This window comes from Ctenocephalides felis, unplaced genomic scaffold, assembly GCF_003426905.1.
Source record: "Ctenocephalides felis isolate EL2017-DRISC unplaced genomic scaffold, ASM342690v1 CF-g0.4_SCAFFOLD_01886, whole genome shotgun sequence".
Taxonomy (NCBI): domain Eukaryota; kingdom Metazoa; phylum Arthropoda; class Insecta; order Siphonaptera; family Pulicidae; genus Ctenocephalides; species Ctenocephalides felis.
Genome location: NW_020538040.1, coordinates 67,906,038 through 67,963,799, shown reverse-complemented (window position 1 = coordinate 67,963,799; position 57,762 = coordinate 67,906,038). Strand labels below are relative to the sequence as shown.

The window sequence follows — 57,762 nt, the reverse complement described above, 5'->3', positions numbered from 1 at the left end:
AAGCTTTTAATAGATTTGCTAACGCAAACATCTTTTGCTGGCATTTAAATATACTTCACATTTTTAATTAATAGTTAAATTGAATTAAACAACGGTGATAAAAATCACACTATTAACTTTTCTAATAAATAAGATTGAATAATAATTAATCATTTTCTCCATAATAGCATTATGATCGGGTTAAGTTACGCAGTGAAAATCTAAATTGCAATCTTATTGGTATATTTAACTTCCCGTAGAGTAGTTATAGCAATGGACCGAAAATTGTAAATGAAAATTTTTGCATATCTTCACATTTTGAACGTTTCTGAACAATTTGCCATACCTCAGAAAAAATTGACGTATGTGTGTGTGTGTGTTTTGTATGTCCGCGTTTTTTCGTCCACGTTTTCGGGCGCACGGATCAACCGATTTGATTGGTTCAAAAAAAAATTTGATTTCTATTCATAGGGATATGTGTTGATTAGTTTTTGGCAAAGGCAGGTCCAGCCGTTACGGAGATACAGAGCAAAGAGTGCAAAAATAGAAATCGAGTTTTTGTAAGAACGGAGCATCCGATTTGAATGATCTAAAAAACTTTCAATTCGTAATGATGGCGAGAAGTGGTGATTAGTTTTTCGCATAGACAGGTCCAGCCGTTTCGAAGATACAAAGCTAAATATACAAAAAATGGCAGTTTTTGAGAGAACTAAGCATCCGATTTGAATGATCAAACTTTCAAAATCAAAATAATAAATAATAATAAGTCAAAATAATTGTTTTTGTAGAAAAAATTTTTTTGTTTCAATTTTTTTTATATTGATAATTCAAACTTCATATTTAATTCTGGCAGAAGTTCTAAAGCTAATTTACATACTTTAAATAAATAATTTTAACTTTGTAATTCAGTTTATATTATTCTTATAAATAACTATTAGACAATGTAACATTTTAAAGTAATCTATTTGAAAACATTTAATATATTTCTCGAACATTTTGTTACGCTGCGCAAAGTTTCAGAAATTTGCCTTAAGGCACGATGCCATACACCACTAGTTCATTCTCATATTATAAATTATCAAATTGATGTAACATCAAAATAAAATATAATTGTTAAAACATTAACATAAAATATTAATGTATTTTATTATAATTACATTCATTATGTAATTATATGACTCCTGATGGTATGACAAGCGCTAAGCATAACACAGAATAATAATTAAAGTAATTAATAAATTCTAAATTTATTAAGTAAAATATAATTTTGAATTATTTGCTATTGCTGGAGAAAATTGAAAATTAGCAAGTACGAACAAGCACACAAAATCTATTTTTTTTTAATTAATACTGCATATGTATATCAATTATTGATTAATCGTTCCACAATCCCAATTAAATATTATATTATTATTATTAAATATTATAATATTATTATTAAATATCCCAATTTCAGATTTCGGTTTTCTTCTTCTTGAGAAAGAAAATAAAAATTGCTAAATAGTTAATTATCTAATTAATAGACTTTTAGATTGTTTTAAAATTGTTTGTCAATATTATATTTTATATTTAAATATTATAATTTTCTGATGGTACTCCAAGTAATATATTTTTGTTTGTCAAGTTTCTATTCAGCAGTCATCTTATTTATCTTATTTAATCCCCATGACAAGAAAAACTGCACATAAGTAGTGTAGAAACCGCTCAAGAAACTAATAAGAAAACTAGTGATGTTTGGCATCGTGCCTTAAGGCAAATTGCTGGTACTTCCCGTACCAATTTTTTTTTAATTCTTTTAAAAAAAAATATTTGTTTTTAACTTTGAAAAAAAAAATAGATTTTTGAGAAATTTTAAATTTTTGAATAAAAATTATTTTTTTGGAAAAAAAACTTGGAATTTATTTTATGTTGAATTATTTTGGAAAATTTGAACTTTTTTTCAAAGCTTTAGCGACGATAATAGAGACGAAATATCGAACGCGTAAGCGCCGCGTCGCCGTCTAACGGACTAACGGATATTATATATATATATATATATATATATATATATATATATATATATGCATATATATTACTATTAAATTTTCACTTTAATGAGATAAGAGAAAAATCACAGGAAGGTGTAGGTTTATATTAAAACATGTGTAAAATATACAAATACAGTTAACTTTTCTACGGATTCACTTTTAAGACTTTTATCTCTAGAATATTGTTATAAGGATGATTTTTTCTTTGAAAACAGAATCAAGATCAGAACATATCAATCAAACAGATACTCAGATCAGATCATATCAATCTTTTATACTTTTATAAACAAGAAAAAACGTTATTATAAAAATTAATACTTATATTTTGGCATTCATACATAACTAAAAATGAGTAAAGATATTCACAAATATCTTATTTTCTTGTTCAAATCACAAGTAGAATAAAAATATATCAAATATCAATATGAATATTGAAATAAATTATTCTATCTTTATTTACTTATACTTCTTTTCTACATCAGCCGATCACGTATTAAATCATTAAGAAGGCGTCTTTGTATGTTAGTTAATTCAGCTACTATTTTCGGCTTGATATCATTTATCGAATCTATGTCTCTACATTGCCAAGCAGCTACCAAAGAACACACTAACAAGCCCAATTGTTCTGGGAGATTATCAATCTCATCTGAAAAAGAAATCTTATTAAAAAATACTCTCATGTAAATTGTTTTAAATAAAACAATTAATACATGAGACTCCCATGTACATTTTTTTAAATACATTTTTAAATAGTATTGGATGGTTAAAATAAAGAGATATATGGAATATGAAATTCCAACACCATTAAAGATATTAATTATTCAAATAACTCACTTGGGTTTTTAAAGTCAACCCATGAGTATTTTTCTATAAGTTTTGCTTGTGATACAGATAATTTTCCAATTGGTGGTTCTAGCATGACCAGAAGTAAAACCTTTGTAATTTCATTCCTATTAGAAAAATTAATCAGATTTTTATATCATAAACGATGACTATCATTTGTATTTTAAATACACATGCTTTTCCATGGTTAATAAGACAACCTGATCAGTAGATCTCTAAAAATTCCAGAGGAAGAAGATATATTTATACTTGAATCCATCAGTGTCAAAACCTCTAATGCATTGGTGTAATCACCTAAAATATTTATATCCATATAATCAAGTTTTAATTATTTTAAACTCAGTGTTCATGTAAATGTCACCATTATCAATTAATTGCTGCAACCTTGACGTTAATGTATGTATAGTCAATGCAGGATGAATTTGCGTTATCTGATTAAAATCAATGTCCTTAACTAATTGATCATTTAAAACATTTTTTGCCTCAATGTGTGATGCGACACATAATGGTGAATTTTCTCTAAACCTTGATATGGCATGATGATAACAGTTAAGGCTTGCCTATATATAATAAAATTGTTAAATTTAATCTCTTGTATAAAATGCAGGTGCAAGTAATTACATTAGTAATCTCATGCCTCATACAGCTACATCCAATCTTTTTGCTAAAATTTCTTGAGTTGTTAAATGAATGAGCTGCTTTCAGTAAGCTTTCAATTTCTAAATATGAGTTACCTGTTTAACAATAGAATAATTGTAAATGGTTATAGGTGATGTCAGCCTGATTTTTACCTAAAACATACCTAATGACCCTTCACATTTTGCTACACCCAGCCAGCACAAACCAGAAAATTCAAGAGCCTGTGATCTCTCACAACGAATAGCTAGGGAATTAAATTCATCAGAAGCTTCTGCTACATTTGGTTTACGTAAAAAACGCCTACAAAGCAATGTAAACAAAAAAGAATAACATCAGGTTTAATGGAACAAATTTATTTATATCATACTTTCTCAATTTTGACGTTATTATCTTATATGTATCCAAGAGATCCTCGTTCGGAGATTTCGACATTTTAAAAATTAAATAATCCTTTTGCACAGATGTTTTTCTTCCGACAGTTAACTATGAAACATCTGTCAAATATCATATGTCAGAACTACCAACAAGATTCTAATTGGAACAACTATTGCAGCGAGTTAAGTCAATATCTTAACCAAAAACCTCTTAATTTTAATCTGGGGTCTACTGGGGTTTATTGAATACGAAAATACAGTTTTAGCAAACATTAACCAATATTAATTTTTAACGACCTGATAAAAAAACTCCTTAAATTCCATACTGCAAGTGTAGGATTTAAATTACAAATTTGGAGCAGTGTTTCTTAAAGTATTGACTCCGTTGAAATTTTTTTTTTGTAAAATTTGAGCATATTTAGATTAAAATTGTAAAACTTTCAAGGACTATAACATATATTATTAAAAAAATATAGACTATTATTAATTTATAATACGTCTTTTATATAAGTAAAAACTCACAAGCACTAAAATTAAATTAGTGGTGTATGGCATCGTGCCTTAAGGCAAATTGCTGGAACTTCCCGTACCGCAACGAAATGATCGAGGAATATTATTATTTATTGTCTCTAATATTTATAAAAATTATATAAACTGAATTGCAAAGTTGAAATTATTTATTTAAAGTATATTAGAACAGAATTAAAATTAAAACCTGAATTATTTTCGATATACAAAATAAAAAATTTTATGAAAAAAAGTTTTTTTTGAAAAAAAAATTAGAAACAAAAAATTTTTTCCCGAAAGCAATGATTTTATTGAAACAAGCAGAAAGTTCTTTGAATAATTCAGATTGGACGCTTAGTTCTCTCAAAAACTGCCATTTTTTGCACATTTAGCTCTGTATCTTCGAAATGGCTGGACCTGCCTTTGCTAAAAACTAATCACCTTTTCTCCCAATCATTACAAATTGAATGTTTTTTAGATCGTTCAAATCAGACACTCCGTTCTCTCAAAAACTCGATTTGTATTTTCTGTACTCTTTGCTCCGTATCTCCGTAACTGCTGGACCTGACTTTGTCAAAAACTTTTTTTTTTTTTTTTTTTTTTTATTTTAATAATTTTTACAACTGTCCTGAAACGGACAACAAGTAAAATATTTGACATGAAACTGAAGGCGTTGGCAAAATACAAATCATCTGACCATTGCCAGTGATTTGTCGAATGGTCTCATCTATTGTTGATTAGTGCAGAAGAAATTTTCTTTTAAATCGGGCCCTGGTAGAGTTGATTTGAAGTTTTCTCGCGAGCAAGTTCGGGTGGTCAGCTAGGCGATTTCTATATTTGTGTGAGTAAGCGATTATTTCATCCTTAACTGTGCTGGTACCTGAGTCTTTGTGTATTAACCAATTTGGAACATACTTTGGTGCTTTCAAAATTTCTTTTAATAACTTGTTTTGAAATCTTTGAATTATTAAAGCGTTTGAGTTGGAAGTTGATCCCCATAGCTGTATGCCGTATGTCCAAATTGGTTTGATGATGGCTTTATAGAGGTAAATTTTATTATGAGTGTCAAGTTTTGATTTTCGTCCAAGGAGCCAATGATATCTTCTTCTGGTTTCTTCAAGCTGCTTTCTCTTTTTCTTAATGTGTTCTTTCCAGGTTAGTCTCTTGTCCAGGTGTAAACCTAGATATTTGACTGTATCTGCTTGGTCTATAACTTCGTCATTAAGTCTTACTGCAGGACATGTCCCTTTGTCAAAAACTAATCAGCACATCTCCCTATCAATAGGGATCCAATGTTTTTTGAACCATTCAAATCGGACACACAAAAATCATGAAAAATGCGTACACAAAAGCACACACACACACATCCATTTTTTCTGAGGTATGCCAAAATATTCAGAAACCTTCAAACGTGAAGAAATGCAAAAAAATTCATTTTCGATTTTCGGCTCATTACTATAACTACCCTACGGGAAGTTAATAATCAATAATTTGTTATAATTTATTTCATGGTAAATTCTCTTTATAACAAAAGGAGGCAGTCTTTCTAAGGAATACTATTTATTTAATAAGTGAATTGTTTATCGTGCCTCATAAAATACAATATTTATTTTATTATTTTTTGAATATGTATAATCAAAAAATGTTAGTATACTCGTATATTCATCTAGGCATTCATTTAAAATAGAATATATTATTAAAACATAAGTTTCTAGAAATAATTTAGGAAACACTGAGCTCAAAATGAACATAACCTACAATCAGTTGACATCTGAATTGAACAATTGAACATACATGTGTTTGTGCTTAAACCAAAACTATATATTTATGTGAAAAAAGTTTATTTAACAAAATATAGAAAATGCGACACGTTCGATTTTTAGCAAGAACGGTTCTAGTTCAGGATGGAAACATAGAAGAAGCTTGTCGAATTTTAAATCGAATTCTAGGAAAAGAAGGAATATTCGATCAATTCAGGCGAACGAGATATTACGAAAAGCCTTATCAGGTAAATATTTCAGTTTATATATTTATGAGCTTTGAATGCTTTGAATCCCATGCTTTTTGTACACCATCCTCATTATCAATGGCATGAACCAGTGTAATAATTTAGTAATGCAAATCTTTTCATTTTGAATTCTCTGAGTAATAGGCACGATTTAGATATGTATACAATAAAGGTGACAATACAATTGTATTTCAGACTCGCAGACGAGTAAATTATGAAAAGTGCAAGGCCATTTATAATGAAGACATGGATAGGAAAATTCAATTCGTATTGAGAAAAAATCACACAGATCCTTATCCTGGCTACTTTTAGAGATGTATAATAGTGAATAATTGTAATAAATATTAGAAATAAATTTAATTAGCTTTGCACATCGTCAGTTTCCATTTGTACAATTAAGGTGACAATGTGCCAAATTTTTTTAGAAGCAATATTTGTCCCTGTTTTTAATTTTTTGTCCTAGATTTTTGAATGTTCTTATTTTTAATATATATTTAAATCTGAATCATTTTAATTTTTTTTATTCTCTAATTTATTTGCAACTGTCCAGTTAGGGGCATTTAATAAATTTGGGGAATTTACAATTGTCAGCCTAGAAGGGACATTGTATACTAAATGGGCATGTTGGAAAAACAACTCAATAGTTGTTTTTCCATTCGTTATAATATTAACAATATTTTATTGATAATGATATAATCTTAACTATTTATTTATGAATAATTTCTTACAAATGACTAAGTTATTTCAATTTTTATCAGGAGAGTTGATGACTTAAATCCAGTGGTGCTTTTCTTTCTAAACTTCGTCGATAGTTCTCTGTAACTAGGCAGTTTGCTAGTGAATTTGGGTGAATGATGAGAATTTATGCTAGGTGTGTTTGTGTCGAGATGAATTAGCCAGTTCGGGATATATTTTAGTACTTCTAAGGCAATTTTCAAAAATTTGTTCTGAAATTTCTGTATTATTTCTATATTCGTCTTATGAGCACTGCCCCACAATTGTATTCCATAGCACCAAATTGGTTTGAATAAAGTTTTATATAAAAGTGACTTATTGTATGAGCTTTGTTAGGATTTAGTCCATAATAACCAGTAAAGCTTTTTGGTTTTTATCTCAAGCTGTTGCCTCTTTCGATGTGAGTTTGCCAATTAAATTTTCTATCGAGGTATTATGCCGAGATATTTCACATGGTCTTCTTAATGTACTTGAGTGTTTCCTATTCTCACTGGTCTCTGTTCTAAGTGTAAATGTCACATGTATTGACTTAAACCATTCATTTTAAAATTAAAATGAAAAAAAAAGTTTTAGTCCTGTTTTCAATTCTTAAATAATAGCAAAAAAAAAAAAAAGTTGAACAACTTATTAATAATGTAATCTAAGTTAAAAGGTTTTCCAATAGAGCATACATATAAATATTTTAGTTATTTAAAGTTTCTGAATTTAAGAACCTTAACTCCTGTCAGTAAAATAAAAAAACCATGTATAAAAACCCTATTCTTTAAAAGGAATTTTACTACAAGAAAGCTCACTTATACTTAATCAACCAAATTAGATAAGTAAATGAACAAATAAGTATATTGCCAATTCATGTCATTAAAAACACCTCAACCACACTGCATTTAAATTTTAGTTGATCGAAAATAAATATGCACTTCAATAATTAAACTGATACAAAATTTCCCCATACTAATGCTTATTAAGCAGCAAAAAACGAAGCATATACTGCCAACCACACCTGAATAGACAGTCTGCACTTTGTGTAATAAACGATAAATTATGAGCATATGAGATCTGAAGATCAAATTTATATTAGGAATGCTCCTAAAAAGGTAGAAGTGAAATGAATGGATAACAAATAAAATAAATTAAAATCAATTTCAGTTTTCCTTATATTTTTAATTAACAATCAAATTGTTCAAATCCATGGCATATGTATATTTATTTGCACTATCCCAGAGAGAAGAACTTGTCCCGGCTAGAATTGCGCTTCTTGGCTCTGAATTTGAAAAGATGTGACGGCGGGTTCATTCGCATTTGGGGTGCTCTGTTTCTCATCGGCCGCATCCCTTGCATGGCGCACCTCTCCCACCGGTTTAAGAGCGGTGATGGAGCCCTACAACCACCAGCACCAGAAAGCTACAACCACAAATAAAACCAACCAAACGCTATTCTAGAGAAGCGTTTTTACTCATCAATTGACATTCAATACGAAACAACATTTAAACAACATTTATTTATGTGCTAACTCTTCATGAACTGTTAAACTTTTGTACTATGAATCAATTTTTATGAACACAATCGCTAAGTATTAGTGTTTATATTATTTTAATATTAAATTATTGTTGGGAGTTTATACAAATTTTACAGAAAATGAAAAGAAAGCTCAAAACGTTTGATTGATTGCTAAATTGATTTTCTAAATTTTGTTTTATATAAATTATCTATATCTATCTATAAATTTCTATAGATATCTAGATCTAGATACACACACACAAGAATTATAATAGTAATTAAATTAACTAGTGGAGCGCATAGCATCGTGCCTTAAGGCAAATTGCTGGAACTTTCCGTACCGTAATTAAACATTCGAGAAATGAAAATAATCAATAATTATTTTGAATAATTTCAATTAGATTATTTATTATATATACATACTGTAAACTTATGTCTTTTTTAAATTAGGCGACAAGCGTATTCTACGGACAACTTTGTCTATGTTTATAAGAAATTTGTTCATTTTTTTAAAATTTGATTTCTTTTGATAATTTAGAAATTTTTCAAAATTTTGAAATTTGTTTTAGAAGTTTGAAATTTTTTGGAATTCTTATAAAAAAAAAGTTTTTTTTTAATTTTTGAGAATTTGAAAATATTTGATTTTTTTGAAAAATTTTGAAAAACTCTCAAATTTTTGTAAAAAATCGTTTTTTTTTAATTTTGATATTTTTTGAAATCTTTCAAAATTTAGTTTCTTTTTTTTTGAAAATGATGAAAAATTTAGAAAATTTGAATTTCTTGAAACTTTGAATTTTTTGAATATTTTTAAAATTATGAAATTTTCTGTAAAAGCATATTTTGCACACCGTCTAGTCTACTCAAGCAAAGTGTTTTTTGAATTAATTTAATCGGATGATCCGTTCTCTTAAAAAATCCGTTCTCACATTTTTGGCTCTTTTTATCCCTTATCTTCGAAATGGCTAGACCTGCTTATGTCTAAAAACTAATCAGCATGTCATCTTAACAATACGAATCGATTGAAACATATACGTGAATTTTAAAATTAAAAATCTTGGTACGGATCCCATAAAAAATACACAAAATGTGTACACATTATTAAAATCTCTATAAAATATCTGATAATTTGATGTATATATGTCCAATGAACATTTTTAACCGCAAAATGGCATTTATTTTACTTATTTTTTGAGAGTCCATAACTGCTGGACCTGCCTTCTCAAAAATTCAATCAGTTCTTCATCTTGTCAATTGTCGATTTTTTTGCGATTACTATAACTTACCCTATGGGAAGTTAATAAGATTCCCTGTTGCCACTGCAGAGCCCCTAAGAACTATTTTCAGATGAAAACATTTTTTTATGTGAAAATGGTTATAAATACTGCATAATATTAAATTGTGAGGAACCCTAGCCGCCACGCAACGCCACATAATCTCTACCTAACAACAATGTACACACACACTCACACATACCCATTTGCATACATACATAATGTAAAGACAATGTTCAATAAGACAATTACACTGCAAGAAGTCAAAGTTGGCTCAAAGAGCATATTAGTAGCTATATTCTCTCCTCATAAAGGAAAGTCTAACAATGGTGACCACGTGGGCAAAAGGAATACAAAAGGTACAAGTTAGTATTATTGAGCCTAACATACCTAGGAAAGCGATCTAATCTAAGCTGGGTATAAGCAGCATATTGCATCCCCTATATATATATATATATATATATATATATATATATATATATACGAGGTGTGTTCAAAAAGTACCCGGAATTACTAATAATTAAATTTCGCGGGTCTGGAGTGTCTGATTGTCAAAATTTTTTTTTATTGTGTTGGTATACATGCCCCTAAAGTATGATGAAATTTTCAGCTATATTCACTGTTTACTTTGTCTGTGGTAGTCGCTAAGGTTCGACGTGCTTTTCTGAGCTCGGCGATTTTTACAATGAAAGAATTGAAAAGTCAAAGAATTTGTATTAAATTTTGCGTAAAAAATGAAATAAAGTGTTGCAAAGTGCAAAAATTCACCAGATATGGCTCCGTGTGACTTTTTCCTATTCCCAAAGTTGAAGAGACCCATGAAAGGACGGCGGTTTTCCTCGATTGAAGAAAATCGCTGAGAGTGCTCAAGGACATATCAAAAAGTGAATATCAAGGGTGCTTCGAAAATTGGAAAAAACGCTGGCATAAGTGTATTATATCTGGGGGGGACTACTTTGAAGGGGACCACATTAATGTAGACGAATAAATAAATATTTTTTTGAAAAAACGAAAATTCCGGGTACTTTTTGAACAGACCTCGTAAATATATATATATATATATATATATATATATATATATATATATGTATATAAACATTACTAAAAATAAAATTATTTTGATTGATTTTTTATATATGATTTTAGAACTCGCACAACTCTGTTCTATGATATCAAAACCATTGCAATGTACACTCTCTCACTCTCTTAAAATTGAATCTTTGCTATTTCTTAAGAATATCACAAAAACCTATTAAATAATTATCTAAAAATGGCACATATTATGATATCTTATATAAAACTGTGAGTTACAAAGGAGAATTGCCGAATGCAAAAATCCAAAGGTGGGTAAAACAGCTTCTAAGATTAATGATTTCCAACTTGTATTTCTAATTCGTGAGGGACTGCAAAATCAAACTTTCTGATTGCCTGGCACAAATGCTTGTCACTAAAAACGATATATTTTTTTTAATATTTTCGCAATATTTCGATTACAAAAATATGGAACGGTTTGTTCTCATTGTTAGTAAGTCTGATTTAATAGTATTTGTTATTTTAGATGATGTTTAAGCGATTTTTTTTTTAGAAATTTTTGTACAGTGGTAGGAAGGCGAAATAAAATATATATTTTAAATGGTTTAGGAGATAATTAGTTGAAATTAAACATGTTGTGATATAACTCCATAAGAAGGGCATGCATACCATATATACATCATATAGATACCCCATACCACTTTATATATATATATATATATATATATATATATATATATATATAAACAAAGTCTAATAATCAGGCAAAACATCAATAAAAACATGTATTACTTTCAAAAATTTATTTTACATCCATTTTATAGCGTTTCAGCTATAATCCTAGCCTTTATTCAGTGGAAACTAAAAATCAAATTAAAAACTATTGAATTTGAATATATATTGAACTGGGAATAACAAAAATTATTAAGAGTAAAAAATACTTACGATTAATTAATGTTAGTATTAAAATAGAAAATTCAATAATCCATGGAATCAGGATCGTGATGCACTACACTATGTAATATAAACATTAAACTTATAATTAAACAATATTTCACAAAATACTAACTCACAATAAGATAGCGTGTAATATATGTGTTGACCGTAAACTGGTTGAAGACATACATTGTTTAAGTTTTTAAATTTATTTTTAGTTTCCACTAAATGAAGGCTAGGATTACGAACGAAATGTATGGCTGTAAAGTAAATTTTTGAAAGAAAATCATGTTTTTATTGATGTTAAGCCCGATTAGACTGTTTACACACACACACACACACACACATATATATATATATATATATATATATATATATTAGGGTGGTCCTTAATATGGACATTTTCGAATTTCCTTGCTCCCAATGGCTCAAATGGGGGGCTCAAATATATATATATATATATATATATATATATATATATATATATATATATGCATTTATAATACATTATTAGAAGAAATCCATTATTTTTGCATGAAATTAAGGCTAATAACTACTATAGTTAAAATGATCCAATTCAGATCAATCATGCGCCGTTTTGTTCGATAACTTGTTGCTATTTTGAAGGTAATATGATTATATCTCTCTTATAGAAACCATCGTCCTTATTGGCAAAAAAAAAACGAGACAGACGATTATTTACAATCCTCTCTTGAAGTGAATTTTTCACCCGCAAAACTGCTTGCAATGAACAGGAACAGATGTTAATCGCTTGGTGTTAAGTCCAAACTATAAGATAGATGCATAAAAACCTCCCAATCCCGGGCCTCACAATCCCTAGGCTTCTGGCGTGTCACTATCAAATGTGTGTTGCCAGGTGTTGTCCTGATAAAACACCATCCCTCTCCTATTGCCCAAAGCTGGCCACTTCTAGACTATTGCTTGCTCTAGACGGATCAATTGTTGACAGTCTTAGTCAAGAGTTTTGCCATAGGAGATCATCTCACAGCATATAATTTACTGCTAATCTCACCACATACCAATCCTGGCTTGGCCCCCATTTCTGCCCATTCTCTGCGATTCGAACATTACAGTTTTCACTGTTCATCACCAGTCACCAATCGCTTCAAAAATGTGGCGATTTCCTTGCGATTGAAATTTCGGCCCAGGTTTTCTTGTGCCATCCATACATCGAGCTTCCTTGTGTGTCTAGCCTTATTCAAATGACAAACGGTTTCTCATACAGTTTTCAGCTCTTAGTTAATCGAAATCGACTAACATGACGGTTTGAATCCATGATTTTGTCGACATTTTCGATAATTGGCCATCCAGAGCGCGAGCGTATATAATATCAAAATTACCCAAATAAATTGCCTAAATCAAAATTGCGCGTATTAAATACAATTTCATCTTTCTAACGCCGCCAAGTAGAACCCAATTAAATTTATACAACACAAGATACAGATAATTAAAGCCAACTATTGCAAAAATATTGGATTTCTTTATACTTCAATTTTGAAGATCTTTTGAAGAAACTTTGCTGAAAAAACCGTAGCGCGTAGGAAAGTTTTACAATAAAATTTTCAATATAGGCTTTTTTTTACCAAATATTAAAGTATCAAATTAGATATTGTATTAGAAAAACAAAAAAATATATATTTGCAGCAAAACAATTATGTAGAAAATGAACATGCAGAGTAAGTATACTCTGATAGTAATAACTTGTACAAAAAAATATATGGATTTCTTGAGGCCCAAAAACTCTAGCATACACATTTGACCAAAAAATAAATATTTTTTTTGCTTTTTTAATATTAATATCTAACTGATATCTAGTACCTATAAATACATACATACATACATACATATATATATATATATATATATATACTATTGCAACATAAAAAAAGCAAATAATAATGCACAGTTTTGTACTATGTTCAAAATGGTCAGTTATTGAAGTTGAGATCATCGAATCCATACAGCTAAAGATCTAAATTGGGCCTATTCAACCCAAAGCTAAACATTGATTAACTAAAATTCACTAAATTCATATAAATTATATATTTTATACCAAACCTATGTCTAAATTTTATTAAACTACATACCCATGTATTATCCGGACTATTCAATTTTTTTTTTTAAATCTATGTGACTAGAAATATATATGTATATTAGAAGAAGTATAAAACTATATAAGGAGGATAGCCTAAGTAAAATGTTGGCACCTATGAAACTATTAACATTTATATTTCACAGTATATCTTACTGCACTGAAGAGTTCGCCAACGCCAGTACGTTCCTCTCATAACACGCCAGACACCCTCAATTTTTATATTCGAAAAAAATTTATTTTAATAAAATCGAGATAACAATCATTCATGATACATAAAATACTTTTAATTTGTGTTGCAATTTTATGTTAATTTAAAATACATTGAATAACAAATAATAACTTAATTTGCAGCATGAAAATTAGGTAAAAAATAACAATGAAAATATGCAGAAAAATTAAAAAAAAAAATCTGAATGTTTATATGCAATAAACACTAAATGAAAACATTGAAATGGGCATTTAATAAGAAAAAGAAAGAGGTGAGGTAATTTCAGTTTCTTTAGTGGCTTAGTATAATGATAACTTTCTTTGATAATTATTTTACAATTAATAACATAAGTATTATCAAGAACTTACATTTGAAATTGTTGAATGAGGTGGTACATCCAAATGAACATTATCTGCACACAGCCGTCTTAAAAGTGCTACACCTACATCAATACAAATTATTAGTATTAGTATTATTTTACACAATATAATAGATGCCAATTGATGTATGCAAATATATATAATTTAACTTCAATATCATATTATATACAAATTAATTTAAAATAAATTCAAGAGAAAGAAACTAAGTCTTTAACATTTAATCCAAATAATATATTTGATTACATCGACCCTGGTATGATCTCCAATTCATTTCAATTTTTGTTATTTATATATAAATGCTGTATAGATCAATATTCATAATAAATATTACTTTCAATAATATTCTAAAACTTAAAAATATATTTACCATCACTCCTTTTCTTTGCATATTTGTGTTCCCAGGCATCAAATAATCTATTGTAGTAACGTGGAGATTCAAAATACTGTAAATAATTGTGTGTTGTACTTGTAGGAAATATTCTCTCTAAAGGTGCACAATGTACTAATTCGTCTTCAGCTTGTATTAAATGCCGTACATCATCAGGAGTTAAATGTTCCAATATAGTGTAAAGATACTGTAAATTTAATTTATTATTTTAAAATGATGTTTTTGATAATTAATATAAAATATGCTGAATTAACACTTACCACACTACGTTTCTCTACTGCTGCAAATTCCAAATGTTTTTCTTTTTCTTGTCTTGATAAAGTAGTACAATATAATCTTTTGTCATAACACAACGGACCCTTTAATAAGAAATTCTTAATTAACAATCAAAATATATAGCACTAACAAATCAAACATATAAACCATAACATGTTTGCATTATACTAATATTATGTTGTAATATATACAGGACTACTAAAAACAAGTTTCAACAAAAGCTATAGCTAAGTAACATTTTACGTTTTCATTATATAATATTTTAAAGCTAGAGCAATGCTCAGTTATTTAACCACAAAAATAAAAAAACACTTACATCAAGTTTAAATTCCTTGAGTATTTTTTGCTGTTCACCTTCTGTTAATTTTGGAGGTATTTTGTATAGTGCTGTGTTAAACAGTGCTTTAACCAGTGGACCTTTAACATGAAGATCAAGAGGACTAGCTGAATGCAACGACGGTGAAATGTTTACCTAATATAAAAATTTAAAGTTTATAATAATCAATGATTTTTACATTTATAATAGGCATTTGTCAGAAGTTAGATGATGCAATAGTAATAACACTTCAGTAAAGTTGAATCTAGACTAATAGTTGTTTGCAAATATATTCATACTATATACCAATACATACATACATACTCTCAAATTGATACTCAAAGACAAGCATACAATTTTAGGAAGCAGAGCTTTTAAGTTAACTTGAACGTACCTCAAGTAACCATGGCTTGAGCTCAGAATCCAGCAATACATCAATGCCAAATAACTCATAACAATTGTAACGGCTTGCCATATTCAATCGACTCAAAACTTGAATAGTACTTTCACCACACACAATCGTTCGTATCACCAAGTCGGCTAACGATTTCCGTAATCCTTCTACATTCACCCCTTGCTCTGATAAATAATTCCATAAAGAAGAAAGTGTCCTGAAGAATTAGTAAATTATATATATATATATATATATATATATATATATAAATATATATATATATATATATATATATATATATATAATATATATATATATCTAGATATATATCTATATAGATATATATATAGATAGATATCTATATATCTATCTATATCTCTCTCTCTATATCTCTATCTAGATATATATCTATATATATATCTATCTCTATATCTATATATATATATATATATATATATATATATTATGGTGGTCCTTAATAAGGACATTTTCGAATTTCCTTGCTCTCAAGGGCTCAAATGGTTCTAAATTGATAAAAAACAATTCTCTGAAAGTTTTAGCTCTTAATGTTGTCTTTTAGATAGAGCGCAATTCAATCAACTTTGAATAGCATAGAAAAAATTTTGAAAATTAAAAAAAAAAATTTTAGGTATAATTTAGCGACAAATGAATTAAAAGTGAAAATTCGTGTAATTTTTTTTATTGAAAATTCGACGCTCTGCAAAATTTTTCAAAATTTTTTCATGCTATTTCCATACAAAACTTTGATTGAATTGCGCTCTATCTAAAAGACAATATTAAGAGCTAAAACTTTCAGAGAATTGTTTTTTATTAATTTGGAACCATTTGAGCCCTTGGGAGCAAGGAAATTCGAAAATGTCCTTATTAAGGACCACCCTAATATATATATATATATATATATATATATATATATATATAACCTAATAAGACCCAAAAAAAACAGATTTTATGTAAAAGAAAAGTTGAATTAGTGTAATTGTTCTCAACTATAATGTGAATTAGTGTATTGATTTTGTCATCCTTAAACCGTTAATAATAATTTAATTATAATGTAAGTTCATTCATATATGTAATTAAATATCATTTTAAACTTTTTTCTTCTGCAATGACAAAGGCGTGTTATGAAAGAAAATCATAACTCTGAAGAGAAATAAATCTTGTCTATAAAAATAAGAAAAAATAATAATTTCAACAAATTTCACATAAATAAATTTAAGCAGCATACCATTTATGTCCATCACAAGCTTTAGCATCTTCATTAGCTTTGTACGTTGTTGATAGCTTATTAATGCTATAATTAGTTAAATGCATGTATCGATCACTTAAATAAGTAGGATCATCATTGTATTTGACTAAAATTATATGAACATGTCAATAACCATTTTAAAAGTCAATAATGACCCTTGACTGAATTGACAAAAAAGGTCTAACAGAAAACTTTACTTAAAAAATATAAATTATGAAAAATATGACTGTTGACAGAATTGCTCATATACAAGATTTTATAAATATATTATTTGCAAAAATTACATTCTTTAATGATATGATAGCTACTAAAACTCAAGATTTAAATTTTACTTTTATGAATTTAACACATATCAAATTATTAATTTACTTCAATTATATTAGACTTACATCAACCAGCCAAGAGCCAAACTAATTGAATTTTATATTTAACAAACCTGAAGCAAATCTAGCCAAGCCTTCTGGATATAAATATATTCTTAGAGGATGCATTGAAGTTACAAGCACATATAATCTCAAATCAAATTTGCTGCCATTAATCAATAGAGGTCGAGCTATATATCTGTTAAAATTAAAATGTATGTAAGTATAACATTATTACAATAGAACAGAAATAACAAAATTAACAATTTTCAACATATCAAAGTTATGCAAAATAACCATTTGCTATGGAAAATAAGATAAACATTTTAAAACTGTCGAATAATTAAAATGTCGTCATAATATAAAATTCAATTTAAAATTCTGATACTTAAAATTATAATTGTAGGGTCAACAAATTCAGAAAATAAAGTAGTTTTAAGATATAATATCTTAGTCTCAAATCATTAAAACCTTATAAATGAAAAAACATTTTCAAAAATAAATTGATGCAATAAATATATAGTATCAGTTAAAATTCATAAAAATTTTGATTTGAATTTCAAAATTTGTAATGTCAAATATAAACAAAGCTATGAACAAAGTAATTTCAATCTTACTTTTGAACAACAGTGGGTTTTCGTTTTGGAATCTGAGACCATCTGTGAACTACTCGAATACCTGTCCCCCTTGCTGAAGCAGGCTAAAATTTTACCTCATTTATTTGATGTAAGTAGTAATATAACTTTATAAAACTATAAATTGAACTTACTGGTTTAATAATCCATTTTTCTTCAAGTTGACTATAATGATCCCAAGATTGCCTTAACAATTTTAAATCTTGTGGAAGAACATAGGTTCTAGGTATGAAACCAAACTCACGTTTTCCAAATTTTAAGATACATCTGAAGTTAAGGGATGCTTATTTTTAAGTTTATATGATAAAAATATGAATACACTGTAATATATAATAATATACTTGTGCATATTTCTCCAAAGACGATCCTTTCGACCTATTTGAAATGTACCAGGAAAATGATTAATTTTTTGATGGCTTCTAAGAGTCCTAAAACAAGGGCTCTTCATGTGTTTACCCCATGTGCCCATCCAATCATTTGTGTCTATAAAACAATATAAAATAAAATAATTCCGTAATCCAATTATACTCCTTAAAATAATTTCTTAAACTATTAAATAACTATGTATTTTTGGTTTTGTTATTTTTTTTTTTTGCTCTTTTTATTTAATATTATTCATTCCGATTCCAAAAACAACAAAATTAAATAAAAAATTCTCTTATCAATAATACTTATATAACTTACTTCTCAAAAGACGAAATCCTGAATTTAGCAGAGTCTTTCTGACAACAATAGGCGTGATATTTGTTAGCTTCCACTTCAATATCCGATAAACATTCAAAGGCATTGTCGATGTTTTGGCAGAATGATCAGCAAAATTTATAGATGGTGGTACATTAGGAAAAAGGCTAGGTGTAAAAGGACAACCCATTAAAGAATCCCCTAAAACACAATAATATAAATTATAAATATCCTGAACTTCATATATTTTTATGTTCAAAATTAATAAATTATAATTATAAAAATGTTTGAAAATTATTGAATGCTTGGGGTCTCCGAATACAATTGAATTTTTTATTTAATAAATAAATAAGAGGATGTTACCCTGTGCAACTAAATCACCATAGACACATAAGTTATCTAATGTATAGCTTGTTTCGTTATTATCCGAATCACTGCAACCTCCATCAGAATCTGAACCTAGGCCATCAGACATCTCCATTCCACTATAAAAATGTTAATCTTTAAATAGTCTAAACATTAAATATTAAATTTGTTTGTTGTTTTAAATATTACTTTTGGTAAAATTGTTTTTCTCATTTCATTCTATATTTATAAATACAAAGAATAGAATATGATATAAGAATATATTACTTTTTTTTTAATAATTTAAATACTCATTTGATTACAAGTATTATGTAAAAACACTTCCATGTTTATTAGTTAATTGTTATTCTTACCACTCATGTTCATCATCTAATACTGTTGTGCCAGCTGTTAGTGTTGATGAAAGAATACTTGGATTTTTTAAAGCAGGTTTTTGATTTTTAGATACTTCGATAAAACTGCTATCTAATGGGTTTAATTTTTTAACAGGTGAATACTTATTGACTGAAGGCTGTAATATCTGCATTGGATGAAAATCACAAGTAACATCATTTTTATTATTATATGCATGTTTCAGATCTTTAAGAATATCATCTGCTATTCCATGAAGTGCCATTTGGCAACCTAATTCAGGTCTCATAATAGGTTCCTTTCTTGGAGTTGTATGTAATGAACTTATTTGCTTGGAAGCATGAGCAGGTTTAGGTAAAACATCATGAGTTCGTTTGGTCAATGCCATATTGCAAGTAGGGCTGCTTTAAAAAATTCATAAATATAGGTAAGTTAAAATAGTGACATAAATTATACATATTATATATATGTATATATATATGTATATATATATATATATATAAGTATATATATATGTATATATTATATGTATATATATGTATATATATATATATATATAATTTAGTAGTTAATTTTGATGTTGAAATATATGAGTGAGTTCTTGAGGGCGATACATCAAACAAAGAAAAGCCAAAGATTTATAAAATAATTTTTATTTCCAAACGTTTCGACATTCAATTTAATGTCATCATCAGTGGATCTAAAAACAGTATGAAAATTAGCATATCTAGGTAATTATAATATATGTGGATTGGTAAAGTAACTATACAATAAGAGAAAAATTAACAAACAGCAACACTTAACAACAAACCAAATATAAAAGATAGGAAAGGTAGTAGAGACTAGAATTAAATAAATAATTAAAAAGTATAGGCAAAAATATTTAAGTACACTCATATAATATACTTTTTAATTATTTATTTAATTCTAGTCTCTACTACCTTTCCTATCTTTTATATTTGGTTTGTTGTTAAGTGTTGCTGTTTGTTAATTTTTCTCTTATTGTATAGTTACTTTACCAATCCACATATATTATAATTACCTAGATATGCTAATTTTCATACTGTTTTTAGATCCACTGATGATGACATTAAATTGAATGTCGAAACGTTTGGAAATAAAAATTATTTTATAAATCTTTGGCTTTTCTTTGTTTGATGTATCGCCCTCAAGAACTCACTCATATATATATAAGTATATATATATATATGTATATATTATATGTATATATATGTATATATATATATATATATATATATATATATATATATATATATATATATATATATATATATATATATATATATATATATATATATATATATATAACAGTAGAACCTCGAATATCTGGAGCTCGGTTATATGGATTCGAGATTATCCGGACAACCAACCACCACCAATTTATATGTATGTACATATCTACAATTCCAATTTTTGCATGATTAATGGTGCAATTTAATCGAAGAAAATATGTATGTACAAACATAGAGAAGTGTTAATCTCTTAATAAACATTTATTTTCGTTGATATCTATGAATGTAATTGTTATTTTTAATAAAAACACAATATTATTCTTCATACATTTGATCATCCGGATTTTCGATTATCCGAATGCCCATTGACAACAATTAGTCCGGTTAATCAAAATTCTACTGTATATATATACACACATATACATATACAAACACACACACACGCAACGAGTGTAATAAAATAATCATGTTATATCTTTGTAGTAAGTATAGACAAGATTATTATGTAGGTAATGAAGTGTAATAATAATGTAAGCACATAACAATTGAATGTACTTGTTTACCTCTTTGTTTGCACTTGAGAAACTGTATCAGATTCACTTTTAGCTCGAACACGCCTCTTTGTTTTGGTTTTCTGAATTTGGTTGGGTGAATCATCATCAGCACCACTAGTTAGTAACATATTAGAATCATGTACTCCTTTAAAAACAGCTAAAGCATGGAAGTTGAATGATTTTTCACCCTGCCATTTCAATGGACTTTGATTTTGAACATAATTATTAACAGATTTATCTTTTAATTTATCAGATCTGCAGGCAGTTCGATGCATAACATTATCAGCAGCTATACTATTTTGTTTGATAGTTTGATTTGAAACATTACAGTTAAAACATGAATTTTCATTGGCCTTTTCCCCATTCTCTTTGTATTTATTCGCTTGTATAATGCTTTTCTTGATATAATTTTCTAAATTCATATGTTGGTTAGTATCATTTTTCAGATGATTCAGCTTTCCACGCAATGTATCAACATCATGACAAAACTGCCTATATGTTTCCTCTTTTCGTTTTGCATCAAGCTTGGACGGCGAGATCTCTTGAAATAACTTTGGATGAAGGTTAATAAATGCTTGTTTGTCTATCACATGTGGTTTAAAGCTGTTATTTGTACTAAAATTTTTATCAAACCCATTGCACAAAATTTTTGGATCCATATTATATAAGCCATTCTCATAAGTCTTAGAGGCCGAGGAAGATTTAGGCTTATCTTTATATGTAAAGTTTGAGTTGAAAAATAATTCATTGGCAAATGCAGCATCAGCTTTAGGTGAATTATGCTGATAATACTTTTTGGGGGATTTTTCATTTATGTTGCTGTTTTTTTGATAATCGATTTGGCTATCATTATTTGTACCTAGAGCAGTTAATTTGTCACTATTAAAAAAAGGTGGCCTCTTATTTATTCGATGAGCATCTAGAGTTTCACTTTTGCATCTGCGACGCATTTTTGGCAGTGGTTCTGGCTTACAATTTGAACAATTTGGCGACATTACAGTTGGTCCTTTGCGTAAGTCGTGAGTATCCATGTTAAAATACTAAAAACAATCAATAAAATATATTAGAAAACTCATACGAAACTAGCAAAGTTTATGAACATAACCTCACTTTCAAACCCACGTTTCATCGGTAATGTAGTTCCATAACAAAAACATACAAAAAATTTAGTTCATCATAATAAATTTTAAAAATACTAACCTTACACTGAGATCCTCTTTCTTGATTTTGAATCAAAAACAAAACAAGATGACAGTATACAGAAATTTTGCCAAACAAAAAATAATCTAGACCTATTAATAAATCATCATGAAAACAAAATTACTATACAACATTTTTTCAAGTTACCAATAAAATAATTAACAAAAAATATCACATAATTTAATTATACTGTCATGTTTTTGATATTCGACGCAAGTCAGGTCGATTGGTGGCACACAGATATTTGTTAAAAACATCACATATTAGTTCTGAAAACCCGCATAATTACACCTAAAGTCAATCAAATTTTTTTGCACTATATATTTATGTTTATCGAGAATTTTATTTTCTGAAATTATCATGATTCGTGGATCATATTTTAAGTGATTTGATATCGACTCGATCAAATACTGGCGCCCAGTATATAACGAATCACATTCGACGATTAGACACAAACAGAACCTCACCAATAAACGATCGCACACGTCTTTCACTTACAATGGCTTTGTTGACGACCATAATCATATCACAACACAATAAAGCTATCTTTTAATCATATTTATTTTGAGTGATTTTAAGAATCCATCGCCATTACTACTTGAAAAAGTAACAAATCAATAAGTAATATTTGGTAACTTATCATTCATAACAAAGCTGCTGTCATTGTACAATAGGGAGCGGGTCAGGCATAGATTTGAAATATTTTAGATTGCTCGGCCGTTTGAAAACTTCAAAACATTGAACGTTTTGAGTCTTAATTCTAAACCAAGTCGGATTCTTAAAATAAAGCTAATATAACATTTTTCTTTCAAAACTTTGCATGGTTATGGATAGTAAATTTGTTAATTATCAGTATGCGATTAAATATGTTTAAACATACCGTACTTTTGTAAAAAGGATTCGAATAATACTTCGTCAAAAATGTATTGTGTAAAATTTACAAAATCTATTTAATTAAGATAATATATTATATAAATAATTACTTAGTTCGGATTAACTCGGGTGTATGAATAATAATGTTGGGTATTTATTAAAAATAACAAATACATACATAGATATCAATGAAAATAATGTTTATTATAAAACTAAACTTCTTTCCTTATACATTATTTGTACATTGATATATATATATATATATATATATATATATATATAATCATGCAAAAATCATAGAAATTGGACGCGGTTGGTTGTCCGGATAATCGCGAATCCGTATAACCGAGGGCCGGGTAAACGAGGTTCTACTGTATATGAAAAAACACACGGCCTGCGGACTTCATGCGGTCCTTTGAATATTTTTCTGAGGCTCAACCAAAAGCTTTTTATTTAAAAATAGAAAATTCTATTTACTTCATAAACCATCTCCTTTCAATAAATTAATTATAACGTATTCTTTTCTTGTTGCCTTAATATGTGAAATATTAAGACAACTTATTTAATTTTGTATTTTTATATTACAATAATATATTAATATATACTATAGTGCAATAATGCAATATTGTCAAAAAGTCTTGTTAACCCTCCGTCGGTCGGCGTGGTCTGGCCAGACTTTTTTCGACTTCAATTAAAAATAAAAAATACTAGTAATCCTATCGACTTGAAATTTCTTGACTTTTCCTAAAATTTCATTAGCTGTCGATCAATGAAAAAATCAGGACGAAAAAATGTACAGAAGGATAATTATAAGGATATTAACTTTTTTATACTTCGAACGGTCGGAAAGGTCTGTCCAGACCACCCATTTATTTTGTATGAAATATACGCTTTTTGATATATGTAAACCAGTATTTTGTTTTTTTTCATGGTATTTTCTATTCAAACTGCGTTGTTTATATTCTTTGCTATGTGTTCTAACATGAATGTTAGTATTTTCATGACGAGAGTTCCTTGAAAACCTACCAAACTTATTGGTAATCGCAAACACTGAAAATAGGATGAGTAAAGGTGCGCCACACCTAACGAACGAACATAAACGAACGTACCAGAACGAACGGCAACAGCATAAAGGTGCGTCCACACCTAACGAACGAACACGAACGAACATGTCGAACAAGAAAATACAAAGAAAAACGAACAGGAACACGAACGAACGCGAAAAATTCCAAACGAACTTGAACAAGCGCTTAAAAGCAGTGAGCGCTTGAATTTTCGTTGTTCGCAGATGTTCCGTGATGCCGCGTCTCCACTGTTACGAATCCGTGCGGCGAATGGTGCGTCACGAACAAATTTGCGCAGCGGAGTGATACTGTGCGAACGCACGAATTTCCTTTAAATTTGTCCACTGCGCATGTCTATAGCGCACTTTTTTCTTCTTTTTTTGTTTGAAAATGGGAGGGGGGGGTTATTTTTAGAATTACGTACCCTGCCGAACATGGTCGAAGCGACACGAAAATTTCAATAGCTTGCGTTCGCGGCGCTCGCTCCCGCCGCGAGCAACCCGACGCATCGGGCTGCCGAGAATACCCGAACCGACACTAATGGATTAGCGTCAAAGCGCGGATCAAAAATGTAAACAAGTAAGCAGTCATTAAAATTGATGTACTAATTATAATTTTATCTAACTATTAGTATAGGAAATACATCGGTAATTAAGTTATCGATATGTTGAAATATATGTATATCCAACTAAAATATATTTTGGTAGACTTTATTTATCATATTTCAGAGTTAATTTTATATCATCATGATATTATCATGTATATATATATATATATATATATATATATATATATACTCTTACTACTTATATGACGTATCATATATTTATTATTCAAAATAAATTAAATGTTTCAAAAAAAAAAAAATGGTAATATTGTATTATTTGCAATTACGCTAAATATCATTTAAAATCTTATTAATATGCAGACTGAATTTTTGCTCAAAGTCTTTTCTGACAAGTATTTATATTTAGAACAGACGTAATAATTTTTATTCAAAACTGATAATTGTTGGTCAGCCTGCCTCTGTATCCGTATACGTTATTTCTTTGAACTTGTACGTAAACGTTGATCTGTGCTACGGTATAAGTTCAATTGTACAGTGAAGGCATTAAGATATTTTATCGTATCCTCAATTTTGAAAATGGATATGCGTAGAGAAGATGTTATACTTCTTTACACTTCTTATAATTGAACTGTATCAAGAAAAAAAATATTATGGAATCCTGAAAATTTCAAATGTATCAAATTGCTCGCAGTGTGCGTCGCGCACAAGAGCCAACGCATGCGTGCGTCGCGAACAGGATTCGCCGCACGGATTCGTGCAGTGGGGACGCAGCATGAAACGTCAGTTTTATTATTGATATGGATGTAAGCTTTAATCATACGGCATTTTCACTGGTTTTTGTGTGATTTTTGTTCGTGTATATTTTGTAAATATACTGTAAATAAATTATTCAATTAATTTCACTCAGTTTTTGTATTTAATATTTATATTTTGAGTCGTTTTCTTTTCTCAGCATTCATATTTGGAGCAAGCTGAACATTCCAGGCTTGAGCTAACTATACTCAATTTTCATACTCTCATCCTCAACATATATGTTGAATGTCTATGTATGATAACAAGTTTGATATTTACTTGTAAAGACTGCAATCATACTCTTCTTTTATCTATGACTGCAATTTCTTCTTTACTGCAGCTTCTGACATCCCAAACGTTTTGCCTACACTTTCCCAAGCATCGTTTTTTTTTCTAATAATTTTATAAAAAGGGTCTTTAGTCTCCCATATTATAGGAAACTTTTCTATTTCATTTATGAATGATGAATTACGTCATTTGACCATTCCATAATTTATTCAAAATTTTCAAACTGTACACAATAATTAAAAGTAAATATTATTAAAATTTTCAAACATTAAAATTAATAACATTATTATTAAATTTAAAAAAATTATTATTAAATTATTAAAATTATTAAAACAAAAATGTTCATTTGCGTTCGTTGAGACGTCCACACTGCACATACGAGTTCAAACATGAACGAACAATTCCCTTTGATGTACCGACAAGTTGCGGAACATTGCTCGCCATGTTTGTTTATGTTCGTTCGTGATCGTCGTGGCGTCCACACTATGCTGTTGCCGTTCGTTCTGGTACGTTTTTTTATGTTCGTTCGTGTTCGTTCGTTAGGTGTGGACGCACCTTAATGTGGACGCCACGACGATCACGAACGAACATAAACAAACATGGCGAGCAATGTTCCGCAACTTGTCGGTACATCAAAGGGAATTGTTCGTTCATGTTTGAACTCGTATGTGCAGTGTGGACGTCTCAACGAACGCAAACGAACATTTTTGTTTTAATAATTTTAATAATTTAATAATAATTTTTTAATAATTTACTAATAATTTTATTAATTTAATAATATTTACTTTTAATTATTGTGTACAGTTAGAAAATTTTAATAATATTTACTTTTAATTATTGTGTACAGTTTGAAAATTTTGAATAAATTATGGAATGGTCAAATGACGTAATTTTATCATTCATAAATGAAATAGAAAAGTTTTCTATAATATGGGAGACTAAAGACCCTTTTTATAAAATTATTAGAAAAAAAACGATGCTTGGCAAAGTGTAGGCAAAACGTTTGGGATGTCAGAAGCTGCAGTAAAGAAGAAATTGCAGTCTTTACAAGTAAATATTGAACTTGTTATCATACATAGACATTCAACATATATGTTGAGGATGAGAGTTTGAAAATTGAGTATAGTTAGCTCAAGCCTGGACTGTTCAGCTTGCTCCGAATATGAATGCTGAGGAAAGAAAACGACTTAAAATATAAATATTAAATACAAAAACTGAGTGAAATTAATTGAATAATTTATTTACAGTATATTTACAAAATATACACGAACAAAAATCACACAAAAACCAGTGAAAATGCCGTATGATTAAAGCTTACATCCATATCAATAATAAAACTGACGTTTCACGGAACATCTACGAACAACGAAAATTCAAGCGCTCACTGCTTTTAAGCGCTTGTTCAAGTTCGTTTGGAATTTTTCGCGTTCGTTCGTGTTCCTGTTCGTTTTTCTTTGTATTTTCTTGTTCGACATGTTCGTTCGTGTTCGTTCGTTAGGTGTGGACGCACCTTAATGCACACATTCATTTCAAAAGCGCCGAAAAAGAATAAATATTGTTTTTCATTGATTTAAAAGAGAAAAATTAACAAAAAAAGCAACGATTTTTTTTATATTTCTTGATTTTTTTATATAATCGTTAATAGATAATTATTCATACTCATTCATCCCATATAAATGCATGTCAAATGAATGGTGGTCCAGCCAGACCTTTCCGACCGTTGAAGGTGAAAAAATATCCGACCGACGGAGGGTTAAACTTTATTATATTTTCATATTCATACATTCGCTAACTTCATATTTATATTTGTTGCGCGCTTAGATAAAATAAGAGTATAATTGCGCGCCAATACGCAATATATTTTGTTTGTTTTCCCGCTCATTTATCTATGATTCCGCTCAACAACCAATAAGGGTACTGAAAATGGGATTGAAGTTAGTTGCAACCAAAACTTGATACAGTTGTACAGAGCTCGCTCGTTATATCCAGTTTCGTAACTTAAACACAAGTTTTTTAAGTAAATCATGGTTTACGCTAACACTATATTTCTTACAATTATAGTTCATTACTATAAGAATATGTGGTTGATGATTGCAGAAAATCATCTCAATCAAGGACCATGGCTGGCGAATTTTTTCTTCTTTGTAACTACACTGGTCGTCATATTTGACGCAAAAATTTATCCGGAGGCGTTCAGGATTCTCGGGTTCGTTCCCCTATTAATGTATGAGTTTGTTCTTGTTAAATTGATCGTCGAAGTGACGGAGAGCTTAATATGGGGCTCCATAGTTCACTTCAGCTTCGACGTATTACCCGATCTCCTGGACATGATACCCCTTGCAGACGAAATTTGTATATCTCAAGTGCTATATGGTGGACGTTGCGTGCGGCGGATATATGACGTTCTGGGAGGATCAACTTTGTCGGACACCATCGTCTATTTAATGGTCTTATTATACTTCCTACTTGGACTGGTATTACGAGCTTATGCATCGGGAATTCTCAACAAAGCACGAGTCGCTGTTTGGCCTATCATAAGAGCCGCGAATAAAATCATTTTGGCGCCCATCAATTGGATTAGCGATGTTTGGGCCTCTAGAAGATAATAACGCCAGGAAAACTAGAATAAATAAGGATTATATGATGACTGTATGATACTCTATGAATTATTTTTTAATTACCTTACAATTTAAGATTTAATTTGAAAATGTGTGCATGAACATCAAGGTTCTTGATTTGTGAATGTTATAAAATAAGTTAAAAAATGTATTAATTTGTATTATTAATCTAAATAAATGCCATTGGTATTAATTAGAGTTTTATGTTAATTGAATAGAATAACATCGTTTCACGTCCACAGGATATTTTTTAATTAAATAGTGGCTTTAAAGTCTGCAGGTTATATCTCTGAACTTTTGAATGCTCCACAATGTTTGAATATTTTTTTAGTTTTTGTTTTATTTTATTGTACATAGCAAACTATACACACAGTACATTCAGTTACTTTACAGGAATATTTTATTCGACAGTGTGAGAAGGATCGCTTTCCTGCGATAGCTCCTTGTCAGATATTATGTGTTTTGATGTAGTAAATCATTGCAGATTCTTTGTTTGAGCAGGCCACACGCTAATTGGTTTTGATGACGACTTAGACGAGCCTTGTATCTGCAACAGCTATAAAAATAAACTTTTCACCAATTCAATTTTGAATTTATGTATATAAAATTATAATAATATGATGGGCAATTAACTCATTCTGGTTTGCTTATTTTCAAACTAGACAGAACTTTTTTTTGTTAGAACTTGAGCGTGCGGTAAGCAAATAGCCACGAGTACTGTGGTGGTCATTTCAATTCCCAAAAAGGGTTTGAAGAAATTGAGTCCTGAGTTTTTCTAAAAATAACTCAGGTGACGCATTTTTACTAAATTTACACATTATAAGCAATTTGTATATCATCACACACACTGAAATATAACTTTTCACGGTTTTAATGAAAATACATAATATTCATCAATAACATGAATCAAATAAAAACCTAGTATATTGTTCTGATTTTTATTTTACATACAAGTGATAAATATACATTAGAAATATTTTCCCTAACAATTCATATCATAAATATTAACAAGCACTGTAAGATGAATTTGATTAAAAATAAATTGTAACTTTTCATAAATAATATACAAATTATCATAATCAAAATATATATTACATATGAACTGTATAAAAGACATCATATGTTGAAATTAAATCTTCAGCTAAATTATCCATTGAACATTGCAATCTAGATGTCGAATTCAAAAAGTCCTGTGAACCATTTTGTACAAAGTATTTTTTATACTTGCTATGCATATAAAGTTAGGACTATGAAAAATCATATCTGACCTTTTCAAAAACTTTCAATATAGCCTGTTTTATTACTTCAGATTTTTTAAATGAGTGGTTCACCAAATTTTAATTAAATGTTTATTCCGTTTTGTGTAATATTTTGCATAATAATGAATCAAATAATTATTTTGTTCCCAAAATCTCCATGCAACTTTGATAAAAAGTGACCAGAAGGCACAAATTTATTAATGTATTATGATAATATTTTGTTGTAAATACCAAATATGAGCAAAAATGATAAATACTCAATAGTGGCAGTGGTTTTTTTCAGTTTTATTATGAGTTGAGATTAGCATTAACTAAATATAAGTGAAAACACTAATTACAGATAAACTAACCGAAAAGTGTAACTTTGAGCAGAACATAGTATAAACAAAAAAAAAATGACATTTATGTGAAATATTCATTCAATAATTTGACTATAAACAATATTAAAAATATATTGAAAGATAGTATAATCAAATGTATATTATCAAACAAAAAATACTTTTATGAAGACTTATTACATGCTATTACAGTGGCAGAGACTGAAATGCATAAATTTATATTTATGATAATAGGCACTTCAAGCAAATGAATAATACATCTATAATGAATCACAAAAATTAAAAATATGCCCACTAGTATTAACAGAAATTTAAATTTTTATATAAAAAATTAGGTAAATTTGAATTAAATATTTTCTTAGGCTAATTCTTAACTGGCATGGCTTTGAATCTTTCGAAGGTAGCTTTTTCTAAGCTTTCTCTGTGATCTGGATGAGCAATTTGAATAAGAGCATATGCTCGTTCTAATAATGTTTTACCAAACAAATGAGCGATTCCATACTCAGTCACAACATAGTGCACATGTGCTCGGGAAGTAACAACACCAGATCCTAAAATATTGAAGTTATAAGTTTGTAGAATGCACTATCAATTAATATTATTAGTTAATAAATTACAATTAAACAATGCAAAGCACAAAAATTTAGTTTACTCTTTTTGATATATATATGATGTCTCTCAATTGAATGAAATCAATAGCTATGCATATCGATGATTATTATTTTTATTTATTTTTGATAATGTTCTTTTTACTCCATTATAAGTTATAAAAAAGCAATATTTTATATTGATCAATACTTAATATATTAAATGATAACTTATGTAAAAAATTTTAATCAATTCTTATTCGTTCCATATGCATTAAGAAAAATAAGCAAATAGGCATCATCTTTGACAAACGCTTTGAAGTGAATGTAAGTTAAATCATGAAACATAATAAATTAGGAACAATTATTTATGAGAAAAGTCATCTTAGAACTTCTATATTATTATAGGGACTTCAAATTTATATCAGATTTTTAATATACTACAGTTTCAAAATGAACACATTTCTAAATATTCAGAACTAAAATCCACATTTTCATCTGTTAGTGAAATGATATATATTATGTAACGCAGAATAAACAACAGAAATATATTACTTTTATATTCTATTATTACTAGTTGGTGCACAATATTATATATTAAATTTGGTAACCTACCTGGTTTGAGTATTGGCACAATTTTGGATTCATTTCTTTTGGTAACTGAAGGTAAAGCAATAATAGGTTTTCCTTTGCCATCTAAACCTTCTGCAGCACCTCTTATGAAATCAACCTGTCCACCAAATCCTGAATAAAGCCTCGTTCCAATGGAATCGGAGCACACTTGACCAGTCAGATCTACTTCAATACAAGAGTTAATCGCTGTCATTTTTGGATTTTTGGCAATGACAGCAGTGCTATTAACATAATTCACTCTCAACATTTCTATGGAAGGATTATTATGAACAAAATCATAAAGCTCTTGAGTTCCTATTAAAAAGGAACCAACAATTCTTCCTTTATGGAATGACTTTTTAGTATTTGTAACAACACCCTCCTTCACTAAAGACACTACACCATTGGCAAACATTTCAGAATGAATTCCAAGATTTTTGTGATTATGTAGTTTGGCAAGAACTGCATCAGGAATGTTACCAATACCTGAAAGAGAATAAAAAAGATAAAATCGTATAAATTTAATATGAAGACTACTTAATAAATATGATAAAAATTGTAACAACATACAGTACAGGCCAAAAGTTTCCGGACACATGAAAAATCTCATTTTCTGAGTTTTTAGCTATATTTTTCATATAAAAATAATTTTATTCAAGTTAGTTTTGTACATTCTACGTAGTATTAATATTTAGTGACTGATTTGTAACCAATTTGTGAGAAATGACGGACTAATTAGCAATGAAAATGTTAAAATGTCACAGTCGATTTTCCTGAATATGCTTTGCTTTGCTTTGATCACTGCAGCGCATATTTTTGGTAATCTTTTGACGAGTTTTTGCAATGTTTGCGCAAGTATGTTCTTCCAGGACTCGTTAAGACAATTCCAAAGAGCAGCAAGGCTGGTTGGATGCAAATCCTTCACGCGGCATTTAAGCTCGTCCCGCAACAACTCTATTGGATTAAGATCCGGCGATTGTGCAGGCCACTCAAAAAACCACTTCTGCGAGCAGTAAATAAACAAAAAAAATTGCAATTTGCCAAAACCCACTTAAATTGGACCATCGATCAATGGAAATCAGTTTTATGGACGGATGAGTCAAAATTCGAACTTTTCGGAAATCATCGACGTAGGAAGGGTAATGAAAGACTCAATTCTAAGTGCATTTCGCCAAAGGTGAAGCACGGTGGTGGTTCAGTGATAGCTTGGGGTTGTTTTAGATTCAATGGAGTCCGATCGCTTGTCAAAATAGATGGAACTTTAAAGAAAGAACAGTATCATACCATACTTCAGCGCCACGCCATTCCATCTGGTCTTAATTTAATTGGACCAAAATTTATTTTTCAACAAGATAATGACCCTAAACACGCTTCCTGACTCTTTGCCAATTATTTGACGCTTAAACAAGACGAAAAAATACTTCAAATAATGGAGTGACCTGCACAATCACCCACTTAAACACTGCGTGAAGGATTTACATCCAACAAGCCTCCCTGCCCTGTGGAATTGCCTTAGCGAGTCCTGGAAGAACATACCTGCGCAAACATTGCAAAAACTCGTCAAAAGATTACCTAAAATATGCGCTGCAGTGATCAAAGCAAAGTGTGGTCATATTCAGGAAAATCGACTGTGACATTTTAACATTTTCATTGCTAATTCGTCCATCATTTCACACAAATTGGTTATAAATCAGTCACTAAATATTAATACTACGTAGAATGTACAAAACTAACTTGAATAAAATTATTTTTATATGAAAAATATAGCTAAAAACTCAGAAAATGAGATTTTTTTCATGTGTCCGGAAACTTTTGGCCTGTACTGTATATCCAATTTATAAGAAGCAGACAAAGTTAGTAATACATTATAGTATTTATTATAAACAAAATGATATGTTAAAATATTCAATTTACCCATTTGAAGTGTGGCACCATCTTCCACCAAGTTATTTGCAATATGTGCACCAATTGCAGTTTCCACCTGTAAAAGTTGATTAATAGAATGTAGAACATTTATTATAAAGCTGTTTATTGACACAATAATTTTAGGAGATTTTAAAGAATTCAATTGAAACACTTAAAATTTTGCAATACAGTAATATGTATATCAAAGTGAGGCTACATCTCAGTAGTATAAAAAATAAAACGCGACTTAACATATCTCACCTCACTAGGTGGTTTTCCGCCATGGGTTACCAACGGTTCATCAATTTCTACAGCATAATCTATGTGACTTTTGTGTAACAATGAGTCACCAAATGTACGGGGCATTTTAGGATTAACTTGTGCTGCATGATTAAAAATAAATTAGCACTAGTCTTGAAAAATAATAATAAAATACAATAAAATAAATAATCGTATATTTTACCAATTATCACTTTTGATGCTTGCATCGCAGCTCTGGCACAGTCAACACTGGTACCTAAACTGCAGAATCCATGAGCGTCTGGAGGAGAAACCTAGTATGCAGAATAAGATGTTTTTTTTTAAAAATAAGTTGGTTTAACTTTATTAAAATTTTAATTACGTATAATAACAATTATTATTCTATTAATATTCCAGAAACCTAGTTTTAAATATTGATCCTTATAGGAATTTCAATTAGATTATATACTATCCAATAAAACTAACTCTGTAAATTATACGCATTGAATATAATTGACTAAGTAGGTATCTTTAAAAATGTGTTGCATTGATAACGAATGTACATCCTTACATGAACTATGGCTACATCAGGTTGAATAATTTTCTTTTGAAATAGAAGAGGTATTTCTGATAGGAAGATTGGAATTGCATCGCCTCGTCCTTCATTCACAGCTGCACGTACGTTGCCTCCCATGAAGAATGATACAGATCTGATAATAATAAGTACATATAAATTTAGAAGATTTATTTATATTCGATATTAAAAAAAAAACTTGGTCAAATCAGTTGTATTGTATATAATCTTATAGTATAAAAAATTATACAAATTATAATGTTATAACGATCATACAGAACAGCTAGTCGTCCCAAAGGATAACCACTAAAAGGGCAAAGCCACCAACGATTTTGTAGTATGGGAGCGAAAGTAAAATGTTTAGAATTATGAAATTTATTCTAACAAAGCGGTACTCTTATTTATATTCTGACCATAAACAAAATGTAAAAAATATTAACCATTTCACTACGACACTGCTGTACGAAACAGTGTGCCGCCCAGTAGCGCAACTGAACCAGGCGCAACAACATATATTAAAATTTTTCAATCATAATGAATAAAAATGTAAAGAACAAATTAGAATTCTCAAAAATTTTCTTTAGAGTGATAAATATTGAAGCAAACGCATGTCAACTGTAGGCAACGCTTTTAGCCAAAGGGTTGATTTAGTTCAGAATATAAATAAAAATAAACAGTACTCGCCTAAATATCCCTTCGCAATCAGGCTGAGCGTATAATGCAGGTCCTTCAGTGTGCATGTGGCAGACGCGCACATTCTTCAGGCCTTGCTTCTTCCCATGTGCAGTCATCGCACCTAATAAGTTGATTGGGGTAGCAGCCGCACCCTGAGCGTACACCCAGTCATCTGAATAAAAAATATCATCGAATGGGTTATTAATCGATATACGATATTATATAGTTATGTTCATGAGTTTATTTTTATATAATTAGAAACGAAAATACATATTTTTTATTCGTAGACAAAAATATAAAAATTTAGTCAGTAAAAAATAAACTTGGTATTTGTATTAATTTTTCCATAACCTAAAGATCATTTGAAAAAAAAAATGTTAAAGTTGTCAATTGATCGGGAAAGACTATATTTATAATATGATATTCACAAATTATCAAAAACAATATCATACTTTTTTATGTAGTTTAGTATGCAAAATGAATATTGATCAATGATACATACTTCTTGTTACCTTCATTTAGTAGCTATCAGAAATTTAGGTGTTTAAGATCCGATTGGTTCTTTATAACACTTATTTTTTATTATTGTAGAACAGGATTTATACCTAAAAATTCTATAGTCTGCTGTGCTGATACTTTGATAGGGTAAGTAACGACAAAATGACATAGTTTTTTTTATTTTTTTTTTCAATTATAATTTATTTAACGATATAATCAGTTTCAATGGTTTTTAGTCATCTTTGGTTCATTGACTACCGACAAAATAGTCATTTGAATAAATAAGGACTATAAAAACACTTATTAAGGAAAAATGCTACCTATTAGAAAAACCATTTTGTCCATATAGTATGGGCAAAATGACATGTAGAGTAAGGACATAATGAATTACTAATTTTAAAGACGTTTAATAAATAAATCGTTTGGTTCTCTTTGGGATATCAGCACATGAAGCCAGAGATCAAAAGGTAAACAATCTTTGGGGGCGTCCATCGTCCATTAATCACGTGAGCGAGTTTTTAAGGATTTTTGAACCCCCCCCCCCTCCACCGTGTTGATATATGGTGATATTCAAAATTTTCCCCTCTCCCCAATCAAACATCACGTGTATTTCTAGTTACGTAAAACTGTAATTTTTTAATTTTTTTTCGAAAATGTTTGAACTTTTTTTAAAAAAATAGTTGGAAAATAAATACACGTGATATCTTACTACAACCCTAATTCCCCTACGTGATATTTCGTGATTTTTTGTCAAACCGCCCGTCCCCCTAGAAACCTCACGTGAATGAATGCTCCCTTTGCCGGGCTCAGAATGAGAAAAAAGGGTTTTGCATTAAATGTAAGTCTACTATTCTTATCAGTAAATTCCTTGTTCTGTTCTTAGAAGTATTTAGAGTAAAAGTTAAAAGCTAACCTTTGACAGGTTTTAATCTTATATCATTTTATCCGAAAGTAAACAAAAATGAATACATAATAAAAAATCTATCAAACACCTGATAATTACAAAAAAATGTTTGAAATCAGTAGTACTGGCTTAAGCTCATCGATTTTTAAAAATCATTACAAATATAAATAATTTCCCCCAAAACACAAGAAAAAATAAGCCATTTTTTTTTAATATAACCATGCTATTTTAATGTATTCAATTTGAAATATAATTTTATCTATATTCTCAAGTGAAAATGGAAATTATTACTGCTTGATACTAGAGTTCGACCAAAGCATCGATTTAGAAACCTAGAGTCAATAATAAAAATAAAATAATTTTAATCCAAGTTTGCAGTTTGGCAAATTCATGCATTGATAGTATTGATACTATTACTATATCAAAATAAATTTAATATCTTGCAAGCAATAAAATTAATTACATAGAACTGGTTATAAACTGGTTTTATGCATAATATATTAATCTTAATTGATATATTATCGTAATTATAATGACTGTAAAATGATATAAATAAAGCGATTACAACTAATATTTATAATAATGTTTTATCAAATATTTATTTGTTTTTATTATTTAGACATCGACACCAAATTTTACTTGATAGAAATAAGAAAAAAAAATCGATGTTTTAATTTGTCGTAATACTTCTTATTAAATATACGCTTAAATACATATATAATAGTGTAATAATGTAAGACTTAGTTTCTTATGATAAAGTTATCAATTTATAGATGTTTTGATATAATGTAGGAAATGCAACGCAAGTTTGTTTAATTTTGAGATAGTGCTTTAATCAGTGGTGTTCTATATATAATTGTACACAGAATTTAGACACGTTCCTCTTTTTAAAAATTTCCTATGGCTTATCATAAATCACAAAGAAGGCCAAAGAGCACATCTCATTTTATAGTGTAACTCCACTTACAATTAGATAAATTTACCTACATCAATATTTATACCTAGAATAAACAAATTATTTTATTTTTGATCTACTATAATCAAGAAAATAATCAATGGTTCAAATAAATGGTTCAAAATTAGTTCAGAGTAAGTCCGTTATACAAAGAAGACATGAAAGTAAAAAAATGGCAAATGTTACGAAAATTGAACAAATGTAAAACTTGATACATATAATAGTGAAAAGTATTGGAAACTGAAGTGGATCGATATTTGAAAAAGGTATGCTGCATCGCTGATTAAATGACTACATGTTGTGGATATATGGTAAATAAAATCGGCAACATATCTTTGAAAATAATTGAACTGTTTAGAATAATTTGAGATTCAATATAGCTTTATTAACGAAAAGTTTTTCTCTAGTTGCTAATTGTAAAAATTTTGTTAATAAAATGTCCGAATATTTATTAACTTCTCGTAGAGAAAGTTATAGTAATGGGTCAAAAATCAAAAATGAAAATTTTTGCATATCTTCACGTTTCAGAGGTTTCTGAACATTTTAGCAAACCACAGAAAAAATGGATGTGTGTGTGTGGAGACTAATAATTTTTCGACTATTTCGGGTGTGCGAAATATCCAATTTGAATGGTTCAAAAAGCATTCCATTCCTAGTGATGAGAAGACGTGCTGATTATTTTTTGACGAAGACAGATCCAGTGGCTTCGGAGATATGGAGCAAAAAGTGTTAAAATATCAATTTTTAAGAGAACGGATCAACCGATTTGAATGATCCAAAAAGCATTCGATTCGTAATGATGGGCAGAAGTGGTGATTAGATTTTGACAAAGGCAGGTTTTAAGAAAACTAAGCGTCCGATTCGAATGATTTAAAAAGCCTTCTGTTTGTGTTGACGAAACTATTGCTTTTGAAGAAAGATTTTTTAAATTACTGAAACATAATTCGGATTTTAATTCTGATTCTGGCTAAAGTGCTGAACATCACTTATATACTTCAAATAAATAATTTTAATTTTACAATTCAGTTTATATAATACTTACTTTGTTAGAAATATTAGACAATGTTCTTCATTTTAAATCCGATTGATTAAGTTTTGTTTATTTACTCTTTATAAAATAAGAAAAATGAAAGTTACGTTATTTATAATAATCTATTTGCAAACATTTTATATTCCTCGAATATTTCATTAAGGTACGACGCTTTTTAATTTGCTTTAAGGCACGATGTCATACACTACTAGTTATTGTCTATTATCCGAATCAGCACCATGTTAAAAAATTGACTATTATGAATACTAATGCATCTTCCTATGCGCAAGCAATCAACCAGTAATTGAACTAAATTTGTAGACGGAGAACTCTCTCAGTACATTCAAATAATTCAATATGCGCAGATTGAAATATTTCTATAGATACATATATATTTCGATCAGGTTTTTAATAGTTTTAAATTTAAAATTTGTCCCTACAACATTAACACAATAACTATATGTATAAGATACTGTTTAATTGCAAAAATATAAAGTTAATTACGGAATGCTTACTTTAAAATACAATGCTTCAAGAATTTCCTGGCATAGAAATAAATATAAATATGAGCGTATTAGTTATGTATTTATATTTATTATGACTGGCACATGGTATTCATAAATTGTAATTACTCATCTATTCTCTAACTTATATCATCTCACATAATATTGTAGATAGTCCCGTTTTACCCCACCCACATGTAAGCTTTTATAGAAGTTATATAATAAAATCTGTAGAATCTAAATTGAAAATATCAATACATGTTATAAAACAATTAAATAACGTATATGTACTTAAAAATTATATTAAGGTCTAAACAACCAAAAAACTCTTGTAAACAAAAGAAAATACTCTTGTTATGGATTTTAAAACTTTGCCGTTTATCTCCCGATAGCAATATAGTCATAAAAGGCTTATGACTACCCGATAGTCATAAAAATCAAGGAGATGATTGGTTATACATTTTTTCCCTCTGCTTTTAAATACTGATGTTAAAAAATTCTTAACTTTTTTGAGAAATCGGTGATGGGCTTTATTAACCACTGACCTTTAAGCCCCGCTCTACTCTATTATTTAATCTTTAAAGAAAAAATATAAATGGCGAAAGCTCGTCTCAAAAATTCCACACTACATCTGTTTCCTTGAATGCTGTTGCCTTTAGCACTTGATAATTTCGATTCTGTGACAATTTTTTAATAAGTTGGTTTAAATAATTTTATTACTAAACAAATTCACTTGGAGGAAAAGCCAAATGAACGTCAATGTCGAATACGTATAGTACTAATAATAATACAATAAAATTTAAATGCAGGTCGAACATTTCTTCGATGGTCGATAACGGTAATGCAATCAAAGACTTAACATGGTAAACTATTCATGAATTTTTAGTATTTGATTAGGCAAACTATTTCACAGACAATGCAGGCATAAATACATGCTTACAAAGCTCGTTTCTTCATGATAGATGAAAAGTACTCCTATTACTTACTATTTATTATTTGAATTCAATTTTTATCATTTTTATTTTATATTTCAAATGTAACATTCACAATTGCTAAACTGCCATGTCTAAATAAATTATAAATGATAATTCATAATTATAAATATATTGGGTGGTACTGCCCTAGGGCAGGTCCGTGAGCAAAGTTAAACTCCAACTCTATTCAGGAAAGAATAGTTTTAAAGTTACATCGTAGTACAAATCTTGATTTAATGATAAATGCCTGAATAAGAAGAATATTTTACCTGTCCCCCATAAATACTTATAATGAAAATAATAAAACAAATGCAGCATTTCGCTGGCGAAATAATTTCTATATTATTTGTAGTTTCTATAAATCTTTGAAGCTGTTCAAAGAATGAGATTATATCGCCAGCGAAAAAGTAAAAAATATACCATCAGTCAATGAATGTATGTTACTTTTAATTACATGAAGTTCTTCAAACACAATTATTACATGAAGAGTGAAGTTGCAAAAACAATATTTGTTTAGGCGTTGTTTAACATAATCGAACGAATATTATAGAATTTATTAACCAGCAATTACTTCATTTCTCTAATGAAGGTTCATTTCTAAATGCTAATTACAATGACCAATCGATCATGTCATATTTGAAGTATGAATTTAATTACATTATTGTTTTTAAATATTATACATATTTTTAATTCTATAATGGTTGACACTAATAAATGTGTGCATCACGAGTATTACCATATTACTAATAAACATTATTCAAAATTGTTATATGATGTATTTATTTTTACTTAAATTTTACGCGCACTCTTTTTTACACACAAATAAAATAAATACAAATATGTATGTAGTTTAAAAATGAATTGACTTTATGTGTACTTGTTAATTATTGACTAAGAATTTCAGAAGTAGACAGTGATAATTTGTAAATTAATTTATTAAATTTAATGACTGGCTTACAACATAAAAATAGAGAAAACAGAGATATAAAATAGAAGATCAAACTAGAGACAAGAATACTAGCGCAATTGATAAATTCATTTTTTTACATACTCAGTTTTTTGTTGAAATCTTGTTAAAAAATACTCAAATCTATTACCTGAAGTCAAATAACTTGATTGTAATCACATATTTCGAAAACTACTAAAATAATATCTTATTAGGGCAAAAATCATGCAAATGTGTATCAATAACAAAATATTCAGAAAATATAAACCTGATCCATCTCGATACAAAGAAGTTTAGATATTAAATCAAGATTTAATTGTATATGCAAATAAACAATTACGAAATGAGACCTTGCACTTGATCAAGAAAGTGGTATTCCACTAGATTTGGCAACTATTCATTCAGCGAATTATACTGAACGATAACAAAAATAACATCTTATTTGCATCAAAATAACACTGGCTGTTATAAGGTAATATATCATGTGTGACGTAGATTCAATGCGCGTGTTTGAAAAACGAGACGTACGATAATATTCAAGAATTCAACATCTTACACAGATGCATAGAGTTTGAAATTAGCAATTTTCAGTTTTGAGATAGGTATCATATTTAACTCGGTCAAATTTGTATTCTTTTCGTTGCTTATCAAAATACATTTATTAGAGCCCTTCATCTAAATTTTTTGACTAGTTAAAAACAGAACAGTTGCAGTGATGTTGCAATTAAATAAAAACAAATGAAATATGTGGATGTTACCAAATAAGAAATATCTAAATACCACTAAACTAAAAAAATGATAAATACTACTTGAATAAAAAAAACTAAACAAGAATAATTTAAAAACAACGTAAATAGTAAAATAAGCTAAGTGTAAGTGGCATTTCGCCTTAAAGCAAGTTGTAAAAATTTCCCAAAACCTACAAATAAGCAACTTCAACAATACAATTTGAGATTTAGCAACTTATATACGAATTAGCTTTTACGATATAATTTTGACATATTGATATGGCCCATTATTCCGAACTTTGGAGAATTTTTGAAATTTAATCACTTGTAGGCCCAGAACATTTTAGGATGTTCTTTAAGGCCATGATCTCTATAATCAGAAAAATATCATCAAAATGGCGTTTTTGAGAAAATGTCGACGAAATGGCAAATTTTGGTTCACAATACACACATACATTTTTTAATTTTGGTGTCAAACGATTCAAACGTTGTGAAACGAATACCTTAAAAATCGAGTAAAGACTTATAAAATAACAAACTTTTCTTTCTGAAAATAAATAAATAGAGTAAATGTATAAATAAAACATTAAAATCAAAATTAGTATGAAGTTAATTTTTACCTGTATACCAAATTCTAATATCTGTATCATCATGTTGGTCCCTTTATCTAAATTCAGAGCAATCTTGCTCGAAAATAACTCAGAATATTTATGAGAGTCCACCAAACACTATTCGAGCAAATATCAAGTTCGATATTTCTTTGTCATAAAGTCATATAATGTGTCAATTTCATTTTTTTTTTTCAAAACATTCACATTTTCTTTATTATTTTTATTTCGAAAAATGAACAGCTGTTACAGGTATAAAATCTGTGAATATTTAAAAATTAATTTAACTGCTAGAAATTCAATCTGATTACTATTACAGGCATCTACAAACAAGTAATTAAAAAAACAAACTTATTATTCATAAATGCAATTATATAACCGAAGATTATTTGCCTTAAGCTAAAAATGTATTTTAAAATTTACTAAAACATTTTTAAACCATCGTATAAAGTAAATAAGAGTGATTATAAATATGAATATTCATATAGGATTTTAAAAGGTATTTTAGTATTATGTAATAATTTCAACTTTATGGTAAGTTTTGAACAAAATAGCAACAAGTCTATTAATCGTCATTCTTCTACAATAGAGCACAATTCAACAAATAATATCATAAAGCGGTCTGATCCTATCAATAGCAAATTTAAATTTAAAACTTACATAATATTGGGAAAACTTATTATTAGATAAACTATGTGATTTTTTAATTATTTACTTATTTAAACTGCGATCAAAATTTAAGAGTCCTATGAGCTCTTATGATCAATTTCTTACAAACTACGTTTGTTCCTATAGATGATAACCAAAATAGTTGTTCCATCTCTATGTGATAATTCTGATTTTTACAATTATTGATAATTTGTTATTGGTACAAGTAAAAATTGAAGCGGGATCGAACCTGGGACCTCTGATTCCGGTCCAGTCGCTTTAGTCACTTACCTGCACACAAGCTCATGTATTAAATAATACGGAATTATTGCAAATATTTCAAAGTATCATAAATCTTATATGTATTTAAAGTCATTTTATCATCGAACATATAAGAATATGGTCACACTGTAAAATTCCTTCTTCATTATAGAGAGAAAAACAACGACAACGACGCAATTTTTTAACTACAAAACGATCGGTTGGCATAAAATGAAAAACTATATAAAAATGTGCTACATTTCTGTCCATTTTAATAAATTATCTTACGATAAGGTTAGGAGGTTAATTACTAAAATAGTTTGCAGCAGATAATCAAGTCCCGAATATTCAAAACTATCGATTTGGTTTTTTGTCCTAGTTATTTCATTCGTGCATCGAAATCGCGTCCCTCTCATGGTTCAACTGATCCGATATAAATAAAACTATAAATAGACAAACCAAATACCGAAATAGAACTTTGTAGAATTATCACAACATATAATCAAGATTCGAATATTTAGTGAACTAATATAAATATTGCATTATTTTATCGCTAATTTGATTGACCTCAATTGATTTATACTACTTTTACCTATGTTCCTACTAACGCAACAACTTTTGATATAAGGGAGAGAAAAGGCATACAAAAGGCTTGAATTTCTATAACGTGATGAAAAGTGGTAAAGCTTGAATTATTTTATTAAAGCTTTCGACAGGTTATATTTAAATATAACCACATATGCAATATTTAAATAATTAGACATATATATGAGTAAAGTATCATAGTAAAGTGTATTATATAATGCGAACATCAATATTAAAAAATTATTTAATTTTTTATATAGGCCTCGCTTACTTACTATTAGAGCATTTTTTATATACAAATTTCATTTTTATATTTTATACTGTTTCCATATATATTATATACTATCTTCATATATTCTACACCATCTTGTATATATATTCTATATCCAATTGTTTGCTCTTCACATCTGATTTCTTCATTCCTCTTTTTTCTTCTAAATTTGATATTCTCAAATTCTAATCTTGCTTTTCTTCTTCTAATTTTTTATTCAAACTCTACTCAACTAATCGAATCCTATTTAATTTCAAATTAACTATATTTTTTAAATTCTAAGCCAATGAGAAGATTCGATCCGAAAATCCCTGTCGTGCGAGTCGAACACGCTACTGAGTGAGCTATGCCTTAATCCACTTTCAATAACTTCCCGTAGGGCAAGTTATAGTAATCGCAAAAAAAAATGGAAATGTTTATATATCTTTACGTTTCAAAGGTTTCTGAATATTTTGGCATACCTTAGAAAAAATCGATGTGTGCGTGTGTGTGTGGATACAAATTTTCGTCGATGATTTTTAATTACGGTACGGGAAGTTCCAGCAATTTGCCTTAAGCCACAATAGTTTGCTTTTTATTAATCATCAGTTTTAACAACAAAATGCATTTGTTTAAAGATTTTTAAGCGTTTTTAAGATACTTACAACAAGTACATTACATTGGTAGAATTAGCTTCTTTGAATGCATTAGAACAAGACCGTTATTATTATTATTTTTTTTTAATTGAAAATTTGCTTTATTTTACTTAAATATGTACATACATTAATTTTTACATAAAGATTCAAATTGTATACACCTCTTCTAGGAATATCATTATACTATCATAATATCATAAAATTATAATTAAGATTCTGCTTTATGCAATTGTTAGCAGTTCAATGATCTGTATATCCTTATATGTTAGATTACGTTACATTATGTTTTTCGACTATTCATATGTTTGAGATTTTATTTATCTTGTCACGAGAAAATATTACGAATATCAACTTGCCCATATAAACAAATGATTGATAACAAATAATTAATTGAATCAAATTGAAGACGTTGAACTTTGAAATGGTACCATAGGTATCTTGCATATTTTTGCGTGTAGAGTTCTAGTAACTTCTATCCAAATAAATTTGGTTTCGATTTTAAACAAATGTTATTGCAAATACTGTTTTGTATATACATATTTGCTTCATATTTGAACAGCTATGAAAACGATATATTTTATGTGCTGTTGTGATTTGTGATGTAATTCCTCAACCTAATGTTAATAGAGCACACTGGTTGACCATACTCTTTCTGATAAAATTATTATTAGCTTTTTTCTAGCAGTGGCATATGCTGTCCGAGTCGGGAATAGAACCTCGAACTCGTGGTTGCAAGACCAAGCACTTACCACAAAGCCACTGAAAACCGTAAGTCGTCTGTGGTGTGGAAGCTTTTTCTCTGTTTACTTGCATTCTTTATTAATGTCCCTTGCTTTTCCACAATATTTTTGAACTTTTTGTGCTACATAAGTCCAGTAAATTCATTCTCCAAGAAGGTAAGAATATTAGAGAATAAGTAAGATCTAAATGCGATGATTTAAAACTTGAACAGCATAGTATTCAAATATTTATGGCGTTCTAAATATGACCTAAACTTGTATCTTAATGTTAATTAATAAATTTAAAATGATAAGGTCATAAGAAACAGGATATGTAATGTGTTTAAAAAATGTTTCTCAAAGTTCAAACGTTGTTGCTATCCAAAATTAAAATATTATTAGGTTCGCAGTAATTGAAAATACATCTCAGAAACAAGCGACTCCTCACATAACAAGAATTTAAATAAATAATTTTAAAGTAATCAATTAATAACAATGTTAAGTAGTTACGTAACTAAGCATATAAATTATTATATAAATATATAAGTTAAAATATATAAATATGAACATTCATTTTTAATTTATAAGTTTCAGATGCTTATGACATCTAATTATTCAAATGAGTGTTGCAAGCGATACATAGTGATATTTTAAATGCTAAATAAGTTTTAAACGACATCTGAATGTCATTTGGATTAATATTTGATAACAGGAAATTTATATAAACAAATAGTGTTAAATTCACCAACACTTTGAAAAATACTAAAAAAAAATTATCAATGTATGTATTTATATGCAAATTATTCAATTTAGTTAGAATTTGCCTACTAGCTGCAGGTAGAAAACAAACTTGTGATTTATAAAATTATAATTAAACAATATATAATTAATTTAAGAGATTCAACTGTGGAGTAGTTCCAAGAAATCCAATATTGCACATTGTCAGTGATAAAAAATTACAAATGCTCCAGGGTTCACAAACTTTTCATAAAAAACAGTAGTCAAAAGCACCAGCTTTAGATACATATATGTACATTGGTCCTACATATATGGGGTGGTCCTTAATATGGACATTTTCGAATTTCCTTGCTCCCAAGGGCTCAAATGGTTCCAAATTGATAAAAAACAATTCTCTGAATGTCTTAGCTCTTAATATTGTTTTTTAGATAGAGCGCAATTCAATCAAAGTTTTGTATGAAAATAGCATGAATTTTTTTTCAAAAATTTTGCAGAGCGTCGAATTTTCAATAAAAAATGACACAAATTTTCACTTTTAATTCATTTGTCGCTAAGTCATACCTAAAAAGTTTTTTTTTATTTTTCAATTTTTTTTCATGTTATTTCCATAAGAATTTTGATTGAATTGCGCACTATCTGAAGTTAATATTAAGAGCTAAAACTTTCAGAGAATTGTTTTTTACCAATTTGGAACCATTTGAGCCCTTGAGAGCAAGGAAATTCCAAAATGTCCATATTAAGGACCACCCTAATGTACATGCATCCTAATCCATTTATTGCTCTATTGCTAGAGGTATCTTACATACTAAAAAACTGCCACTAGATTAGTAAATTACTGCCACAGTTAAATTAGTAAATTATTTTTGGAATAATTGCTATAGAAGCTTTTGTTTATTTGTTTGTATGTTCTGTTCAAGTAATAATAATAATACATAGTAGTCTACCTAAAAGACATGTCCATGATATGAAAGCACCACAAATAAACGATTCCCAGGAATATGGAAGCAGAAGTTTGGAAAGGAAAATGCATAAAAATCAATAAAAAAAGTTAATAACTGAAATAAAATTATAAGGAGTATAATAAACAAGGATTATAAGGAGAATATCAAACTTCTGCTTCCATATTTCCTGATCTTGTGTTTCGGCTCTCATTTCCCTGTATTTTCTCTTCACGCCATATGTAGAGTCGTGTTTTTAGTGTATATTTTGAATTTTCTAAATTTAGTGAAGTTAAATAATAAAGCGCCTTAACTCATAGAATAGTTTTATATTAGCTTCAAAATCGATTCAGTAATATTTATGAAAACCTTAACGATTTCTTATTATTCAATGGTTGATTACAAACAAACAGCTAGATTGATCATCGCATAAGAATAATAACGCAAGTCTCAAATGATTTTTATTGATTGAATTTACTACGATTTTCTGGCAAAAACTTGAACTTCACGTTTGAAAACTTGAAAAGTATTGTTATCGTATTTATTAAAAAATAAATGGTTAAAGAAAAATTATCGAAACAAAGAACGGAGCACTCAAACATCAATAAAAAATGATGAAAAAAAAATTGTGCGCCCATGTCTATTAAGTTTTTTTTTTGTAGAGTCTGTATTAAGTGTAACCGATTCTTTATTCAAACGTGACATTCACAACAATTATGTACAACAGGTTATGTAAGTTATATTCAATAATGAAAATATATGTAAATATATAAAACAACTATTTCAAATACTTAGCGCGAGCATTGCACAAGCTCACGTAGCTCGATGGATATTTATTTTCCATTCAGCTTCTTGAAAAATTGCTACAGATTAACTTTAAGAATTTAAACTTTAAGAATGTATACATATAGATATAAATAGTATTTGTATCACATATTTTTATGACGTTAATGACGAATAATTTAATAATAATAAACAATAGCTGACGAGAGAGAGTGCGAAGTGGTTACCGCGTGGGTTCGCAATCAGGCGGATCGCGGATTCAATCCCTATCGCAACAACCCTGAAATCCTGCAGTAGCGATATCAACTTTCACTTGGGAATATAGATCTTATATATGTTTTCAAGTGAAAATGCCCTTCCTGGACATTGATGCATCAAATTGAATAATAAGTCAGCCTTATTAGATAAATTCTAATAATAGAACAAGCAAATACAGGTGGATCACCCTTTCAGTTGATCTTTGGGTTGGTATGGAGAAGTTTCAGCCAATAGCTTATAGGAGGAAAAGTTGTGATGGCTGTTAAAATATACAAAATTTTATGGTTTTGAATATACTGGTTTGTCATTTTTTTATTTTTATTTTTTTTATTATAGAGTTACGATACTAGTTCTTTTTAATAATTCTTCTGTTAGGGTGAGAAAGGATATTTTAAAGCTACTTTAATGGCTTCATTCATCATAGTGTGTAGCTAGGTTGCATTTCTATTTGTGATTTGTAGCAAATATGTGGATTAATAGGATTTTATTATGAGTTTTTTGATTTTACTTCCAACATAGTGTAATTTTAAATGGTTGGATTCAGTGTATTAGCCTTTTTAAAAGCTTTATTATTTGTTAAATTAGCATATTGGGGCAAAAGTAACCTTCCTTTTTGGGCAGTTTAAAATACGTAAGCAAGTTGCGCTTTAGAATGTCAGGAGTATGCTAATTATAAATAAAAACAGAGACAAATATCGTTCAAATAAAAGATATAGATAAGGTAAACAAACTTGTAACAATATGAATTCAATGATAAAATGTACGTCGCTTGAATTCAAATAAAACACAGATCCAAAATTGGAATTGTGCTTAAGGCAAATTACTGGAACCTCACGCATTCTAAATAAATGTTGTATACAAAATTAACCAAGAGACAAAAATTCGAAATTCGTAAATATTCATTTAAAAACATTGTAACAAATAATTGCAACATTTGAAAACTACAAATAATTATTGAACAGTTTCTATTACTATAATTTAACAAATTTATGTATTTGACCCAAGAATATCACTGAATAGTATTATTAACCTTTCTGAGAAGTGTCTACTAATTACTATATTTATAATGTCTCATTTGATAAATGTGGTAAAAATGAGAAATTATTGCTAATGATAACTGTGATGCATTTTATAAACAAAGCTGCGATAACAAATTGATCTGGAAGAAACGGGATTATTCTATTAAATATTTAAATCTTTCATTGACTGATTGTTTAAATGTTTCTTTTAAATCTTATTTAGTATTAAATTGTGCATTCTTTAAAAATTGGATTTTTTTCTTTGAAAAATTTAAAATTTCTGATAAGATTGATTTTTTTGAAAGAGCAAATATAAGTTTCAGTTGAAATATACATACGGGGTATCCCAGAACTCAATGTCAAGCCAAAAGAGGGTAATATTATTGATCATAACTTTCATGAACAATGACCCCATAGTTCGATTCCATAAGTCCAAATGGGAACTATTATAGCTTTGTACAGAAGTACTTTGTTGTCTACAGAAATTTCGGATTTCCTCCCAAAAAGCCAGTAAAAATCTTTTATTTTCAGTTGGATTTGATGAAAAAAAATAGAAAAAAACTTCTTTCTAAGGATTTTATCTTTTTACACGATTTTTTAATTAAGATCACGATTAAATGCGTCAAATTTTTATGAAATTTACTAACACACTTTTGAGCTTTTTTTTAAAAAAAGCCTGTCAAAATTGACCAATTTTGCAAATTTTAAACTCATAGTTCAACAAAAATGTTAATTCTTGAATACTTGGGCAAGTTATGTCATTATTTTTGACACAATTTTGTTCTTTTGTGACTTCTAGAAACGTTTGAAGAAAGCAAGTCTTTTGCAAGTTGGTTGGGATAATTCTCATCACTGTTAAATTTAATTCTGCATTCCAAAAATTGAATAAATAAAATATCAACCAAACAATTCCACCATACTTGCATGTCACCATACTTGAATGTCTATGGCAAAGAGAGGTATGAACCAAACAAAATTGTTCGAATTCTAGATTTAGGTTTACATCTCCGAGACATTAAAATATTGAAATGAAAATCAGTCTGTAACATTGTATTACAAATTTGTGCGTCATAATTTAGTATATCCAAACAATAATGAACAGAATTAAGAGTAATGAAGATAATACAATACAAAGTGCAAACTGATAATATGAATGACTGTCTGTAAGTTAAATTTAGCCGTGTTTATGTTTATAGTACAGACGTAACTGGTTCTCATTCGCACCTATACATTGCTCCAATTCCGTGGACTTCAACACGAGTTCTTTAGATAAAATTCATTACCAACAAATAATTATAAACTAATACAAAACAGAAAACAATGATAATGATATTTACAATTTCATTATTGTCGTCGGCAGCTTGGAATTTTTATGCGCTTGTACAAACAACCGAAATATACAATATAATACAATGTGAAGGTCGAGTAAAGGTTAGACACAGCACAAATTAATCTTACAAGTGTTAGAAAAAGAAATTGATCTCGATACCAAAAGATTTTCAATATAAGATAGTGAGAATGCAGGCATAAAAAATAAATATTCATTATTTTATTTTTACATAAAAAACAGCTTGTGTCGCAATAATAGAACTGTTTACAGATGTATACATCAAGAATATTTGCATATTGAAAGTTTTTTGTTGAAAATCTATTAGCCAATAAGTCGAAAAAAAATAATATTACATTAAAAAAGAATAATATGTACGTTTCGACACTAGATATGTTTCATCTTTTTGCAGTTCTTAACAAAAACCCAACAAAAAATAAAAACATCTCTTTACATCTCAACTCATTTATATTTTATCCATGATTTCTCAATCAAAGTTAAAACAATATAAAAACATGGTCTTTTTGCTCCTTTTGCTCATAGAAATGCTGCCAAAAATAAATGCTTAGGGGGCGTCCATTAATCACGTGATCGATTTTTTTAAGGATTTCGGACTCCCCCACCCCTTGGTGATATATTGTGATATTTAGAATTAACCCCCCCTCCAAATATCACGTGTATTTTTAGTTACGTAAAATTTTCGGAACGAATTTTTCAAACGAAAAAACGAAATTTTTTGTTTTTTTTTTTTTGAAAATATAGGTAAAAAAATAAATACACGTGATATCTTACTAGACCCCTCCCTCCCTCATGTGATTTTTCTTAATTTTTTGTCAGCCGCTTCGCAGATATGGGGCAAAAAGTGCCAAAAATGGTAGTTCAGTTTCTGAGATAACGGAGCGTCCGATTTGAATGATTTAAAAAATATTTTATGTATTTGTATTGACGAAATGAAGAACTAAATAACTTCTTAGGAAGGCAGTCTAGCGATTTTGGAGATCCAATAAAAAAGTCAGGAAAGTTGAAAAAAAGTTCAAAATTTTCAAAAAAATTAAAATATTTAAAAAAATTAAATTTTGATTTCATTATTATAACTAAATTATCTAATAAAGTTATCGTGGCGGTTAATGTGTTGAATTATATTACGGACGCTTCAACGTTTCAAAACTAGACATGTACCATCTTCAGGTAATGTAATGAATAATAAAACCTGTTTTGACAAAGTTAATAAATAATGTTATACACAACAGTCTTCTTGCTATTAAATATAGAATTTAAATAAAAAAATGTGATTTTTTAATATTATGTTAGATCAAGGTGGTCCAATTCTCTTGCAAAAGTGTTATGATGTTAGGCAGATATATTGAATATAATAATTTTAAAATAAATTACATCTCTCTTGCGGCACTCTCACACTTTAATTAAACTTTAAAATTTTACTTGTTATATTCTAATATAAATTTTATATTGCTCAAATATTTTTTTGTAATTTTATAGTAAACAATGTACATTGATAAAACATATTCAAAACTAGTGGTGTATGGTTGTAACTTCCCATACCGTAATTAAAAATCTTGGTACGGAACCCAAAAAAATTTACACAAAGTGTGTACACATTATTAAAATCTCTATAAAATATCTGATAATTTGATGTACATATGTCCAATAAGCATTTTTGACCGCCAAATGAGATTTTTTAATTTATTTTTATTGAGGCATTAACCGCTGGACCTGTCGTCCCAAAAATTTAATCAGTTTTTCCATCTTGTCAATACAAGTAAAATGTTTATTGAATTATTAAAATCGGACGCTGAGTTACCGTTTTTGGCCCTTTTTGCCCCGTATCTTCGGAACGGCTAGACCTGCCTTCGCCAAAAACTAATCAGCACGTTTCCTTTATAATACGAATCGAATGTTTTATGAATCATTCAAATCGGTTGATCGGTGTTCCCGAAATCGTCGACGAAAATTCGTATCCGCACACGTAAACATACATCCATTTTTTCTAAGGTATGCCAAAATATTCAGAAACCTTTGAAACGCAAAGATATATAAATTTATTCATTTTCGATTTTTTTGCGATTACTATAACTTACCCTACGGGAAGTTAAAAAACAATTTAATTTGTACTTGTTAGATTTCTCGCATGAAGTTATCTTATTTTTGACAGATCATTTATATCAATATAAGTTTATTATAAACAGTTACTGTCAAAAAGCGTTAACACAATTTGATACGCAATGTACAACAATGTAATTATTTAATTAGTTAAAAAGTACGAATGTTTAAACAGAATTTAATTATTTATATATTTTAAATAAGGTTTCTGTGGTGGTTGTGACAATTTGGAACACAAAATTGTGAACGAGTAAACATAATCGGCGATTGAGTATTAGGAAGCGATTGAGGTTATGTAGCAGGTATCGATATTTAATTCATATTATATATATTCACTAACCTGATTTAATAATTTTTACGGCTTCTTCGGCAGTAACCCATTTCGGTTCTTTGTCTTTGATTTGTTGGGCAGGCTCATTTACATACGAATAATAATTACGGCTCGAAATGCATTTCGCTACTTTGGAGCCGGATATTCTTGGCAACTGCTTCACAACACTGGCCATATTTTTCACTTAATTTAAATAATATAATTTGGTAACAACGAGAACGATATATTAATTTATATGAAACGTATATAAATTATGTACAGATCACAGAAATGCCACACAACAACTGCACACTTAACTTCTCACTGAGCCAGTGGGAAATACATAAAACGATTTCAAGCGCCGATATGACAGTGGCTATTTGGCACATGGGCGCCGAAAAGAAGGGTCCCTGTAATATATATATATATATATATATATATATATATATATATATATATATATATATATTTTAAACTAGATGACCCGACAGACGTTGTTCTGTACCTATGTCTACAATTTTTTATTATAATATACTAATATTTACCGCTTACTAAAAATAATAATTGTTTTTTAAATGACTCTTCACGCCAAAATGCATATTAAATGAAATTATGTGTCTCAATTCCCACACTATATTGGAAATTTAAGTCTTTTAAACGGTATATCATAATCATAACCATAACCATAATATTGTCTCGGTTCATAATAAAATTGAAATTTTTGGTAGATGATAGTTTTCATTTGTTTTCAATCCGAACAATGACATGTCGTTTTTTTTCAATTTTTTTCATTTATTTCTACAATACTGCACATACATCTCAGTACTTTATAATCACATACATTCTAGAAAATTTCCTTAACAAACTTCAGAAAGATTTATCGAAATCCGAATAATCGTTTAGAAGGAGTGAGTGCTTGTAATTTAATACGAACTTTATATAATAGCAAATTGATTGTACGTTTTAGTTAGAAAACGTTTGTATGTGAAAAAAAGGGCTGTTTTTAGGGTTTTCCCGGCAATTATTCGATTTTTTCTCACCGTAAGAACCATCCTTAGACTTCAACGAACATTTTAAAAAAAGAATTGGCCAAATTGGTCCAGGCGTTATTGAGTTATGCGCTTACCAACACATTTTGCGATCCATTTTTATATATAAGAAGAAGATAAAGCCTCCCCTTTGTTCAAAAAATTATATACTTTGAAATCATATTTTAAGTTCTAGGTAATTCCAATTATAATTTGGAATGGATGCAGGGCTTGAATTTGAGTGAGTGTTAATTGAAAAAAAAGTGATATCAAAGTTTCTGAACAATGGACAATCTCATTTCTCTTTTCGAATGAAAAATTAAATAAAAATTGCTTTGAAGGAGGCTTTTAGTTCCAACAAATACAATCATAAACTAGTGGCGCATGGCATCGTGTCTTGAAGCAAACTGCTGGAACTTTCCGTACCAGCAATTCAAATTTTAAGTACTGGTGTTTGGCATCGTGCCTTAAGGCAAATTGCTGGAACATTTCATACCAAGAATAGCCAAAAATTTAATCAGTTTATCATCTTGTCAAATACAAGTAAAATGTTTTTTGAATTATTAAAATCGGACGCTCCGTTCTCCTAAAAACGGAGTTATCGTCTTTGGCACTTTTTGCCCCATATCTTCGGAACGGCTAGACCTGCCTTCGCCAAAAACTAATCAGCACGTCTCCTTATCAATACGAATCGAATGTCTTTTGAATTATTGAAATCTGTTGACAGGTGTTCCCAAAATTGTCGAGAAAAATTTGTATCCGCAGACACACACACTTTTGAATTTTTTTGAAAATTTAGAACTTTTTTTCAAAGCAATCGCGCTACGTAGCTGTTTTAGCGACGAAAAATTGGTACGGAACGTACAGAAATGTAAATAAAATTAGTACTTGTTATTAAAATCTCTATAACTTATCTGATAATTTGATGTGAATATGTCTAATGATCATTTTTGACCGCAAAATGGCATTTTTTTTCACTTTTTATTGTATCTTGAAACCGCCTGGGCCGCCCAAAAATTTAATCAGTTCTTCGTTTTGTCAGTACAAATAAAATGTTTTTTGAAACATTCAAATCGATCACTCCGTTTTTTTCAAAAACTGAATTACAATTTTTCCACTTTTTATCCCGTATCTTCGAAACGGCTGGACCGAGCACGTCGCACTGTCAATACAAATCAAATGTTTGAATTATTCAAATCGGTTAATCCGTATTTACGAAATCCTCGAAGAAAATTTTTATCCGCACATAAACACATCATTATTTTCTGATACTAATTCATACAAACACAAAAAAACTTTTTCATAAAAAAAATTCATTAAAATTTTCTGTTTCAATTTCTGCAATGCATTTTATCTCTGCGTTTTTATGTCCGTTAGAGGCTGTTATGGCGAGGACATTAGAGAGCTGTGCGAATTTTTCCAGACTTGCGACCAAAAAAGATTTTAAGCGATTTACATAGTTTCATTTACACATGTTTTGATTAAATAAATTTTATAACAAAAATAAATCGCTGATTTTTGTCAAGTTAAAGTACCAAAAATTAAATAATTTTTGTATGGGGGCCTCTAAAAGGAGGAACCATGGGCATGGGTGGATCGGCCTTTCGAAGTTAGTGGGGGTCGATCATACATTTGGACGCAATTGAGGCTTCATTCTAAATGGGTCAAAACGGAATTTTTCAATATTCAACCCTTATTTTTGGGTCAATGCACGGGACATCAGAATTTATTTTAGAGGTATGGTTTCTTCAATCTTCAATCAATATGAATTTATATATATATATATATATATATATACATATATGATGTGATATGATATGATCTGTTGATAGAGAAACAACGATAATCATAGACAATAGTCTTCCACCTTCCACAGCTTCGTCAGAAATAATAGGGACAAAAACTACAATTTCAAATTTCATACACGCACCTGTATCACGCACAGGTTGATCAATATTTGACAATGAACATGTATGACCTTCTATTATTATATAACATACCTAGGCACCATAAAAACTGTTGTAATGAATCCACTTTTCCCTCTCAATGTAATTATTGAGTTGATAAACAGAACGTTTAAATCAAGACATAGCAGTAGCCAAAATATTCGAATACGTGTATAAAATAAAACCTACCATAAAATGCACGTACTCACATGTACTTATGGAATACGTTCATTTAATCATTAAATTGATTTTAATAGAGGCGTCTAATGCCTAGACGCCTCTGGCAGTCTTATCAAAAGCAACTTTTTAAATGCGTTTGATACACACGTTCCTGTTCAAGTTAACTGTGAACTATGCACTGACAATGTCGTTATTTTTCATTACTTTGTATTTACATTTATTTGCACAATCAATTCATGAATACTAACGGTCTAAAAATCTAAAATAATATTGTATTTTCAAAATTTCATAATTGATTCACAAACTAGATACGAAATTAAAATAGAAAATAAATATATAGTTTATGTTTGTTGATGACTATACTTAGCTCTACAAATTCAAAAGTTCCGTGTAAATCATAACTGAATATGAATAAAAGCCTGAAAACTTATTGTTATATATTTTTTACCGTTGCACGAAAGCAGGTGCTTTTTATTTGCCTCTTTTCTCTTCCTAGTTTATAATTAACTTTTACTTCTGCTTCCGAACTTCTTTGTCCAATGCCTCCAAATCTCTGTATTTTTTTTCTTTCTTAAGTCGTGAATCATTTGCATTTTTTTTCCGTTAGTGCCTCCATTTTTACAATGACGTCTAAGAGATTATTGTCCTTTTTTGCATAACTTTTTAGTTATTACCTTATCTCGAAATGCATCATACTGCTTTTTTCAATGATTCAGTAGACTCTTTCGGAGACTTTCCGCAAATAAAGCAGGCGCAAATGTTGTCGTCAAATACTCTTCTTTTATCTATGATGTTGTCGTTGTCATCTAAGCACCTTTCCGATTACCGCAATTAAAAACTGATTGAGTCCTTTTTTTGTAAATCCGAAACGATATTTTTTTGTGAATCCGAAATGGTTTTGCACTCATGCTACTCGTTCTTATTTTCGAATATCCAAGTGAAAATCTGGTCAGCAATCATCATCATTCAAAAAGTTTTTCGGCTATTCTTGTATCTTTTATTGATCTCTCGATATTTTAGCATGATTCTGTCTCAACATAAAATTTTAACTTTTGCGATTTCAACATTATACTGAGTCGACTTTTGAAGCTGAAATTTTTCTTGTGATTAGTCACACACATTTTCGTCCATTTGGTATTTTATCCTGCTTTTCCTTTCCGGACTAACCATCGATGATGGTTTTTGATGCCTGAAACATGAAACCACGTGTTTGTAGCATGATATTGTTACTATTTTTACACAACTACGATTTTTTGAATCGCATTTTGACAAGTACATTCCCATCCCATGATCACCATACGTTGACCATGCGTCAATATCCAGTCTATTTATTCGTAAATTAGCTCCACATTCACCTTGTTGTAACACAAGATTTGGCTCAAGATCAAGATGTACTGCTGTACTATCAGGATAGGCAACCGAGATTTTACTCTCAGTTTCTCGCTCATCAGCATTTTTATTCAGCATACTTCTTTACCATTTTAATCCGTAACATTGGTCAGGACTACTCTACTCATAGATGAGCGTAATGATTCTACTGGTCATGTTCGGAATGAACCATGGTTTAACACTTTCCACTCGCGAATTACAGAATTAATACGTATTTTGCCGCCGCAGCAGCGGCATCCGAGTGGAAAGGGTTAACACTGCAATTTCACCTTATCCTTACCTTAGCAACTATATTGCTATAAGGGCTAAAAATAAATAAAAATGAATTTATTGCAAAAACAAACGCTAAATTCAAACCTAGACTAAATATTATTCAAAAATAAAATTATAAACATGTGAAATGAAATCATAAAATAAAGTATGAAAACAACAATCAAAATATTTAACTTTTTCAATTAAATTTATTTAAATAGTT

General features: G+C 29.0%; 5 protein-coding genes across 5 annotated transcripts; 2 read left to right on the top strand and 3 right to left on the bottom strand.

The window, feature by feature from the left end:
• Window positions 1-2,408: 2,408 nt before the first annotated feature.
• Window positions 2,409-3,996, bottom strand: LOC113376730 (factor VIII intron 22 protein). Its single transcript, XM_026616763.1, has 7 exons — window positions 3,856-3,996; window positions 3,652-3,788; window positions 3,471-3,583; window positions 3,211-3,409; window positions 3,050-3,143; window positions 2,841-2,956; window positions 2,409-2,652 (listed from the first exon to the last, which is right to left on the bottom strand). The coding sequence occupies exons 1-7, from the start codon at window positions 3,918-3,920 to the stop codon at window positions 2,480-2,482; spliced, it is 897 nt and encodes a 298-aa protein (XP_026472548.1). The 5' UTR covers window positions 3,921-3,996; the 3' UTR covers window positions 2,409-2,479.
• A 2,086-nt stretch (window positions 3,997-6,082) lies between these two features.
• On the top strand, window positions 6,083-6,706 carry LOC113376731 (28S ribosomal protein S21, mitochondrial). Its single transcript, XM_026616764.1, has 2 exons — window positions 6,083-6,377; window positions 6,573-6,706. Exons 1-2 carry the CDS (start codon window positions 6,231-6,233, stop codon window positions 6,687-6,689), a joined length of 264 nt encoding a protein of 87 aa, XP_026472549.1. The 5' UTR covers window positions 6,083-6,230; the 3' UTR covers window positions 6,690-6,706.
• A 1,562-nt stretch (window positions 6,707-8,268) lies between these two features.
• On the bottom strand, window positions 8,269-23,162 carry LOC113376729. The gene is made up of 16 exons (XM_026616762.1): window positions 22,596-23,162; window positions 21,405-22,435; window positions 19,591-19,992; window positions 19,235-19,356; window positions 18,875-19,072; window positions 18,532-18,673; window positions 18,325-18,457; window positions 18,173-18,255; window positions 17,630-17,754; window positions 17,173-17,299; window positions 15,927-16,143; window positions 15,533-15,688; window positions 15,201-15,299; window positions 14,920-15,127; window positions 14,541-14,614; window positions 8,269-8,513 (listed from the first exon to the last, which is right to left on the bottom strand). Exons 2-16 carry the CDS (start codon window positions 22,424-22,426, stop codon window positions 8,325-8,327), a joined length of 3,297 nt encoding a protein of 1,098 aa, XP_026472547.1. The 5' UTR covers window positions 22,427-22,435; window positions 22,596-23,162; the 3' UTR covers window positions 8,269-8,324.
• A 4,877-nt stretch (window positions 23,163-28,039) lies between these two features.
• On the top strand, window positions 28,040-28,790 carry LOC113378506. Its single transcript, XM_026619044.1, has 2 exons — window positions 28,040-28,168; window positions 28,242-28,790. Exon 2 carries the CDS (start codon window positions 28,259-28,261, stop codon window positions 28,784-28,786), a length of 528 nt encoding a protein of 175 aa, XP_026474829.1. The 5' UTR covers window positions 28,040-28,168; window positions 28,242-28,258; the 3' UTR covers window positions 28,787-28,790.
• A 1,701-nt stretch (window positions 28,791-30,491) lies between these two features.
• Window positions 30,492-53,072, bottom strand: LOC113377778 (4-hydroxybutyrate coenzyme A transferase-like). Its single transcript, XM_026618198.1, has 8 exons — window positions 52,775-53,072; window positions 34,998-35,160; window positions 34,311-34,449; window positions 33,963-34,053; window positions 33,761-33,882; window positions 33,509-33,575; window positions 31,598-32,080; window positions 30,492-30,946 (listed from the first exon to the last, which is right to left on the bottom strand). Exons 1-8 carry the CDS (start codon window positions 52,938-52,940, stop codon window positions 30,759-30,761), a joined length of 1,419 nt encoding a protein of 472 aa, XP_026473983.1. The 5' UTR covers window positions 52,941-53,072; the 3' UTR covers window positions 30,492-30,758.
• Window positions 53,073-57,762: the final 4,690 nt, after the last annotated feature.

Coding starts and splice junctions, on each gene's coding strand:
- LOC113376730 (XM_026616763.1), bottom strand. CDS start 3,920: ATGTCGAAATCTCCGAACGAGGATCTCTTGGATACATATAAGATAATA. Junction 3,584..3,651: donor AAAATGTGAAGGGTCATTAG/GTATGTTTTAGG, acceptor ATTGTTAAACAG/GTAACTCATATTTAGAAATT. Junction 2,957..3,049: donor TTTAGAGATCTACTGATCAG/GTTGTCTTATTA, acceptor TTTTTCTAATAG/GAATGAAATTACAAAGGTTT.
- LOC113376731 (XM_026616764.1), top strand. CDS start 6,231: ATGCGACACGTTCGATTTTTAGCAAGAACGGTTCTAGTTCAGGATGGA. Junction 6,378..6,572: donor ATTACGAAAAGCCTTATCAG/GTAAATATTTCA, acceptor ATTGTATTTCAG/ACTCGCAGACGAGTAAATTA.
- LOC113376729 (XM_026616762.1), bottom strand. CDS start 22,426: ATGGATACTCACGACTTACGCAAAGGACCAACTGTAATGTCGCCAAAT. Junction 16,144..17,172: donor GCTTGTGATGGACATAAATG/GTATGCTGCTTA, acceptor CTAATTCTTCAG/GACACTTTCTTCTTTATGGA. Junction 14,615..14,919: donor TGCAAAGAAAAGGAGTGATG/GTAAATATATTT, acceptor GTATTGATGTAG/GTGTAGCACTTTTAAGACGG.
- LOC113378506 (XM_026619044.1), top strand. CDS start 28,259: ATGTGGTTGATGATTGCAGAAAATCATCTCAATCAAGGACCATGGCTG.
- LOC113377778 (XM_026618198.1), bottom strand. CDS start 52,940: ATGGCCAGTGTTGTGAAGCAGTTGCCAAGAATATCCGGCTCCAAAGTA. Junction 34,054..34,310: donor CTGATGTAGCCATAGTTCAT/GTAAGGATGTAC, acceptor TCTGCATACTAG/GTTTCTCCTCCAGACGCTCA. Junction 30,947..31,597: donor TGTGCCAATACTCAAACCAG/GTAGGTTACCAA, acceptor TCAATATTTTAG/GATCTGGTGTTGTTACTTCC.